Raw genomic sequence first — 72089 nt, forward strand, 5'->3', positions numbered from 1 at the left:
TCTATCAATTAGTTCTTTATTTCAAGAAAAATTTGTGATAAAGTCATTTCCGCGTTACGTATATGTTTTATATGGATAACATTTGTTGATTCTAATGGATTTTTCAATAAATTTGCGTTTGTAACGATTTAGTAATGGAAACTTCAGATCTGTTCCGAATTATTTCAATAGTTAATCTCAAATTAAATTCATAAAGCAAATCTATAAGATTAATAACATGTTTAGTGAAATAGTGACACGTCACTCGTCTCACAATTTTAAATGTTCTGGTCCTTACTGTTTTTTGTATGGAAGGTAAAAAAGGTTTCTTTCTTTATTCATTTGTCACGTCTCATTTAAATCTCAGGTTAAAAATGCATGTTCTCCATTGCCAACAGAAAACAAGCCAGATTTTAAAGACCTTTGTCACAGCTAAATATAAATCAATGTAAAATACTATTATTATATTGAATTTTTTAATATAACCCAAATTTTTACACTCATATAGTGCATAGTGCAACTGCATTATCAATAAAGTTTTGCTTTAGATAACTATATGGAATGATTAATTGCAGCAAATATTCGTAATTATTTTATACCGATTATACGCAGTCTGTGTCAGCTTTACATAAAACGTCTTTGTTGAAACGCATTCAGGAATGGTTAGGATGATGTAACTCAGTTGATATTCATGTGTTGATATTGTTGTGGATAAACTGGTCATGTTTTCTTTAACATTACGTTATTCTTATTTTAAACATATTTCATAATATTAAACTGGTCGTTTGTCTTAATATGATGAGTTACACAAAGTACATTTATTAATGATAACACCTGTGGTGTAATAAAATAACCTATATCGCATGTAGATAGTTGCTTTCTAAAAGAATTTTGCAAATTTACTGTTTGCACTATGGAGACCTTTAGGAGATGTCACAAATTCTCCAAACTTTGCATTACCAGCGCAAACACTTTTTATAAAACGTACTGCATGCAATGATTCTAAATAGATCAATTAGAACAAACGTTTTAACTTTTCCTCTAACATGAATTTGATTCATCTGCAAATTCCTTCAAATTGAGTGATTGATTTAATTGGTAAAGCTCAGATTAGTTTGCAAACACCCCTATAGACCAACTGCTTGCATTACTCTTGGCTTTACTTAAAATTATGTTTTAAGAAGGTTTTCAACAACTTGCTCAACTGCCACAAAAATACCTAAATGCATGAAAATATTTTTCTGCGTTTCTGCTACTACCTTGGTTAACCAAATTCATGGACAATTGGAAATTTACCAACTCAATCTTCAACTATTTCAGTTTTCCATAAATTGTATTTATAAATAATTAGTGCTCATCATATGATCATTTTATGATCCGTAGATGGAGTCAAGAGAAAAAAAGAATAGCTACTTTATGCAAGAAATACTTACAAATGTCGTTGAAAAGAAACTTGCTGATTTATTTATGCAAGAATGGGACATACATTACAAAAAATCTCTTGGACAATGGGAAAATACAAACGTTAGTGGCCAGTTGTTCAATATTGAAAAAAAAAAAGAAACTTCCTAACAAACGTATTCTGCAAACTTTTCAAGATGGTGACACCACTAAGTGGGATTGTACAACATTAATTGCAGCAATACTGTATTCCCACTCAATTGGAACAAAAATCGACCCAAGAGTTAGAGATGCAGTAGATAAAATTCGTAAAGTAATGAACAACTTCATTCATAGATATAAAGGTTATAAAATACCTGAATACGAATTTCACAAAATGGTCTATGATATTGAAAAGTCATTTCACTATCTAGGATTTTCATTCAATGAAATTAATGAAATAAAAAGTCAACGAAACAAATTTAATTCTTTTCAAGTACTTCCTTGTAAACCAAATCATAGCATTGTTAAACGTAGAGAGTTACTTAATCAAATCACAGCAGATCTGAATAACTTGCGCAGTACTAACAAAAATGAACTGACATATTACTATGTTTCTGGTAACCCTGGCAGTGGTAAATCTCAATTGGCTAGACAAATTTGCGAAGAAATGTATAACTCGTTTGACTGGGAAAAGAATACGACATTTTTGATGACACTCGACGGAAAAGACACCGACTCTCTTTTAAAAACTTATGCTGAACTTTGTCAACAATTAAACAATGATAAAACATTCATTGAAAATATTTTAAAAGAAGCAAGAAGCAGCGAAGACAAAATCAAAGATTTTCATTATTGCTGACACAACAACTGAAATCATGGCAAACATGGTGGATTGTTGTGATAACGTGGTTGAACTTCATAAAATTTATCCATTATTACCTCAAGTTGGTGATCATAACTGGAAAAATGGACAAATTGTTGTAACTGTCCAAAACACAGATGCTATAACACCAGATGGAAATCTAAACAAACACATTTCAATCAGTCATGGTATGAATGATAAAGAATGTCGTCAACTTCTGTCTGTTTATACCGATGTTCATAATCAGGATGAAGAGTTTTTAACGAATTTGTCAGAAAAATTAGATCGTCAACCATTGGTCCTGGCAAGTGCTGCTTACTACGTAGGTAGTGTAAAAAGTGAAAATCTGGAATTCACGTGGGAACAATATTTCGATAAGTTGAATGAAGGAGAGCGACAGAGCATGGATGCCAAATTTCAAAAGATCAATACAGCATATTCTGGAGGTAAATCAACTTTATTAAAAACTGTTGAGTTGGCAGTACAAAAAAGTACTCAAGAATCTATATTATTGGAAAAAATTTTTAGTCTTTTCTCGATAATATCTTTCGATCCGTTACCACAAGATATTATCATACAATTTATTAAAAGTATTGATCCACATAAGTCAGCAGAAGATATATGCCTTCAATTAAAGCATTGTTCGTTAATTCTTCAATCGGAAAACAACGACATCCGCCTGCATCGCGTTGTACATGAAGCCATCATAAATTATCAATCTTGGCAGACCTCTTGCAGTAAACAAAAAGAAAATAATTCGACTAAGATGTCTCTACTTGCGTGTCAAGTCGCTTGGGCACTCTATCATTTTGAAGACAGAGAAGATCAAATCAAAATAATTCCACATCTTATTAAATTCACAAACAATTCGTCATTTAAGCACTTTCAAAATAAGTTGATAAACGAGAAATCGTTATTTTTTTTCTATAGAAAACAAGAACTTGATGAAAGCAATTTGAAAATTGAATTACTTTGTAAATGTATTAAAAAAATTTTGCAACTATAAACAGGCCATCAATGTACTTAAGGATATAATAACAATTCAAACTAGAGTGTTAGGTTTCAATCATGTTGATGTTTCATATTCGTACAACGAGCTGGGTGGGTTGCTTTGGAAGAATGGAGAATACGAAAAGCAAAAGATTCTTATGAACGAGCGATGAAAATTCAAATAAAAGCATTTGGACCTGACCATGTTAATAACGCGACAACGTACAACAATCTGGGTTTGGTTTACAAATGATATGGGAGAATACGAAAAGCAAAAGATTCTTATGAACGAGCGATGAAAATTCAAATAGAAGCATTTGGACCTGACCATGTTAATAACGCGACAACGTACAACAATCTGGGTTTGGTTTACAATGATATGGGAGAGTACGAAAAAGCAAAAGATTTTACGAAAAGCCATGGAAATACAAACAAAGCATTTGGACCTGACCATGTTAATATCGCGACAACGTACTGCAATCTGGGTTCGGTTTACAAAGATATGGGAGAATACGAAAAAGCAAAAGATTCTTATGAACGAGCGACGAAAATTCAAATAAAAGCATTTGGACCTCACCATGTTAATAACGCGACAACGTGCAACAATCTGGGTTTGGTTTACAATGATATGGGAGAGTACGAAATAGCAAAAGATTTTTACGAAAAAGCCATGGAAATACAAACAAAAGCATTTGGACCTGACCATGTTAATATCGCGACAACGTACTGCAATCTGGGTTCGGTTTACAAAGATATGGGAGAATACGAAAAGCAAAAGATTTTATGAACGAGCGACGAAAATTCAAATAAAAGCATTTGGACCTCACCATGTTAATAACGCGACAACGTACAACAATCTGGGTTTGGTTTACAATGATATGGGAGAGTACGAAATAGCAAAAGATTTTTACGAAAAAGCAATGGAAATACAAACAAAAGCATTTGGACCTGACCATGTTAATATCGCGACAACGTACTGCAATCTGGGTTGGTTTACAAAGATATGGGAGAGTACGAAAAGCAAAAGATTTTATGAACGAGCGATAGAAATTCAAACGAGAGCATTTGGACCTGACCATGTTAATATTGCGACAACGTACAACAATCTGGGTTTGGTTTACAAAGATATGGGAGAGTACGAAAAGCAAAAGATTTTAATGAACGAGCGATAGAAATTCAAACTAAAGCATTTGGACCTGACCATGCTAATATCGCGACAACGTACTGCAATCTGAGTTTGGTTTACAGTTATATGGGAGAGTATGAAAAAGCAAAAGATTTTTATGAACGAGCGATAGAAATTCAAACGAGAGCATTTGGACCTGACCATGTTAATATCGCGACAACGTACAACAATCTGGGTTTGGTTTACAAAGATATGGGAGAGTACGAAAAGCAAAAGATTTTATGAACGAGCGATGGAAATTCAAACGAAAGCATTTGGACCTGACCATGTTAATATCGCGACAACGTACAACAATCTGGGTTTGGTTTACATAATATGGGAGAGTATGAAAAAGCAAAAGATTTTATGAACGAGCGATAGAAATTCAAACGAGAGCATTTGGACCTGACAATGTTAATATCGCGACAACGTACAACAATCTGGGTTTGGTTTACAAAGATATGGGAGAGTACGAAAAGCAAAAGATTTTTATGAACGAGTGATAGAAATTGAAACGAGAGCATTTGGACCTGACCATGATAATATTGCGAACACGTACAACAATCTGGTTGGTTTTAGCAAGATATGGGGGAGTACGAAAAAGCAAAAGATTTTTATGAACTAGGGATAGAAATTCAATTGAAAGCATTTGGACCTGACCTCGTTAATATTGCGCTAACCTACTATAATCTAGGTTCTATTTACAGCGATATGGGAGAGTACAAAAAAGCAAAAGATTTTTATGAATGAACGATGGAAATTGAAACGAAAGCATTTGGACCTGACTATGTTAATATTTGCGATAACGTACAACAATTAGAGTTTTGTTTACAGTAATATAGGAGAGTACGAAAAAGCAAAACATTTTTGAATACGAGCGATAGAAATTCAAACGAAAGCATTTGGATCGGACAATATTAATGCCGCGACAACTTAGAACAATCTGGGTTTTGTTTACAGTAAAATAGGAGAGCACGAAAAAGCCAAACATTTTTACATACAAGCGATGGAAATTAAAACGAGAGCATTTGGACCTGACCATGTTAATATTGCGACAACGTATAACAATCTGGGTTTGGTTTACAGTGATATGGGAGAGTACGAAAAAACAAAAGATTTTTATGAACGAGCAATACTATAGAAATTAACACTGAAGCTTTTTAATGCTAGTTGCTACAAAAGCTTCCGTGTTTGAGAAAATTTACAACGAGATAGAAGAAAGATGAAATGATTTGTGGTTCCGTGAATTAAGGAAAAATTTACACTAAAGTCCTAACAACAACAGTTGTATATAAATAAGGTTTAAATATATTCTTAACAATATTCAATACAAACATTTGTATTTTCAAGTTTTCAATAGTCATTTATTTACTGGAACAATTATTTGCGAAGGTCATATCTTCATTTAATTTCATTTAATTTAACAGTTATTTCTATTAGCTAAGAAACTAGTATGGAACTTTTACAGTGTATATGATATTAGTACGTTTTCAATCTATCTACTCTGAAGTTGTAAATCTCCTTAAAATGAGGGAAGTGTTTGTTGAGTTAATTACATGAGAGTAAATCCATATCTTAGAGGAACCATAACAATTTTACATCTCTTTTGTTGAATGCTAAAATGACCAGAAGACTACTTGCATATGAGGATGCACTTTGTGCTGTATTCATTTGGCTAACTCATAAAATACATTTTTTGTTTATAAGTATTGTAGATGGGTGAATTGCTTGATAATTGTTAATCGATTCATTATTTCTTCCTGTTTATAGTTGGAATCACTCCCTTAATTTTTGTGACACTGTTCTTTTTTTACAACTGGGAAATATCCGACTAAATGTAAAACCGATTTCAATTCTATTTTCTATTTCGATGCAGGTATTGACTTAACGTGTTGATGGTGAATGTGGTGATCTCATTCTTAATTTAAATTTGACTTTTTTTTAGATCACTTTGCAGTAAAATTATTTTGTAACTGTAAGCTAGAATCTGTTGCGCAAAAACGTATTTCAACGTCATATAAGTGAAAGGCTCGTTTCACTGTCCATGTCTGGCTAGCCGAGAATTAATTATAAAAATACAAAGCATGAAATTCCTTTTTGTAGCGTTTACAATTTTGTGACACTCTTTTTTTTTATAACTGGGAAATCTGCAATTTATGTAATGTAAAAACTTATTTTAATTCTATATTTTCATTCGATGGAGGTATTCACCGATAGTTGTGATGTTGAATTTGATGATCTCACTTTCATTTATATTTAACTTTTCTGAAATCAGTTTGCAGTAAGATTATTTATGTAGCTGGGAGCTAGATTTAGAGACGCAAAAAATGCATTTCAATGTCATAGAAATAAAAGACTCATTTGATTATCCATGTCTGGCTAGCCTAATATTTAGTTATAAAAATACCAAGAAAGTGGTTTTTTTATGACTAATGAATGAAACGAAGGCAAGAGCGCTATAATCGATTTTCTAGTAAAATTCAGTTCTGATGTTCTTGTTTAAAAGCATTTTTAGTGAAAAGTTTGACGTAATAAATATTAGTACAACCACTATATTGCTCCTTACAAAAGCGTGCGATTGATGTCACTATAAAATAGTTAAAAAAGCTCTACTTATAGCCCCTAAAATTACATGAAAATTATGCTTTTCAAATGTTAAATATATAAATTGCGCCAATGTTTAAAGTCTTCTTGACTACTGTAAATGACCGAATAGAAATGACCAATAGAAATGACCATATAGCTCTGTGACCAACGAAATGATAGTAAACTTTTTTAATTGTTTTTACACCCTTTTATTGAATTTTAATTTCTGATGATTTTATATATAACACACGTGAAGTACCAATTTAGTTCCACACTAAGGACACTGTTTTTTGAAGACCTAACCGAAATAAAAAATTCCAGCGGAAAAACTTGAACGGTATAAACCAAGAGCGAAGTCGTAAGGGCTTGGAGAATACTGAACAGGAAAAACCGCTAGGGATTTTAGCCGAAGTTCCGCACGCCAGGGGACCCGTATAAACAATAAACTTTACTTGATTTTTCAATGAGCCAAGAAACCAAAAACAAAAAGCCAAGAGGAAAAAAAAAGCGAAATTTTCATATACCTTTCCAAGCCTAATAATTTGTTAGTATTTTCAAAGGTATTTTAGATATTGTAATCATTCGTCATTTTAAACGTACAAATAACGAACCGAAGCTGCCATATTTCAGTTTAACTACACGTAATTAAATCGATCACCGAACCGGACAATTTTCTACTTTGAACGAGAAAATTGTTTAACTGGAGGGAATTTCTTAAAACGTGTGATTTGCTCATCTAATCCACCTTAAAATGAGTTGCACCTAGCGCAGCCTAAACGTCCCTATTTTGCACCGTTTCATTCAGTGCTTTATAGAAAGAAAAATGTTTTTAGCAGCAAAATTTTTTTGTATTTCAAATAAATACAATTCAAATGAAAAGGCTATTTCGACAGAAACCACTTGAAGAAGCCCACGTTGGATTTGGTTACCAAAATCAAACAAACAAAATACCGCTGGCATTAATATGTTATGTTTTATTTTGACAATAATCACATAAATGACTTTCATAGAATCACGACTGGTGAACATAGAAACCTTTGTGTAACTATTGAGTAAATTACGCGATATCGTCTGCGTTTTATCTTCATAATAACCATTTAAAAAGAACAACAAAACAATGCACTTTCATTCAAACTATAAGTTTCTTAGCTTGTATGTTTTTATGAAGATATTCCGCATACTTAGACTTGTACTAATCGTTCATTTTTATGCTCCCTTGCGCTGTGGCTTGCAACATTGAAATTCCGCAGGAATGAAGTTATCTTTAAAAGAAAGCAACATAACCATTTTTACATTTAAACTGGAAATGTCTTAACAAACTTAATACTTTTCTAAAGCTTCAATTTGTCGACGTATAAACGACTGAAATTTAGATTGAAATTTCCTTCCAAAGTCATTTCTTTATTAGTGGAGTCCTCCTTTAAATCTTTAAAGGTACTAACCCTACACTCGTTATTTGAGAGTAGCATGTAACTACTCGCAGCAACTACAGCGCATGTATGACCTTTCTAAAGTTTCTACTTGCGCATGACACCGGAATTCCGCCTGAAAAGAAATGCCCCATGAAGGAGGTAACCCATCATGCCATTAACTTAACCTAACCTAGTGTATGTAGCAACCACGGGTGACCTCCAACCTTTGTGGGTTGAACTACTCATACATTATTGGGGATCCATGATGGAGTGCCTTAATAGTCGCTGTAGAAAGCTGTTCATGAAATTGGCCAACTACAACGACTGCATGCTTTTACCGTTTTAGGGGAGAGATAGTTTTCTTTCCACAATAACCCCAATCTTTGTTGGTTTTCAAAAGGTCTTGCTCGTTTGATCCAGTCCTCTAATGTCTTCTAACAGATGCAATTTGCATCCTCTACGCTAAGGTACCATCTGTACCCATTAACCCCAAGTAGAAGTTGCCTTCGTTTGGCCAAACTTCACTTACATTTCCGATTCTAAGCTATCATGATCCTGTCTATTTCTCTGTGGGGCAATTACCGCCACGACAATACGCGCTCCTTAAAGCAGTATATTCACACAGATGTTTTTAAAGGTAAACCTGATAGAACAGACGCAGTTGACCAATAACCACGTTTATACAAAGTTTACACTTACTAAAGTACAAAAATGAATCATGCATGTCAAACCAAAAAAACAAATTAGTTGTCCTAGTTGAAAGAAAATTTTTATAACCTCTTCAACAAGACTATTTTTAAAAATGCATGTGCAAAATTTTACAGAAAAGTGTATTTATAAATTTCTATGCATTAAAAAATAGCCTTACAGTGGAATATACTGCACACCAGGATTTGTAGTGGCTTTTTTGCCCAAAATGTATTAAAAATAATGCCTGTTAGCAGGCTATACTACGTAAATACAAATTTACACTCACAGTTTTCGGCGAATCCCTTGTCAATTTTAACGACAGAGGACGAAACCCTTTCGACGAAAACCAATTTATCGAAGAATGACGTATCTTTGCCAATTGCAACATTGATCAGATGCCCAGCATGTAAAATCACATAGATGCCCAAAATGTTTTTTTTTTAAAAAAAATAAAAACGTTGATTCGTTATCGAGCTAAGGGACACATTTGTTCTTGTGAAGTATTTGGTGTTTGCTTTCGAAGTTTGTCATGACAAAAACGTTCGCGAACTTTAAAATTTGTCAGTGAATATATTGTCAATTCTTAATTATTGTTCAGAGGGTTTATAAAAGGAATAGCACAATCACAGTTAATATATGCAGTGTACAATGTATACTTTTCGCAAAAATTCTGACAAAAATGTTAAGGAAGAAAAAAGGTACTTACTATGAACAGTTTATTCAGTGTTAAAGCATATCAAAGGAAGTAAAATTTCCACCAAAATTACAGAATCTTCAGCTGCATAGCACAAATTGTTCGTTATTGTATGTAGCTTAGCCTCACGGGAACTATTAGGAAAAGCTAAATCCATCTTCATTGTGAAGAAATTATCAAGTTATACGTGTCCACCATCGTTTTGAATATAAACCACCATGATTTGTTCAATGTATCTCGAAGACGTTTGGTGATCATTTGTTGTTGTAAAGAAATAAGTTCAAGTCTAAAATCAAGCTTAGAACAACAAGTATTAGTTACCAAAACGGAAACTTTGAGGAAAGACAAATTTGGACTTTATATTTTGCATGAATAAAGATCAAAATACCGTTAACATTTAACACTACGATCAAAGATAAAGTTCTCTGTTAAAAGAAACTTCAAAAGACATACCCGAACTTGATTTTAACGAGATATTCAAATTTTGCCGAATAACCATAGTGTACGAGCTGAGAAACTGAATGAAATAACAACTTGTCAAAGTGTACATGTGTTAATTTTGATCTATGGCAAAAGTTGAGTTGAAGTGTTTAGTTTTGATTGGTCAGTTTCTAGGTGCGTCAACAATTGTAATTAGTACCCAGTTGAATAAGGTCACTAAACTACATCTCTAACTATATTCTATTTTTCAGCCAGCGCTTTCATATTTAATAATTTCCCTCAAGTGCTAGGTTCCCACTCAGTGTCCCTTATACTAAGTAAATAGGTTCCTACAGATTTATAGGCTTTTTCGACCGTCCAATGGATTATAATGAATATTTAATAAAATACAATGTTCTGTCACTTTTTAAAGTGTATATGAGATTAGTAGGTTTGCAATCTATCTAGTCTGAAGTTGTAAAGCTCCTTAAAATGAGAGGAGTGTTTGTTAGGTCATTTTTATGAAAGTAAATCCATATCTTAGAGGAACCATGACAATTTTACATCCCTTTTTTTGAATGCTGAAATGACCAGAAGACTGCTTTGCCATATGAGGATGAAGTTTTTTCTGTATTCATTTTGGTAACTCATGAAATACATTTTTTGTTTATAAGTATTGTAGATGGGTGAATTGCTTGATAATTGTTAATCGATTCATTATTTCTTCCTGTTTATAGTTGCAATCACTCCCTTAATTTTTGTGACACTGTTCTTTTTTTACAACTGGGAAATATCCGGCTTAATGTAAAAACAGATTTCAATTCTATTTTCTATTTCGATGCCGGTATTGACTTAACGTGTTGATGGTGAATGTGGTGATCTCATTCTTAATTTAAATTTGACTTTTTTTAGATCACTTTGTAGTAAAATTATTTATGTGGCTGCAAGCTAGAATCTGTTGCGCAAAAAAACGTATTTCAACGTCATATAAGTGAAAGGCTCGTTTGACTGTCCATGTCTGGCTAGCCCAATAATTAATTATAAAAATACAAAGTATGAAATTCCTTTTTGTAGCGTTTAAGCTTTCTCCAGTATTAACTAATGTTGAATCATGTAAATTTTAAAAGTCGGCTGATTACAAAAGTTGCATTTTATTGTTGCAACATATATTTCAAAGGGGCACATGGAGACTTTACTTGTACCTCTAAGGATACAATTTGGGTTAGGGATCTTTGAGGATGGTTATGTACAGCAATCAACAGTAGATCATTTTCCATTGATCATGTTTTTTTATGTTTTTCCTATGTACTCCACTATTTGCTAACAGATGCATTCGATAAAAAATAGACTTCTCTCCTCGACTTAATATTTCTTCATCACGTCAACGAAAGCCAAAGACATTTAATCTACAACATTAGATATTAAATTTACAACTCTATTCTCTTATATCCATTAGGATACATTATAACCCATTCACTTGCGGTTTTTGTTGAATCTTAGTCTTATATTTCCCAATCCATTATAATCACTTCGCTCCCAGTTCCATTTCAACCTTCCCAGTCTCCGTAGACCCACACTATGATCCCACTTTAATCCTCTCGTCCCAGTCTCAGCAACCGTAGGACAACTTCACAAAAACACATTCGTTTCTTTCAACGTCAATCTTAAATTCCCACGACAAAATTTTGTAATCGACAAATTTGACGTGCATCAATATTGTTATCCCTTCTGACCAAATCTGAAAGTTCACAGATGTCATCAAACCTCAGCCATTGTGTACTTTCGAAGATAATCGTTTTAGTTGTCAGAGTATTAAACAGCAAAACAACCTTCATCGAAATTTCCTCAAAATCGTCTTCTTCTTTTTTCGTATTTGTCCCAGTCTCTCGCGTGTTTCGCCAAAGAATGTGACGTCACGATTTTCAAGCTGTCTTTGAATAAACTGTAGTCCCGCCAAATTGAATCCAACAGTATCCTAAAGATAAAGCACTCATTACATGTGTGCCATAGTTTTATCGTCGTCGATGTAAAAATTCAAGAAACTTTGTTCAGTTCATTTGATTTGTAGAGCCATTTGTTCAGTTCAAACGATTTGAAAACTCATTTGTTCAGTTCAAATGATTAGTAAAGTCATTTTTAGAAGTTCAGATTATTTGTAAAGTCATTTGTTCAGTTCAGATGATTGGTAAAGTCATTTGTTCAGCTGAAATGATTTGTAAAGTCATTTGTTCAGTTAAAATGATTTGTAAAGTCATTTGTTCAATTCAGATGATTTGTAAAGTCATTTGTTCAGTTCAAATGATTTGTAAAGTCGTTTGTTCAGTTCAGATGATTTGAAAAGTCATTTGTTCAGTTGCAATGATTTGTAAAGTCATTTGTTCAGTTCGGATGATTTGTAAAGTCGTTTGTTCAGTTGGAATGATTTGTAAAGTCATTTGTTCAGTTGAAATGATTTGTAATGTCATTTGTTCAGTTCAGATGGTTTGTAAAGTCATGTGTTCAGTTGGAATGATTTGTAAAGTCATTTGTTCAGTTAAAATGATTTGTAATGTCATTTGTTCAGTTGAAATGATTTGTAAAGTCATTTGTTCAGTTGGAATGATTTGTAAAGTCCTTTGTTCAGTTGGAATGATTTGTAAAGTCATTTGTTCAGTTGGAATGATTTGTAAAGTCATTTGTTCAGTTGGAATGATTTGTAAAGTCATTTGTTCAGTTGGAATGATTTGTAAAGTCATTTGTTCAGTTGGAATGATTTGTAAAGTCATTTGTTCAGTTGGAATGATTTGTAAAGTCATTTGTTCAGTTGGAATGATTTGTAAAGTCATTTGTTCAGTTGGAATGATTTGTAATGTCATTTGTTCAGTTGAAATGATTTGTAAAGTCATTTGTTCAGTTGGAATGATTTGTAAAGTCATTTGTTCAGTTGGGATGATTTGTAAAGTCATTTTTCCAGTTGAAATAATTTGTAAAGTCATTTGTTCAGTTCAGATGGTTTGTAAAGTCATTTGTTCAGTTTAAATGATTTGTAAAGTCATTTGTTCAGTTCAGATGATTTAAAAGTCATTTGTTCAGTTCAAATGATTTGAAAAGTCAATTGTTCAGTTCATATAATTTGAAAAGTCATGTGTGGAAGTTTGAAGTACAAAATTCAAAAACTCAAGACGATTAATTTAGCAAAATTTAAAGAATTACAGAAAAGTGAAATCTTCATACTCTTAAATACTTTTGTTTCTAAATACATACTTTTTTCTGTTGTTAATACAGAAAAGAATATTCTATGAACCTTTTTAATACAAAGCCAAACTCAGTATTAAGATTGGCACTGTATTGTGAAAGAAAGTCTTAATTGCTCTTAACCAATCAGAATTGACGACTTTTTCATGTTTAGTTTAGAGTCATTAAAGTGTCGACAAAATTTACAAATAATAAATTAACGGTCGTCTAGCGCATGTTAAAATTACGGGAGAAATTTGGCGATACTTGCGGTTTATTAAACGTACAACTTCCTACCTTCATTTCGCAAACTCGGCTACGACAATGTGATCTGATAGAGTCTATTACAGGCAGGAGTTCAGGAGTGGATATAATTTTGTTGTGATGTATTCTATCGTAACAAAATATGAAAAAAATGAAAAAGATCCAGCACTGTACATAGGTATCTCACAAATTGTATCATATATTCAGCAATACTTAGGGAATGGAATACGATGAAATTTTTAGGAAATGATTTAAAGAAACACGTATTGAAAATAATATTGATTGAAACCAAAAATAAATCAAGTCTTAATCTTACCGCAGCAGAAAGAACAGACATCGACAACTTAACTCTGTTTCCCAGCCATTCTAAACAATCACGTATATCTGGGATTAGCAAAATTTGAAAACGAAACCTGTACCATGTGAACTAAGGACACAGGAGTCAAAATACATTTCACTTTACCTTAATCCACTCAAGAAGAAGTTTCAGTACGTCAATGACATAGTCAAACGGTAACACAAGCAATGATTCTTCAAGTTCGCTGAAATTAAATAATTTAAATGTTTTGTAGAAAAACACTTGCTTCATAAGATACCTCTCTACTAAAGTAAATGGTTTGAACCCGGGAGTATCGCTACATATTTGTAAATGATTATCGTCCAGGTTAATAAAGTCCTGAGAAGGACTGTTTTTGTTGTTGTTGACTGACGTTTCGACAACCTTAGCGGTAGTCATCTTCAGAGTCAAATGAGGAGTAAATGTCAGGTTAGCCGTATTTGTTATCTGGTTCTTACGTCATTGTATTGTGTGTACAGGAAATGTGTATTGTCATTGTGAATTAGTGTGAAGTGAAATATTCTATTTTTAGTTGTGATGATGATGATTTAGATGTGATGTTTTTAGTTGTAATGTGTGGGTGTCAATTGTGTATTGTCATTGTGAATTAGTGTGAAGTGTAATGTTTTTACTTGATCGTTTGTTTGTATTGTGAATAAGTCGTTTGTAAGGTGCCGGTAATTGCTGTGATCTGTTCAGGGGTGGTTTGTTCCAAGTTGGTATACCAACTTACTAATGTAAGCCGTAATGTAATACCTCTCTACTGTATTCTAATAACACTAAATATTTAATTCCTTTAGTAACTCTAATGAGACACTTTGCCATACTTTACCTTTAAAATGCTCTAAATTAACTTTTAGTACAAACAACTTTTTTCACGGGATAATTTGCTGCTCTTTATAATACTTCAACCTTACCTTGACTTTACTTTTTTCACCACTAGAAGTACATACTGTACAGGCTGTGAAAAGAAAAAAATATTTTACAAACGTCGTTAGTATATGGTCCGGGAAAAGGAGGTTGACATAGACAGGCATTCAATCGTAGAACAACAATATTTATGGCCTCCATCTTCGTGCTCAAGATATTTTATTTCATTATTACAAATCTTGTGTATTTTCCATTTAACTCTCATTTTTTCTAGAGTTGTTATAAATGTAAAGCCATCTCATCTATTTTTTCCTTATCTACATACGTACGTATGTAAGTCTTATAATCTTACCATTTCATTAATATTTACATTAATCATGTTTAACATGCACGTGGCTTTCACCTTGTATCACGTGGCCTTCATATTGTTCTTAAATGGAAACATTGAAGATATAGTAAACTTACACTGACATTACCAAAGGCAGCAAGAATCGGATGAATGGCGCGCTTTGGAAGCTGTTCAAAGGAAAGAAAATGTATTTGAGAACAAAAAAACTTGTGTAAAAAACGAAACTGGATTTTCTGTATAAATCAGACAATAGTGAAGGGCGTGGTTCCAATTAGAGAGTGTGGAAATATTGGTGGTAGTTTCATGGGTACGTCAGTGCAGAGCATGGTCCCAATTAGACAGTATGAAAATAATGGTGGTTTCATTGGGAGAGTTTAATAACAGTGTAGGGCGTTGCCCCAATTAGAGAGTTAGAAAATATTATTGGTAGTTTCATGGGTAGGGTTAAATAACGATGCAGGGCGTGGTCCCAATTAGAGAGTAAGAAAATATTGGCGGTGGTTTCACAGGTAGGGTTGAATAACAGTGTAGGGCGTTGTCCCAATTAGGGTGTTTAGTCTAGGAAAGTTTAAGATTTAAGATTGTCTATACGTATAACATAAACATTTTGTAGATGGGCAGAGCAAGAAATAACAAACCTTTCATTTAAGATTTAAGATTGTCTATACGTATAACATAAACATTTTGTAGTTGTGCAGAGCGAGAAATAACAAACCTTTCAATTAAGATTTAAGATTGTCTATACGTATAACATTAACATTTTGTAGATGTGCAGAGCAAGAAATAACAAATCTTTCATTTAAGATTTAAGATTGTCTATACGTATAACATAAACATTTTGTAGATGTGCAGAGCAAGAAATAACAAACCTTTCATTTAAGATTTAGGATTGTCTATACGTATAACATAAACATTTTGTAGATGTGCAGAGCAAGAAATAACAAACCTTTCATTTAAGATTTGAGATTGTCTATACGTATAACATAAACATTTTTAGATGTGCAGAGCAAGAAATAACAAACCTTTCATTTAAGATTTAAGATTGTCTATACGTATAACATAAACATTTTGTAGATGTGCAGAACAAGAAATAACAAACCTACCGTTTTGTCTTTAGTCACTTGACTCGCTTTATGTTCAAGTTCTTTCTGTCTTTCTTCCTTATACAATTCAATGGCCTCCATGATTCTTTCAGCCTAATGAAGAGATAAGAGAACAAACATCAACATAGTAATCTCCACGCGTATATTATATATTATACTGTAATATCCTCCAAGTATCCCAATCATACTGTATTATCTTCCAAGTATCTATATTCTACTATAATATCCTCCAAGTATCCCAATCATACTGTATTATCTTCCAAGTATCTATATTCTACTATAATATCCTCCAAGTATCCTAATCATACTGTATTATCTTCCAAGTATCTATATTCTACTATAATATCCTCCAAGTATCCCAATCATACTGTATTATCTTCCAAGTATCTACATTCTACTATAATATCCTCCAAGTATCCCAATCATACTGTATTATCTTCCAAGTATCTATATTCTACTATAATATCCTTCAAGTATCCCAATCATACTGTATTATCTTCCAAGTATCTATATTCTACTATAATATCCTCCAAGTATCCCAATCATACTGTATTATCTTTCAAGTATATATATTCTACTATAATATCCTCCAAGTATCCTAATCATACTATATTATTTTTCCAAGTATCTATATTCTACTATAATATCCTTCAAGTACCCGGTCTCAATGTAAGCTTAAACACTTGGCCTCAGATATGCACAATCTTCACATGTTTTTGGTGTACTACAGTTTTCGATGTATCTGTGTGATTTTAAGGTATCTTTCAGGTACTACAGGGGAAACTGGGCACAAAACCAATAAAATTAACTTGCAATGCTAATACAACAACAGAACTAACTCCTTTGATCGTCTCGATAGTTTTCTTGCCAGCTTTAACAGCTTCTGTGTCTTGTTCACCTGGAATCTAAACATCATGGTTTAAATAAATGAATTTATTTAGTGCAATAAATGCAACTTCCACAAGATATTTTCCAAAGTGAAAGTATATAACAAATACAGAGTAGTTAGGCTCAAGATGGAACATACGTATCTCATGTTGCATAGTAAAAAGAATCTTACAATTGTTTCAACTCCTGTTAAGGCGCTTTCTTCGTAAGCAGCTTCCCTCTCCTAAATAGAAAAATTTAAATAAACATTGAAAGTACAGGTACTATATGCATATTTTTGTAGCTCCAGCAACAGATCTATGTAGAGTACCATTTCTCTCTCCTCTTCGACAAACAACGGTTCGTCCGTTCGTTCCCAGAGTCTCAACGATTTATAAAACACAACTATAAAACACAACATTCGCAATCAAGAAGACTACACGCATCTCAAAACAGAGCTGGCACACATCGCTCACTCGTACATCTCATCTTATCACCCGACACCAGCTGACTTCAAAAAACATCACATTCTTAAAAACATTCGCAACAATCCAAACATTATCATTCTCAAACCGGACAAAGGCAACGGCGTTGTAATCATGGATCGTCAAATGTACCGTAACTCCTGCCTTAAAATCATTAACAATACAGCAAAGTTTACCCCACTCAAAGAAGACGTCACACTACCACGTGAAGCCAAACTACAACGACTGTTAAGGAAACTTCTAAAGAAAGACTCTATTAACAACAAAGTTTATAATGATATCTTCCCCAGAGGTTCTCAGCCCTCACGCTTCTACGGTTTACCGAAACTTCACAAGAAACGAGAACCAGAACAATCGCCTCCACTACGACCGATAGTTTCATCAATCAACGCATACAATTATAATTTAGCTAAGTATCTTAGTTCTCTACTAACACCACTCATACCAGATGACCACTCCACTAAAGATTCTTTCACTTTCCTCGACGATTTCTCATCTTTCAACTCATCAACTTCTTGTCACAAATTCTTCATCTCCTACGACGTTGAAAGCCTATTTACTAACATACCACTTACTGAAACCATCAACCTAGCAATCGACTTAATATTCACTCACAACCCCACGTTCAGTATAAACAGGACCGACCTCACACAACTGTTTTTAATAGCAACAGCACAGACGCATTTTTTTATTTAATGGAAAATTTTATGACCAGACGGACGGTGTTGCGATGGGCTCTCCCTTAGCACCCATACTTGCTAACATTTTCATGGGCTCACATGAACGAAACTGGCTAAACAACTACAACGACACTAAACCACTATTTTACCGCAGATACGTTGACGATATTTTTTGTGTTTTTACTAACGAAACTGAGGCCATGAAGTTTTATAATTACATTAACACACAGCACGCAAACATTAGATTTTCTTTTGAAACTGAACAACAAGATCAACTGCCATTTCTTGACATTTTACTAACAAAATCTCACGACAGCTGTACAACATCTACATACCACAAACCAACGTACACAGGACTTCTGACGAACTATTTTAGTTTCACACCACTTTCATACAAAACCGGACTTATACGCACACTAATCGACAGAGCATACAAACTTAACAATACGAACAATGGCTTTCAACGAGACATAAAAAACATCACATCCACTCTCTTACGAAACTCTTTCCCACTTCACTTTATTAACAGAACCGTAAAACGATATCTCGACAACAAACATAGCAAAAACCTCAACCTAGACACCGAAACTCCTGACACGACGATCACAACCAACACAAATGAAAATTCCAAAATAACAACTCTATACTTCAAACTACCATACATCGGACATTACTCACGACACACACAACGCAGACTTACAAACATTATGAAACGCTTCTGTACAGATATTGACATTCGACTAATTTTCACATCATTCAAAATCAAAAACCTTTTTTCATTTAAAGACCCGATCCCTGATTCAATTAAATCTATGGTGGTATATGAATTCAATTGCGCGGGATGTAATTCCCGATACATTGGCGAAACTTCGCGCCATTTATCCACCAGAATCAGGGAACATACCACAACAGACAAAAACTCTCACATCTACCGACACCTTCTCAAATCTCACTCATGCAAAACCAACTATTCACCCTCTTGTTTCAAAATCATCGACACTGCCGACACCTCATTCACCCTTAAAATCAAAGAAGCACTGCACATTAACAAAACTAACCCTGACCTCAATGTTCAAGTTTTTAAATTCAATACGATATTTAGTTTATAATACGCTCGGACGCTCCTCATTATATTATCTTATTTCCTTTTTATTGTTGTAATTTATGCATCATATTACTTTTATATAAACCCTGTATCACCTATTATTTCATTCATACTGAAGATGGCATCATGAGATGTCGAAACATGTCTATTTTCAAAAAAGTTGTCGTGTATATTAAATGTGTATTGTCAACGATTTATCATGTGACCCACTGATCTATAAAATAATATACAATGCATGTGGAACTGGAGTGTTAAGAATAAGAGTTGATCTTTGAGTAAATGGTACTCTTATTGATAATAACGTTTTTCGTTCATTCTTTCATTCATATCAAGCAAACTTATGTTTAACATTATCTAAAACCTTCCATATTTGACACTTTCATTCATATAAAGCAAACTTATGTTTAACATTATCTAAAACCTTCCATACTTGACACTTACAAAAAACTCGACATTATCTAAAACCTTCCATACTTGACACTTACAACAAACTCGCCGTCACGGCTGATTGCAAGACTCCATATTTCTGAATGATGCCCTTCTAAGGTCGTAACATGAAGAAATCTGTCAGCGTCCCAATATTTTATCGTTTTATCTTTACTTGCACTGAAGAAATAATGAGTTTTTGGCACGAACTGCACGGCCATGACACTAAAAGAAGATTAAAGCTGTTATAATATAAATATCGAATATACATGTAGGTATTACTAGGTGTAATGTTGATAACATGAGAGTATACGGTATACAATGAAAGTACATGTAGGTATTACTAGGTGTAATGTTGATAACATTAGAATATAAGGTACACAACGAAAGTACATGTAGGTATTACTAGGTGTAATGTTGATAACATGAGAATATAAGGTACAAAATGAAAGTACATGTAGGTATTACTAGGTATACTGTTGATAACATGAGAATATAAGGTATACAATGAAAGTACATGTAGGTATTACTAGGTATAATGTCTATAACATGAAAATATACAGTATACAATGAAAGTACATGTAGGTATTACTAGGTGTAATGTTGATACCATGAGAATATAAGGTATAAAATGAAAGTACATGTAGGTATTGTGGGGTGTAATGTTGATAACATGCGGGTAAAAAATATGCAGGAAATCTACGTATAAAACAATTGAGGACGTGGTTTACTAGTATGTTAGACGTACGAGGTATGGTGATGACGAAACAATGGTGTAACCAAGGTAAGAGGGTTTAATAGGGTATAATGACAATGTACATAGGATACAATGTACATAGGAGTGTATAGTAGGGATATAATCAACTGTTTCAGGCTATCACATATTACTATCATAAAATTGCGTATCTGTTATTTAAAATTACATTGTACGTTTCTGTCATCATGGGCGAATATTGATTTGCGACAATCACCAAAATCCAAACCCCAAATCTTAATGTTCTTGTCAACGCCACCAGAAACGAGGAGAACGTTATCCTGTAAAAAATGAATCAAGGATGACAAAAATCCAAAGACAGAAAAGTTTCAAAATACGACGCCATTGAAAAGCGTTCAATAATGCAAAGTGGTCAAGTGATGGAACGAAACACGCTCTACACTTTCACAACAGAGGATTGGTAAAAATTTACACGGTCATACGTAATTGACATTATGTACGTCTTTTTTAAAGTTTGAAAATAATCTAGATTCTTTTGAACTGTCGCATAAATTATTAATGCATTATTTAAAATTGATTCACTTTGTAATTTTATTTCGAAAATATCTAATTCGAAAAGCTATAGCGAAATGACTTATTTACAGCTTGATAATGTATCTTTTGTGTATACGTATTTTTCTTCTATTTTATGTGGTAAAGTTCTTTCAACCAAAAATAAAAAACGTATTATAAAACATGATATCAAAACAGAATTGGAAGCCGTTCCTGTGAGCTTGAAAAAACAGTATAATTCATAAGACAGCTAAAACGGATGTGACGTATACAAAATGTATGCGTCCATGACGTAGGCTAAGGATTCTTCTTGTAATCACAATACACGTTTGCATACGACAGTCAAACGTGGATACTTTGAAACACACGTCATATGAATAAAACGTACCGTTGATATATCCATGGTAACAACATGTAATTTATGACCATAGAGGGATAGGAAGAACTAAATAACGACGCGGGAAAAGGAACCACATTTAAAGAATGAATACAAAAGTAATTAGGATAAATGGACAGGAAAATGCTTATTCAGTTAAATTTTTGAGACTTCTGTAAGTCAAATTATAACGTTGATGGAAAGCATACATTAATCCAATGTTACGTAACTAGCTTATAGTCAAAAATATCGCCTTCTTTTTACAAAAGTGGATTTTTTTAGTGAATTTTTTTGTAGGAAAAGGAAACAGTTCTAACTCAAAGTGCATTTTTATCGTGATTCATAGAAAAACAAATGGGAGAATTTCGTACAAGGAGTCATCTTTAAAGTGATATACAGCAACAAATGAAAATATTCTAACAACTGCTATCCAACAACAACTGCTATCCAATACCATCAACTGCTATCAAATACTATCAAATGCTATCCAATACCATCAACTGCTATCCAATACCATCAACTACGTACAAAAATATTAAACAACTTACCTTCAATGTATCAGTTAAGAAAATTTTCATTGTAAAATCAAGCAAAGCCACGGCAATAAACTTTTGATTTGGGCTGCAAAGAAGGTTGGCACGTGATTAAATGAAAGATCATAAATACGTATACCCCCAGGTGAATATATCAACAACTAACCTGAACTTTACACACATTACGTCATCATTTATCTTTAATGTTCGTGCATGACAAATACTTAATCTTTGACTAAACAAAATAATACAAAATGAATCACCCAATTGTACAACGAAATTCATAATCCAATTAGACAATATTGAATCATACAACTAGAAAATGTTAAGCTGAGTTTGAACAAACAAAAAGCGGATGGTCACATTTAACCACTTTTCTTTACAAACATCATGAAATGCACAAGAAAAACAAGAGAAAAACTTTAGAACACAAGCTTCAACAGAATTAGTACATGAAGTTGTTTTTTCTCCGACAGACAATGGACATTTTTCGTCTTACAATGCTAAAAAAGTGAGAAAAATCATGTTGAGTGCAAACGTTGCTTTACATGCAAATTATTTAACACCTGGTCGTTGAATAGTTCTTATCCGTAATCAAATCAAATTCCCAAAATTTTACATCTTTGTCACCACTTCCTGAGGCGAATAGCGTCTAGAAATTGATAAAATCATCATTTCTAGATGAACGTAGTCTTAGCTCCCTCTGAACGATTCACTGAAAGAATATATGAGGACGGGGGGGAGGAGAGAAGTGAAGCATACTTCACTTGTCTCTTCGAGGAGTTACAAAATCACAAGCAGCAGAATAACTTAAGTTAGCCAACAAAAAGATCGCTTCTATTTCTGTTAGAGAAATAATCGAAAGAAAGCATATTAAGAAGGGCATGGCCGTCCACAAATTTTGTCAAAAATGTTACTTTCCAACGACTGGACCAAAAATATGTTTTTAAAATAAAGTAAAGGTCCTTACATTATCGGGAGCTAAACACAACGACCAAATAGCACCATCGTGTGCGTCCACAGTTTCAAGCAATGAACCAGACGAAACGTAAATATTTGGAGTTTGCCAGCCTGTAAAGGAAATTTAGAGGGTCAACATCTTACATTGGCTCAATACTTTATAAAGTCATCTTCGCTATTGTTGTATACCTTAGTTCAAACAATGACGTGTCTGTCACATGACCTTACACTGGCTCACTACTTTATAAAGTCACATTCACTAATGCTAAATACCTTAGTTCAAACAACAACGTGTTTGTCACATGACCTTACACTGTCTCACTACTTTATAAAGTCATATTCACTAATCCTGAATACCTTAGTACCAACAACGTGTCTGTCACATGACCTTACATTGTCTCACTACTTTATAAAGTCATATTCACTAATCCTGAATACCTCAGTACCAACAACAACGTGTCTGTCACATGACCTTACATTGTCTCACCACTTTATAAAGTCATATTCACTAATGCTGAATACCTTAACACCAACAACAACGTGTCTGTCACATGACCTTACATTGTCTCACTACTTTATAAAATCATATTCACTAATGCTGAATACCTTAGTACCAACAACAACGTGTCTGTCACCAGGTACAAAAAGCGAACTTAGACAATAACCAGAAGACATTGTTCTGATGCATTTCTGAGTCGATCTATAAATTTGTTGGAAATATCATCACAGGTTGACATAGACAGTCACTCTTTCGACCGACAAACAATGATAGAGTAGAGTACGTAAGTCTGTTACAGTAATTTTACATCTTTCAGGATAATTCCTTGATTAATGGTTTTTTAAGAAAATTTTAATTTTTCACTCCCCATTAGAAAGTACTCGAACCTTATTCCCCTAACAGAAACAATGATTATCCTGTTGGTACAACTTGATAAAACTTTAAAAAATATGCATCATTGTATGTTTTAGTTAAAGAAATTACAAGCAAATACACATACACAACTTTAAAAATCTGTTTATTGTACCTGTTCCACAATTTAACACTTTCAGCTGCGCCAGAGAGGATGCAGGAATCATCAGAATTGAATGACAAAGTCCTAAAGTAACAAAGCTAGCTAAAAATCAACTAAATCAAGGGTGAAGTTCATAAAATAAAATATGCGCCATCCATTTTATTCAAGACTTCATGCTAAAGTGAAAAATACTACAAAATGCGGGTGAAGCCAAAATAACAACAACACAACAAAATTAATCATTTTCTCACATGCAATTATTTCTAACCATTGAATCGCTATGTAAAATAAATATACAAATATTTGCTCTTAGGGGTCAATCAGATGAAGTAAGCTGTTATAGTATGACGCTTCAAAAGGCACATGAGATTTAAGACTTTAACTTATTGTCTTCATATTCCAGATTTATTGAGATCTACGTAGCCACATACCTTACATCACTACGATGACCAGGTGTCTTTATGGAAAGTATATTAGTTGAATCTTTCTTTTCTTCATTGAAGACATGAAACTCTACGCTGTTGTTGTGTAGTAATAATGAAATCTGTAGAAATTTAAAATACTTCTTATTTCAAGTGGATGCAACTAATTCCATAGTATCCAGTATACTACGCATTCTTTACATGTACAATCAAATAAGATGATAAAAAATGACGAAAGGCTCTTTCTCATCGTCCAAAATGACTATTCAACAACACTTGGAAATATACAGAAACATCAATTTAACACATCCATACTTCTCAAATATAAAAAAAAATCGCGGACAAAAATAATGAGATACCTTTAGATCATTATTTGAATTCAATGCAAAGTCAAATGACCTAACAAGAATAAAAAAATTGTTTGTATTTTACAATGGCGGAAAAAGCAAAACAAGTGAATGAAAGACGTACGTACATATGGACGAGGAGGACTAGAAACGACTTTTCAATCATAAATATTGTTTAAAAATAACTGTTTTATTCAGCCATTTTGAACAAGCAATTTTTAAAATTCACATTGTAAAACTGCTTAAAAATATTGCGTGTATGAAAGTATTAGAAACCAACATTGATTAATTATATTTAAGAAAAAACATCCGTTGAGAAAAGCACGTCAAGAAAAATTCTCTCTCACACAAAACGCTTGACTTCCACAAGCGAATTACAATGTTTGTACTCCATACATCATTTTACCGTATCTTTGAGGTCGCTTTAACATCGGGTAATTTTAAAACAAATAAGACAAATAGTGCGCAAATACACAATTAAAATGTTGGAACAACGCATATCAAGCAATTGGACCTGACCATGTCAATAGTGCGACAACGTACTGCAATCTGGGTTCGGTTTACGATTATATGGGAGAGTACAAAAAAGCAAAAGATTTTTACGAACGAGCGATGAAAATTCAAACAAAAGTTATTGGACCTGACCATGTTAATATTGCATCAACGTACAATAATCTGGGTTTGGTTTACAAAAATATGGGAGAATACGAAAAAGCAAAAGATTTTTACGAACGAGCAATGGAAATTAAAACGAAAGCATTTGGACCTGACCATGTTAATATTGGGACAACGTACCAAAATCTAGGTTCTATTTACAGTTATATGGGAGAGTACAAAGAAGCAAAAGATTTTTATAAACGAACGATGGAAATTGAAACGAAAGCATTTGGACCTGACCATGTTAATATTGCGACAACGTATTGCAATGTGGGTTCGGTTTACGATTATATGGGAGAGTACGAAAAGCAAAAGATTTTACGAACGAGCAATGGAAATTCAAACAAAAGCATTTGGACCTGACCATGTTAATATTGCGACAACGTACTGTAATCTGGGTTTGGTTTACAAAAAGATGGGAGAATACGAAAAAGCAAAAGATTTTTATGAACAAACGATGGAAATTGAAACGAAAGCATTTGGACCTGACCATGTCAATATTGCGACAACGTATTGCAATCTGGGTTCGGTTTACGATGATATGGGAGAGTACGAAAAAGCAAAAGATTTTTACGAACGAGCAATGGAAATTCAAACAAAAGCATTTGGACCTGACCATGTTAATACTGCGACAACGTATTGCAATCTGGGTTCGGTTTACAAAGATATGGGAGAGTACGAAAAAGCAAAAGATTTTTACGAACGAGCAATGGAGATTAAAACAAAAGCATTTGGACCTGACCATGTCAATATTGCGACAACGTACTGCAATCTGGGTTCGGTTTACGATGACATGGGAGAATACGAAAAAGCAAAAGATTTTTACGAACGAGCAATGGAAATTAAAACGAAAGCATTTGGACCTGACCATGTTAATATTGGGACAACGTACCAAAATCTAGGTTCTATTTACAGTTATATGGGAGAGTACAAAGAAGCAAAAGATTTTTATAAACGAACGATGGAAATTGAAACGAAAGCATTTGGACCTGACCATGTTAATATTGCGACAACGTATTGCAATGTGGGTTCGGTTTACGATTATATGGGAGAGTACGAAAAAGCAAAAGATTTTTACGAACGAGCAATGGAAATTCAAACAAAAGCATTTGGACCTGACCATGTTAATATTGCGACAACGTACTGTAATCTGGGTTTGGTTTACAAAAAGATGGGAGAATACGAAAAAGCAAAAGATTTTTATGAACAAACGATGGAAATTGAAACGAAAGCATTTGGACCTGACCATGTCAATATTGCGACAACGTATTGCAATCTGGGTTCGGTTTACGATGATATGGGAGAGTACGAAAAAGCAAAAGATTTTTACGAACGAGCAATGGAAATTCAAACAAAAGCATTTGGACCTGACCATGTTAATACTGCGACAACGTATTGCAATCTGGGTTCGGTTTACAAAGATATGGGAGAGTACGAAAAAGCAAAAGATTTTTACGAACGAGCAATGGAAATTAAAACAAAAGCATTTGGACCTGACCATGTTAATATTGCGACAACGTACTGCAATATGGGTTCGGTTTACGATGATATGGGAGAGTACAAAAAAGCAAAAGATTTTTACGAACGAGCAATGGAAATTAAAACAAAAGCATTTGGACCTGACCATGTCAATATTGCGGCAACGTACTGCAATCTGGGTTCGGTTTACAATGATATGGAAGAGTACAAAAAAGCAAAAGATTTTTACAAACGAGCAATGGAAATTCAAACAAAAGCATTTGGACCTGACCATGTTAATATTGCGACAACGTACTGTAATCTGGGTTTGGTTTACAAAAAGATGGGAGAGTACGAAAAAGCAAAAGATTTCTACGAACGAGCAATGGAAATTGAAACAAAAGCATTTGGACCTGACCATGTTATTATTGCGACAACGTACTGCAATCTGGGTTCGGTTTACGATGATATGGGAGAGTACGAAAAAGCAAAAGATTTTTACGAAAGAGCAATGGAAATTGAAACAAAAGCAATTGGACCTGACCATGTCAATAGTGCGACAACGTACTGCAATCTGGGTTCGGTTTACGATTATATGGGAGAGTACAAAAAAGCAAAAGATTTTTACGAACGAGCAATGGAAATTCAAACAAAAGCATTTGGACCTGACCATGTTAATATTGCGAAAACGTACTGTAATCTGGGTTTGGTTTACAAAAAGATGGGAGAGTACGAAAAAGCAAAAGATTTCTACGAACGAGCAAAGGAAATTGAAACAAAAGCATTTCGACCTGACCAAGTTATCATTGCGACAACGTACTGCAATCTGGCTTCGGTTTACAAAGATATGGGAGAGTACGAAAAAGCAAAAGATTTTTACGAACGAGCAATGGAAATTGAAACAAAAGCATTTGGACGTGACCATGTTAATATTGCGACAACGTACTGCAATCTGGGTTCGGTTTACGAAGATATGGGAGAGTACGAGAAAGCCAAACATTTTTGCATAGGAGCGATGGAAATTCAAACGAAAGCATTTGGACCTGACCATGTTAATATTGCGACAACGTACAACAATCTGGGTTTGGTTTACAAAAAGATGGGAGAGTACGAAAAAGCAAAAGATTTCTACGAACGAGCAATGGAAATTGAAACAAAAGCATTTGGACCTGACCATGTTAATATTGCAACAACGTACTGCAATCTGGGTTCGGTTTACAAAGTTATGGGAGAGTACGAAAAAGCAAAAGATTTTTACGAACGAACAATGGAAATTGAAACAAAAGCATTTGGACGTGACCATGTTAATACTGCGACAACGTACTGCAACTTGGGTTTGGTTTACAAAGGTATGGGAGAGTACGAAAAAGCAAAAGATATTTACGAACAAGCGATGGAAATTCAAACGAAAGCATTTGGACCTGACCACGTTAATATCGCGACAACGTACAATAATCTGGGTTTTGTTTACAGTAAAATAGGAGAGCACAAAAAAGCAAAACATTTTTGCATACAAGCCATGGAAATTCAAACGAAAGCATTTGGACCTGACCATGTAAATATTGCGACAACGTACAACAATCTTGGTTTGGTTTACTGTGATATGGGAGAGTACGAAAAAGGAAAAGATTGTTATGAACGAGCGATGGAAATTCAAACGAAAGCATTTGGACCTGACCATGTTAATATTGCGACAACGTACAACAATCTGGGTTTGGTTTACAATAAGATAGGAGAACACAAAAAAGCAAAAATTTTTTGCATACAAGCGATGGAAATCTACACTAAAGCATTTGGACCTGACCATGTTAATAGCGCGACAACGTACAACTATCTGGGTTTTGTTTACAATATGGGAGAGTACGAAAAAGCAAAAGATTGTTATGAACGAGCAATACAATTTTAAGCAAAAGTCCCGATATGTTAATACTGGAATAATGTACGACAATGTTCATTTGGTAATAAACCATCTATAGAAATTGACACTGAGCTACTAGTTGCTAAAAAAGCTTCCGTGTTTGAGAAAATTTACAACGAGATAGAAGAAAGAAGAAATGGATTTGTGGTTCCGTGAATTAAGGAAAAAATTTACACAAAAGTCCAAACAACAACAGTTGTATATAAAAAAGTTTAAATATATTCTTAACAATATTCAATACAAACATTTGTATCTTCAAGTTTTCAATAGTCATTTATTTACTGGAACAGATTTTTCTGTTAGCTAAGAAACTTGTATGGAACTTTTACAGTGTATACGAGATTAGTACGTTTGCAATCTATCTAGTCTGAAGTTGTAAATCTCCTTAAAATGAGGGGAGTGTTTGTTGGGTCATTTTCATGAGAGTAAATCCATATCTTAGAGGAACCATGACAATTTTTCATCCCTTTTGTTGAATGCTGAAATAACCAGAAGACTACTTTGCCATATGAGGATAAAGTTTTTTCTGTATTCATTTTGGTAACTCATAAAATATATTTTTTGTTTATAAGTATTGTAGATGGGTGAATTGGTTGGTAATTGTTAATCGATTCATTATTCCTTCCTGTTTATAGTTGGAATTACTCCCTTAATTTTTGTGACACTCTTCTTTTTAATAACTGAGAAATATGCAATTTACGTAATGTAATAATTTATTTTAATTCTATATTTTCATTTGATGGAGGTATTCACCGATAGTTATGATGTTGAATTTGATGATCTCACTTTCATTTATATTTAACTTTTCTGAAATCAGTTTGCAGTAAGATTATTTATGTAGCTGGGAGCTAAAATTAGAGGCGCGAAAAATGTGTTTCAATGTCATAGAAGTAAAAGACTCATTTGATTGTCCATGTATGGCTAGCCCAATATTTAGTTATAAAAATACCAAGAACGAAATTCCTTTCTATAGCTTTTAAGCCTGATCCAGTATCAATAACTGCTGAATCTTGCAAAATTTAAACGTCTGCTGATCACGAAAATTGTAATTTAAAGGGCACAAGGGGTTTTACGTGTCCTCTAGGGTTACAGTTTGAGTTAGAGATCTTCGAGGATGGCTATAGACAGAAATCAACCGCAGCCATTGTGTATTTTGGAAGACAATCGTTTTAGTTGTCGGAGTATCAAAAACAAAATAACCTTCATCGAAATTTCCTCACAATCGTCTTCTTCTTTTTTCGTATTTGTCCCAGTCTCTCGCGAGTTTCTCCAAAGAATGTGACGTCACGATTCTCAAGCTGTCTTTGAATAAACTGTAGTCCCGCCAAATTGAATCCAACAGTATCCTAAAGATAAAGCAATCATTACATGTGTGCAATAGTTTTATCGAAGTCGATGTAAATATTCAAGAAAATTTGTTCAGTTCATATAATTTGTAAAATCATTTGTTTACTTCAAATGATTTGAAAAGTCATTTCTTCAGTTCGTATGATTTAAAAAGTCATCTGTGAAAGTTTGAAGAACAAAATTCAAAAACTCAAGTCGATTAATTTAGCAAAATTTAATGAACTAGAGAAAAATGAAATCTTCTTACTCTTCATTATTTTTGTTTCTAAATACATACTTTTTTCTGTTGTTAATACATAAAAGTATATTCTATGAACCTTTTTAATACAAAGCCAAATTCCGTATTAAAATTGGCACTGTGTTGTGAAAGAAAGCCTTAATTGCTCTTAACAATTCAGAATTGACGACTTTTTCATGTTTAGTTTACAGTCATTAAAGTGTCGACAATATTTACCACGAATAAATAAACGGTCGTGTAGCGCATTTTAAAATTACAAGAGAAATTTGGCGATACTTGCGGTTTATTGAACGTACAACTTCCTACCTTCATTTCGCGAACTCGGCTACGACAATGTGATCTGATAGAGTCTATTACTGGCAGTAGTTCAGGAGTGGATATGATCTTGTTGTGATGTATTCTATCGTAACAAAATATGAAAAAAATGAAAAATATCCAGCACTGTACATAGGTATTTCACCAATTGTATCAAATATTAAGAAATACTGATGGAACGTGATGAAATTCTTAGGGAATGATTTAAAGACAGACGTATTGAAAAAAATATCGACCGAAACCAAAAACAAAATTACGTCTTAATCTTACCGCAGCAGAAAGAACAGACATCGACAACTTAACTCTGTTTCCAAACCTTTCTAAACAATCACGTACATCTGGGATTAGCAAAATTTGAAAACGAAACCTATACCATGTGAACTAATGACACAGGAGTCAAAATACATTTCACTTTACCTTAATCCACTCAAGAAGAAGTTTCAGTACATCAATAACATAGTCAAACGGTAACACAAGCAATGATTCTTCAAGTTCGCTGAAATTAAATAATTTAGATGATTTGTAGAAAACACTTGCTTCATAAGATACCTCTCTACTGTATTCTAATAACATTTAAAATTTAATTCCTTTAGTAACACCAACGAGACACTTTGCCATACTTTACCTTTAAAATACTCTGAATTAACTTTTAGTACAAACAACGATTCTTCACGGGATAATTTGCTGCTATTTATAATACTTCAACCTTACCTTGACTTTACTTTTTTCACCACTAGAAGTACATACTGTACAGGCTGTGAGAAGAAAAAATATTTTACAAACGTCGTATGTATATGGGCCGGGAAAAGGAGGTTGACAGAGACAGGCATTCAATCGTAGAACAACAATATTTATGGCCTCCATCTTCGTCCTCAAGATATTTTATTTCATTATTACAAATCCTGTGTATTTTACATTTAACTTTCATTTTTTCTAGAGTTGTTATAAATGTAAAGCCATCTCATCTATTTTTTCCTTATCTACGTACGTACGTAGGTAAGTCTTGTAATCTTACCATTACATTAATATTTACATTAATCATGTTCAACATGCACGTGGCTTTCACCTTGTACCACGTGGCCTTCATGTTGTTCTTAAATGCAAACATTGAAGATATAGTAAACTTACACTGACATTACCAAAGGCAGGAAGAATCGGATGAATGACGCGCTTTGGAAGCTGTTCAAAGGAAAGAAAATGTATGTGTGAACAAAAAGAACTTGTGTAATAAACGAAATTGGGATTTTCTGAATAAATCAGACAATAGTGAAGGGTGAAGGGCGTGGTTCCAATTAGAGAGTGTGGAATTATTGGTGGTAGTTTCATGGGTAGGTCAGTGCAGAGCGTGGTCCCAATTAGACAGTATGAAAATGATGTTGGTTTTATTGGTAGAGTTTAATAACAGTGTAGGGCGTTGTCCCAATTAGAGAGTAAGAAAATATTATTGGTGGTTTCATGTATAGGGTTAAATGACGATGCAGGGCGTGGTCCCAATTAAACAGTATGAAAATATTGGCTGTGGTTTCACAGGTAGGGTTTAGTAACAGTGTAGGGCATTGCCCCAATTAGAGAGTAAGAAAATGTTATTGGTGGTTTCACGGGTAGGGTTAAATAACGATGCAGGGCGTGGTCCAAATTAGAGAGTAAGAAAATATTGGCGGTGGTTTCTCAGGTAGGGTTTAATAACAGTATAGGGCATTGCCCCAATTAGAGAGTAAGAAAATATTATTGGTGGTTTCATGGGTAGGGTTAAATAACGATGCAGGGCGTGGTCCAAATTAGAGAATAAGAAAATGTTGGTGGTGGTTTCACAGGTAGGGTTTAATAACAGTGTAGGGCGTTGTCCCAATTAAAGTGTTTAGTCTAGGAAAGTTTTGTAATGTTGCCGGTCATCGTTATTTAAGATTGCTCATTTAAGATTTAAGATTGTCTATACGTATAACATAAACATTTTGTAGATGCGCAGAGCAAGAAATAACAAACCTTTCATTTAAGATTTAAGATTGTCTATACGTATAACATAAACATTTTGTAGATGTGCAGAGCAAGAAACAACAAACCTTTCATTTAAGATTTAAGATTGTCCATACGTACAACATAAACATTTTGTAGATGTTCAGGGCAAGAAATAACAAACCTTTCATTTAAGATTGTCTATACGTATAACATAAACATTTTGTAGATGTGCAGAGCAAGAAATAACAAACCTTTCATTTAAGATTTAATATTGTCTATACGTATAACATAAACATTTTGTAGATGTGCAGAGCAAGAAATAACAAACCTTTCATTTAAGATTTAAGATTGTCTATACGTATAACATAAACATTTTGTAGATGTGCAGAGCAAGAAACAACAAACCTTTCATTTAAGATTTAAGATTGTCCATACGTACAACATAAACATTTTGTAGACGTTCAGGGCAAGAAATAACAAACCTTTCATTTAAGATTGTCTATACGTATAACATAAACATTTTGTAGATGTGCAGAGCAAGAAATAACAAACCTTTCATTTAAGATTTAATATTGTCTATACGTATAACATAAACATTTTGTAGATGTGCAGAGCAAGAAACAACAAACCTTTCATTTAAGATTTAAGATTGTCTATACGTATAACATAAACATTTTGTAAATGTTCAGGGCAAGAAATAACAAACCTTTCATTTAAGATTGTCTATACGTATAACATAAACATTTTGTAGATGTGCAGAGCAAGAAATAACAAACCTTTCATTTAATATTTAATATTGTCTATACGTACAACAAAAACATTTTGTAGATGTGCAGAGCAAGAAATAACGAACCTTTCATTTAAGATTTAAGATTGTCTGTGCGTACAACATAAACATTTTGTAGATGTGCAGAGCAAGAAATAACAAACCTTTCATTTAAGATTGTCTATTCGTATAACATAAACATTTTGTAGATGTGCAGAGCAAGAAATAACAAACCTTTCATTTAAGATTTAATATTGTCTATACGTATAACATAAACATTTTGTAGATTTGCAGAGCAAGAAATAACAAACCTTTCATTTAAGATTTAAGATTCTCCATACGTATAACATAAACATTTTGTTGATGTGCAGAGCAAGAAATAACAAACCTTTCATTTAAGATTTAAGATTGTCTATACGTACAACATAAACATTTTGTTGATGTGCAGAGCAAGAAATAACAAACCTTTCATTTAAGATTGAAGATTGTCTATACGTATAACATAAACATTTTGTAGATGTGCAGAGCAAGAAATAAAAACCTACCGTTTTGTCTTTTGTCACATGACTCGCTTTATGTTCAAGTTCTTTCTGTCTTTCTTCCTTATACAATTCAATAGCCTCCATGATTTTTTCAGCCTAATGAAAAGATAAGAGAACAAACATCAACATAGTAATCTCCAGGCGTATATTGTATATTATACTGTAATATCCTCCAAGTATCCCAATCATACTGTATAATCTTCCAAATATCTATATTCTACTATAATATCCTCCAAGTACCCCGTCTCAATGTAAGCTTAAACACTTGGTCTCAGATATGCACAGTCTTCACATGTCTTTGGTGTACTACAGTTTTCAATATATCTGTATAATTTTGAGGTATCTTTCAGGTACTACAGGGGGGACTGGGCACAAAACCAATAAAATTAACTTGCAATGCTAATACAACAACAAAACTAACTCCTTTGATCGTCTCGATAGTTTTCTTGCCAGCTTTAACAGCTTCTGTGTCTTGTTCACCTGGAATCTAAACAACATCATGGTTTAAATAAATGAATTTATTTAGTGCAATAAATGCAACTTCCACAAGATACTTCCATAGTGAAAGTATATAAAAAATACAGAGTAGTATGGCTGAAGATGGAGCATACGTATCTCATGTTACATAGTAAAAAGAATCTTACAATTGTTTCAACTCCTGTTACGGCGCTTTCTTCGTAAGCTGCTTCCCTCTCCTAAATAGAAAATTAAAATAAACATTGAAAGTACAGGTACTATATGCATATTTTTGCAGCTCCAGCAAAAGATCAATGTTTAGTACCATTTCTCTCTCCTCCTCGACAAACAACGGTTCGTCCGTTCGTTCCCAGAGTCTTAACGATTTATCATGTGACCCACTAATCTATAAGATAAAATAAAATGCATGTGGAACTGGGGTGTTAAGAATAAGTGTTGAAGTTTGAGTAAATGGTACTCTTGTTGATAATAACGTTCTTCGTTCATTCTATCATTCATATCAAGCAAACTTATGTTTAACATTATCTAAAACCTTCCATACTTGACACTTACAACAAACTCCACATTATCTAAAACCTTCCATACTTGACACTTACAACAAACTCGACATCATCTAAAACTTTCCATACTTGACACTTACAACAAACTCGACATTATCTAAAACCTTCCATACTTGACACTTACAACAAACTCGCCGTCATGGCTGATTGCAAGAATCCATATTTCTGAATGATGACCTTCTAAGGTCGTAACATGAAGAAATCTGTCAGCGTCCCAATATTTTATCGTTTTATCTTTACTTGCACTGAAGAAATAATGAGTTTTTGGCACGAACTGCACGGCCATGACACTAAAAGAAGAATAAAGCTGTTATAATATAAAGAGCGAATATACATGTAGGTATTACTAGGTGTAATGTTGTTAACATGAGAATATAAGGTACACAATGAAAGTACATGTAGGTATTACTAGGTGTAAGGTTGATAACATGAGAATATAAGGTACACAACGAAAGTACATGTAGGTATTACTAGGTGTAATGTTGATAATATGCGAATATAAGGTACACAACGAAAGTACATGTAGGTATTACTAGGTGTAATGTTGATACCATGAGAATATAAGGTATGAAATGAAAGTACATATAGGTATTGTGGAGTGTAATTTTGATAACATGCGGGTAAAAAATATGCAGGAAATCTGCGTATAAAACAATTGAGGACGTGGTTTACTAGTATGTTATAGACGTACGAGGTATGGTGATGACGAAACAATGATGTAACCAGGGTAAGAGGGTTTAATAGAGTATAATGAAGATGTACATAGTCGACGAGTGTATAGTAGGATATTATCGACTGTTTTAGGCTATCATATATTACTATCAAAAAATTGCGTATCTGTCATTTAAAATTACATTGTGCGTACCTGTCATCATGGGCGAATATTGATTTGCGACAATCACCAAAATCCAAACCCCAAATCTTAATGTTCTTGTCAACGCCACCAGAAACGAGGAGAACGTTATCCTGTAAAAAATGAATCAAGGATGACAAAAATACGAATCCAAACACAGAGAAAAGTTTGAAAAATAAATAACGACGCCATTGAAAAGCGTTCACTCACGCAAAGTGGTCAAGAGATGGACCGCTACACGCTCTACACTTTCACAACAGAGGATTGGTAAAAATTTACACGGTCATACGTAGTTGACATTAATAATTTTCATTACATTCTCATAATCATCGCTCATTTTAAAATTCTTTAGTTTACGTCACAAACCTAAACTTCCTCGTTTGGGTTTAAAGCAACATTGAAGAAAAGCTTACCCAGCAAAATTTACATTCTTTTGAACTGTCGCATAAATTATTAATGCATTATTTAAAATTGATTCACTTTATAATTTTATTTAGAAAATATCTAACTCGAAAAGCTATTGCCAAATGACTTATTTACAGCTTGGTAATGTATCTTTTGTGCATACGTATTTTTCTTCTATTTTGTGGTAAAGTTCTTTCAACCAAAAATAAAAAACATATTATAAAACATGATATCAAAACAGAGTTGGAAGCCGTTCTTGTGAGCTTGACAAAAACAGCATAATTTTAGCTGCGACAGCTAAAACGGATGTGACGTATACGAAATGTATGACGTAGGCTAAGGATTCTTCTCACAAACACAATCCACTGCTATCAAATACGACAGTCAAACGTTGATACTTTGAAACACACGTCATATGAATAAAACGTACCGTTGATATATCCATGGTAACAACAGGTAATTTATGACCGTAGAGGGATAGGAAGAACTAAATAACGACGCGGGAAAAGTAACCACATTTAAAGAATGAATACAAAAGTAATTAGGATAAATGGACAGGAAAATGCTTATTCAGTTAAATTTTTGAGACTTCTTTAAATCAAATTAAAACGTTGATGGAAAGCATACATTAATCCAATGTTACGTAACTATATTAAAGTCAAAAATATCGCCTTCTTTTTACAAGAGTGGATTTTTTTAGTGAATTTTTTTATAGGTAAAGGAAACAGTTCTAACTCAAAGTGCATTTTGTCGTGATTCATAGAAAAACAAATGGGTGAATTTCGTACAAGGAGTCATTTTTAAAGTGATCTACAGTAACAAATGAAAATATTCTAACAACTGCTATCCAATATGCTACCCAGGATCATCAACTGCTATCAAATACTATCAACTGCTATCCAATATCATCAACTGCTATCCAATATCATCAACTACGTACAAAAATATTTAACAACTTACCTTCAATGTATCAGTGAAGAAAATTTTCATTGTAAAATCAAGCAAAGCCACGGCAATAAACTTTTGATTTGGACTGCAACGAATGTTTGCACGTGATTGAATAAAAGATCATAAATACACATACCCTTCCCCCCACCCCAAAGGCCAATACATCAACAACTAACCTGAACTTTACACACATTACGTCATCATTCATTTTTAATGTTCGCGCATGACAAATACTTAATCTTTGACTAAACAAAATAATACAAAATGAATCACCCAATTGTACAACGAAATACATAAACAAATTAAACAATATTGAATCATACAATTAGAAAATGTTAAGCTGAGATTGAACAAACAAAAAGTGGATGGTCACATTTAACCACTTTTCTTTACAAACATCATGAAATGCACAAGAAAAACAAGAGAAAAACTTTAGAACACAAGCTTCAACACAATTAGTACATGAAGTTGTTTTTTCTCCGACAGACAATGGACATTTTTCGTCTTACAATGAGAAAAATCACGTTGAGTGCAAACGTTGCTTTACATGCAAATTATTTAATACCTGGTCGTTGAATAGTTCTCATCCGTAATCAAATCAAATTCCCAAAATTTTACATCCTTGTCACCACTTCCTGAGGCGAATAGCGTCTAGAAATTGATAAAATCATCATTTCTAGATGAACGTACGTAGTCTGGAGCCCCCTCCGCCACCGGGGGGGGGGAGGTGAAGCATACGTCACTTGTCTCGTCAAGGAGTTACAAAATGACAAGCAGCAGAATAACTTAAGTTTGCCAACAAAAAGATCGCTGCTATTTTTGTTAGAGAAATAATCGAAAGGAAGCATATTAAGAAGGGCGTGGCAGTCAACAAATTTTGTCAAAAATGTTACTTTCCAACGACTGGACCTAAAATATGTTTTTTAAATAAAGTAAAGTCCCTTACATTATCGGGAGCTAAACACAACGACCAAATAGCACCATCGTGTGCGTCCACAGTTTCAAGCAATGAACCAGACGAAACGTCAAATATTTGGAGTTTGCCTGCCTGTAAAGGAAATTTAGAGGGTCAACATCTTACATTGTCTCAATACTTTATAAAGTCATCTTCACTATTGTTGTATACCTTAGTACCAACAACAACGTGTCTGTCACATGACCTTACATTGTCTTACTACTTTATAAAATCACATTCACTAATGCTGAATACCTTAGTACCAACAACAATGTGTCTGTCACCAGGTACAAAAAACGAACTTAGACAATAACCAGAAGACATTGTTCTGATGCATTTCTGAGTCGATCTATAAATTTGTTAGAAATATCATCACAGGTTGACATAGACACAGTCACTGTTTCGACCCACAAACAATGATAGCGTAGAGTATGTAAGTCTGTTACTGTAATTTTACATCCTTCAGGATGCTATTTTAATCCTTGCATAATGGTTTTTTTAGTAAACTTTGATTTTTTCAGACATCTCCATTTGAAATTACTCGAACCTTATTCCCCTAACAAAAAGAATGACTATCCTGTTGGTACAACTTGATAAAAATTAAAAAATATGCATCATTGTACGTTTTAGTTAAAGAAATTACAAGCAAATACACAAACACAACTTCAAAAATCTGTTTATTGTACCTGTTCCACAATTTAACACTTTCAGCTGCGCCAGAGAGGATGCAGGAATCGTCAGAATTGAATGACAAAGTCCTAAAGTAACAAAGCTAGCTAAAAATCAACTAAATCAAGGGTGAAGTTCACAAAATAAAATATGCGCCATCATAAATAAGTGAAAAATACTACAAAATGCGGATGAAGCGAAAATAACAACAACACAACAAAATTAATCATTTTCTCACATGCAATTATTTCTAACCATTGAACCGCTATGTAAAATTAAAATACATTTGCTCTTAGGGGTCAATCAGATGAAGTGAGCTGTTACAGTATGACGCTTCAAAAGGCACATGATATTTAAGACTTTAACTTATTGTCATCACATTCCAGATTATTGAGATCTACGTAGCCACATACCTTACATCACTACGATGACCAGGTGTCTTTATGGAAAGTATATTAGTTGAATCTTTCTTTTCTTCACCGAAGACATGAAACTCTACGCTGTTGTTGTGTAGTAATAATGAAATCTGTAGAAATTTAAAAAACTTTTTATTTCAAGTGGATGAAACTAATTCCATAGTATCCAGTATACTACGCATTCTTTACATGTACAAACAAGATGATAAAAAATGACGAAAGACTATTTCTCATCGTTCAAAATGACTATTTGACAACAGTTGGAATTATACAGAAACATCAATTTAACACATCCATAGTTCTCAAATATAAAATAAAATCGCGGTCAAACATAATGAGATACCTTTAGATCATTATTTGAATTCAATGCAAAGTCAAATGACCTAATAAGAAAAAAAACATTGTTTGTATTTTAAAATGGCGGAAAGCAAAACAAGTGAATGAACGACGTACGTATGTACGAGGAGGACTAGAAACGAATATTCAATCGTAAAAATCGTTTAAAAATAATTTTTTTATTCCGCCATTTTGAACAAGCAATTTTTAAAACTGACATTGTAAAGCGGCTTAAAAATATTGCATTTATGAAAGTGTTAGAAAACAACATTGATTAATTTCAAATAACGATAAACTTTTTCTCTGTTATATTTAAAAAAAAACATCCGTTGAGAAAATCACGTCTAGAAAAATTCTCTCTCTCACACAAAACGCTTGACTTCCACAAACGAATTACAATGTTTGTACTCCATACATCATTTTACCTTATCTTTGAGGTCGCTTTAACATCGGGTAATTTTATAATCTCGTCTTCGACGGTGGCTAAGACGTTTTCAGAAACCTGATAAAATAAAAGTAATGTTAAAACATGTTTCAAAAATAAGACAAATAGTGCGCAAATACACAATTAAAATGTTGGAACAACGCACATCTGATTCTTCTTATGTATTTCTGTTTCTACGTTTTCAAAATCTATTTCATTTCAAGAAACAAAACCAAATATGCTCCAGGATTTTGACATAATATATAAGAACTACTCACAAATAAAGAGAAATATCACAATGTTACAGAAACGAGGCAAGATTGTGATGTCTTAGCGTAAACTACGTATATTTTGATTTGTCAAAATTCTTTGCACACAAATTTCATATACAAAAATTATCTAACCGTCAGCTCGTCGGCTTCCAATCCTTGTGATCTAGGAATAAAAAATGGTAAAAAATATCACATGTATGAAAATAAAAAAAGCTTGAGTACAGTTTTAAAATTTTAAAGTCAACAACCTTTGCTTCTTTAAAATCTTTTTTCGTTTTTTTGCCAAGCGTTTTTTTATTTCGTCTTCTGATGCAAGACGAAACATTTCTAACGTAGAATTAGCACCCTAAACAAATAAAATTTTTCTTCACATAACCACATCTTTTCTTTAGTCCTCTCGTGAAATAAGAAATATTCATTATATTTTGTAAAATTCATTCATAACCGTGAATGTTTTTGACATACGTAAAATACTACATTCTCAACTTCGTTATCATGAAATGAATAATGACAACCTATGGTGGACATTAGAATGGAGTTTTTCCATTGAAAACTGAGCAATATTTGTTACTGCAAGAATTTCTGCTGGGTTTGTAAAAATTGCACGAAAATTACTCAGACAGTTGCTTTTATAATGAACATTCCCTCACGATGTCAACACGACTCTCGGTGACCGCAGCAAAATTGACATGTAAATTAAAGATTTTGTTCTCCATAATTGAATACCAAACCCACTTCTTAGAAAGCTGTGCGTTGCTATTGTCTAGGATTTTAAATAGTACAATAAAATACAATAAGCTATAGAATTATAAAGAACGAAAAGTTAATGTTTATCATTAGTGTCTGATTAATCCATTAAGAAAAGCCATGTATATTTGATACAAGGTTGAAACATAAAGCTGAGCAGTAGCCACATAATGTTCATCATCTCCATAGCAATTCTTTACAATCCAAAATCCCCCAAAAAAAATTCTTACATAACGTACGTACATGACAACCAATATAAGTTCGTGAAAGATCGCAATACAGCGACACTACGCGATCAGTTGAGCTTCTCATGACAGAGCCAATCAATGTACACGAAAGCAATTCCTATTGAAATTCGAAATAAAAAAGTTGAAATCCGAGTTGAAACTAGAACTAAATGCTTATATATGAATTTAAAAACTAGACTAAATGCTTGATGCTGTGGCGACAGGTCTAATGCAGATGGCCAAATTATAAACACAAAGTTTATTAGAAATTTTATTAGTTTAACTTAACATAGTAATATTCACTAAAATCGACAACAATCCTATGCACAAATATCAACCAACATTCCTAATACTGTATACCTCACAAATATTCACCCATAGTCCTAATGGACCTCACAAATATCCATCAACGTTCCTAATACACCAACAAATATCCACCAACAATCCTAGTACTACCTCATTGTAACTACGCATTGTAACTAAACATGTTAAAAACGCTTATTTTCCCTTTGGTTTTCTGAATTTAAGTAGCATCCACTATTATCCCTCGTGCATCATGCAAGACAACGCAGAGAAATTACCACCAAACACCTCTTATGTACCTCTATTTCTCCTACACTATCCTCGCTAGATTGCGTTGCTGTCTTTCGTTTTCTCGTTTCTTCGCGTCTTTCTGTTCTATCATCTTTGTACTCAATTTTCCAAACTCTCAATTCACTATCAGCACAACCAGTAATTAATCTTGTTTCATTCTTGACGACGACAAAGCCCCAAACCTTAAAAAAATGTACATTACAGTGACTTTATTACTGTTCCTAAATCCCTGTTTCTAGCCAAGTATTCATCCTTATTCTTTTACGGAGAGTGAAGGGTAGACAACTCCTACATCCTATCATAACAACAAATTCATAGGTTCCATTCACCTCTGTTTTATGACCAACCAAGGTAAGAAAACAATGCTGTGAATCAAGATCCCAAAATTTCACGTAAGTGTCTTTGGAACTAGGAAAGACAAAACCATCAAATATAAACTAGCAAAGCCATTGAAGATGAAAATAGATCTTCTACATTTACCTAGTTATAAGAACATTTTGAAAATGAAGAAACCGACAACAAGTCACCATTCCTTTATGACCTTTAAGTCTGAAGAAATATCAAATTTTAGAACATTGTGGTCATACATACATACACATCATTTATCTCTTTCTCAACAAACATTGCTATATAATAAAGAACTCGCAAACTTTGACATTTCTGTCATAGGATACGTAGCTTCTAAGCTTTACAACATATGTACAGTATGTATGCAGGTGGCAAGACCTCAGTTTAAATATTCCACTGTAACTCAGTAAGTCATACCCCTACACTCAGTTCATAAGTATTTAGAAAGCCATACCTGACTTTTATTTAGTAAGTCATACTCCCCACTCTCAGTTTGTAAGTCATACTTCCACTTTTATTTAGTAAGTCATACTCCCACTTTTATTTAGTAAGTCATACTCTCACTCTCAGTTAGTAAGTCATACTCTTCACTCTCAGTTAGTAACTTATACCCCCAACACTTTTAAAAAGTCAGTAACATAAAAAACATACAGTGTGCGAATTAACGGTGTGCAATGTGCAATTTGCACATCGTTTTAACTAAAATGAAAACAATTGCACATCACTTTTTCAAACGATGTGCAAAAATCAGCGGTTTTAATGAAAAACACAGTCGTAAATCATATGAATTTGTTCAAGTTTAAGAATATTAATTTAGCAATTAGCGCTATATAATAATTAACGTAATATCGATTTGATTATACCTCTAAAGAAATACTTTTGTCAAAAAAATTGCACATCGTTTTTTCTGAACTAATTCGCACATTGAAAACATGTAAAGAGAAATACCTTACTTTGGAATATCAACATAATCATAGCTGCGTAAAAGCAGTATTGATAATGCACATTTAATGAACACCACAAGTTTTTTTACAGCAAAAATGTTTCAACATCTCATGATGCCACCTTCATATAAATACACTTATCATTTATTCTAATCAATATTTCATTGTAATATTTATATATAATCTACTCATAATTGTATAAATTGTATCACTGTATCATATTTCTCTTATTTATATTCATCACATACATAATACTCTTTATTATACTGAAGATGGCATCATAAGATGTTGAAACATGTTTATTTTAAAAAACTTGTCATATAACATTAAATGATCATAATCATACCTGAACATTCCTGAGTCATTAATTATATCCCAAACAATGACATCTGTATCCTATAGTAGTGGCAGAAAACAACACAAATGAATTGTTTACATTTTATAAACTACCATTCACAATTTATAGCAATTGATTTAAGTGTCATAAAAATCACAATTAAAGAATACCTTTGATCCAGACACCAATTTGACACCAGTATAATCATAGTTAAGAGCTGTAACTGCTGTCTTGTGACCACTAGAAGAAATTCAATGAAACAAAAGATGAAATAATTTTTTAATCTTTTATTCAAGATATGGCAAGAATAGAAAATGCCTAATGAAGATGGTTGCTTTGGCATCTTTGAAAACATTAGAGCTGATACACATCCATTCACCAGAATTAATAATTTTTACACTAAAACACAAGTCTGCACTTCACTCCACAGTAATGCAATAGTGCGACATTGACTATGTCACTGCTTGATACTATATTTTTAGGGACGATACTGGTTGTATTGACCATTCTTACAGTTTCAGAAGTTTACGTGCAAATTTACAAGGCATTCAAGGTTGATTTATCTTTCATTGATTTTGTATACTTAAATTTGAAACTTTCCATGTTCCTTTTGGTTGAGAGTGTGTAAAAATGTCTTCAAGTAGCAACTTGTTCACTGGCAAATTTTCTCAATTGAGTTTTGAACTGCTTTGTGATTGGAACACAGAAGTTGCAATGGCAAACTAAAGGCTAAATAGGGCAAATGCACCATCAGCAACATCTGTACAAGTTGTAACCCTCTTCAGGATACCTCTTATACCTTGTTGCTTGCATTGTGGGTCTTAAAGTTGGAAAATTTTTGGTTGATGTGCCTAGCACGTATATTATAATAGTGAGCTGAGTTATATTAACTGTTTGTTTACTGAAAAATTTTTTGAAATGAGTTTTCGATCGTTTTGTAATTGGAAATCAGAAGTACCGATGGTAAACAAATGGTTGAGCATAGACCAAAATGAAAAATATATTCCATGACAGGAAATGTACCTAAATGTCACTGAGGATGTACCATTATTTATATTCCAAATTCTGATGACACCATCGCCATACCTAAAATTAAAAATAAACTGCAGGTGGAGGTGCATGTATGCAGGTTAAGCTTTACATTCTTCTCCCTGTAAGAAGATGCAAATTTATTATATACATTAAGATCAAAAGCTGTTCAGTTTTCAAAAGCAAGGAAAGTTATTTTATATGGGCAAATTTTATTACCTGTTGTCAAAGGGATATAATTTATCTAGTCTAAGAAATATGTAGAAATTAAAATAGTTTGGGACTTGTGGGGAATGTACACCAATGATTTTCATTTTTGTTAACATTACATACTGTACAGATTGACTGACATTTTTTTCCTAGATATCAAGATCTTTCAGAATACAAGGGGAAGGGTAGGATCTGGCTTTTATAAGTTAGGAGGTCGAGGATCTGGCTTTTATAAGCAGGGGGGTTGAGCCCCTTCCATTGCCTGACCTTGTGTTTCTTACAACCATACCTTTTACTGTTGAAAGTGTTGATTAGCAACAATGAAGAAAATATCCGGCATCATTTACAAGACATAATGAAATGCTATATTATTTAATTAGATAAGCTGTTTTACTCACCCAACAGCAAGATGTTCAGAGTCAGGACTGAGGCAGAGACATGTCACTTCGCTCTTGTTACCTTGTAAGACATTCACCTAGACATTTAGATAAGCATATCATAAAAACAATTTTTAAATAGTGGAAATCTAACATTGATTAAAGGTTTCAACAATTCTCTTTAAATACTTTTTCGCCAAGTCTAGCGTCCCAAATATATACATTTTCTAGTGCGGGAACAATCGCGCGGCAAATTTCACGTCTTTTCTCGCCACTTTGAACAAGACACACATTAGCTCTAGCACTTCCCACTACGCCAAAGATTCCAGCTTCGACGTAACGCAGATACGATTTTGTTAAGACCATTTTAAAGAAAAACGAAGAGTCCTAAATTTTGGAAATTCATCTTGAACTACTACGAATTGTCTTCCACCCGATTTCCACGTGGGGATTTATGGCGTAAGATTTCCGGCAATATAGATCAGGAGGAGAAAGGGGGGTGTCGTCTAATGGTGTGTTCCACAGTGGGGGAATTTACCAGACCAGATCACGACCAGCTTCATTTGGTCAATATTGGGCGCTGATTGAAAAAACGCTAAATGTGTAGCTTCAATACCAAACTTTCATCATACACAACCAGATATTTTTCCATTGCTAATATGTGTATGCAACTGGGATTTGGTATATCTGACAAGTACAAAAATGTTGTTTGGCCTGTTTTAATCATTTCATTTCAGTTAAGCCTGTTCTCCACGAGCCACGTATCGTAACGTATTGTAGCAAAACGTAAAATGGCGCATGCGTGCTTGTGCATATTGACCATCAAATTCATAAGCACGCATGCGCCATGTTACGTTTTGCTAAGATACGTTACGATACGTGGCTGGTGGAAAGCAGGCTTAATATCTATTCTACATACCTTTCTGAGGATCTAAAAGTATATTGTTAGGTAAGGCTTCAACAAATTTCTTTCTACTTGCATCAAATGAGCAGCATAATATCCAACCATAGCCTTCAACAAATAGGTGGCTGATATCGATGAACAAATACAAATAAATTATGCTGAAGAAAAAATACATGCAGATTATAGTGCCAAAATTCATGTATGGATTTCAATTTAACAATTTTCAAATTTCGTATGGTCTAACATCTAGTTTTATTTGAAATTCATATGATGAATTTAAAAATACGTCGAAGTTGACACGTTCAATGATGATATGAAGATGAATTTACTTCGTTCAATATTGTTCTTTACATCAATAACAAAAGAATGTTGAACAAACAAGATCATGAAATTTGGCGAAAATCTGTGACGTCACGGAAATTTACTACAGCGCAGGCGAAACTCTTCAAGGTAGTTTTAAACCTGCCAAACTTTGATGCCCAAATCTGGAGTTTCTGATCATGAGCTTAAAAGGTTAATAAGGGATTGTTTGTGTTGCAACTTATGCGTTTGGCAAGCGGCGCATATTTCAAAGAATTTGGGGCATGGAAGCCGGACTGTCGACATTTTGGAATCAATATTTGATGGAAAAAGCCCGCCACTTAACCTTCTATCTTTTAATGACCGACTTAAGACATTTCACCCCACCCCCCCTTCTTTTATCTACCCTTGGTAAAACTATCGGAGAGACTTTGTCGCAAACAAAAAGTCTCTAACGTCAAAAAGTCTAGTGTTTTTTCACTAATTGAATACCAACATAGATATTTCAATAGTAGAAGAAAAACAGGCTGATTTCGCAACTGCGTGTGAATTGTCAAAATTCTTGTATTTAAAACTCTTCATTATCTAATCTCAATAAACAAATCTTAATTTTCTTTCACGTTTAAGGTGATATACAAATACAAACTTCTTTCTCTCTACTAAACACCTGAGTCGAATAAACGCCTTTCCTTGAACCGTTACAATTTTTAACAGGCCACAGGATCTTATACGGTAATCACTGATCTGTCCCTTGCTTTAAAAAAATGAACACAACGATGTTTGGTCAAAAGAAATACTCTTGTTATTACAATATACACGTATATAAACTATATACAATTCTCATTGTTCGTGTATGATATATTATCGATATAATGCATGTCAGCCAAGTTTCAAAAAAACAACGTCAGTTTTCTTTACACATCCTCCTTACTTCGATGTAACATTTTGTCTTACATAAATGGGGCAAACAAGTAAATAATTGTTTCCAAACTTTTCCTGACGCAAGAAGTCCATCGAAACGATTGGCTGACTTGTATTTTTATGTCCCTAACGTTTATACTTAAGAAAAAGTTCAAAAAATCGATTTGTGCTAACTACTGGTTACAATAAAAGCCTAAATATTTCCCTACGATGGAACTTCATATAAAAAGGCTTGCAAGATACAATGTTTATTTCGTACGAACCTCATGTATGAAGACCTTTTCAACTATACGTGTTATGTATAACATTAATAGAAATAATCAAAGTTGGATTTCTTATAGCTAAATCTATTCCTTTAAACCTTTCTGTCAAATGAAGTAAAAATATCAATTCTCTGCATTTTTCGAGATGTTTTAAAAAGTTAATAATTACTAGAAGATGACGTTGTTTTTCAGTGAAAAAAACGACGATGTTTTGGTGAACATTTTCGAGTTGTTCATAGACTTCATTGAAAAAGTTTATGGAAATTTGTGAGCCTTCAGTTGTTTCTAAAGAGATAGCAATAAAATTGTTACTAATTGAACGTTTGATCAAATACAGAATCAATAAGAATAAAATGAATGATTTGTTATCAGAAAGCGGATAGTGCTTTGGATTTCTGGTGTAATGTCATGGGAAGACCGAATCAGTCTTCACTAAAACATCACTGTTCCACCAGATATTTTTCAATGTTGCGCAATATCAGACACCAAGCCACTGTAATGATAATTCTAAAGAGAAATGTCAACAAATACGACTCTTGATAAAAACTTAACTATAATGTCATTTTCATAAGGAGTCCCTGTTGATCCAGTTTTGTGCCATTTGTGATCCATCGGGTCGCTTGATAGCCAGATTTTCATTTAGCATTTTCACTTTGTCTTTGAAAGAGGTTTCTGGATTTGGGGATTTCCCCACGTCGTTGGACAAACTTCTAGGTTTAGGTACTGGCTGAATGTTGTTATTCTGCAGGCGAGCAGGACCTGGGTAAGTCGCATACCCATTATCACTCATTCTATCCCGGGCGCGGACTACATGACCATTGTCTCTGTAGACTGTCGAGTTAGGAGCGCCTTTATATTCCGCTGGAGGGCCACTGCCATTGTTGACCAAAAATTGAGGCTTGGGTGGAGGTGGGGGTCTCTGGTAGTAGTCAACCTGATTTTGAGGTAGGGGCGAGAAATTGTTGTCTTTATCCGCGGGAGGTGGAGGCAAAGGAAATTCTTCACTACCGTCATCATCACTATCTTCAACCTTGCCATCGTGAACAAATTTCACTCCAGATGTTGCGAGCTCAGCGTCAGGCGATGGTTGGACGATTTCGGTGCGAACACTGGCGAACTTCACACGACGGGTTCGTCCGTTGGTGTACGACGAATCAAGACCATCATCGTCAGGACCTTCAATAATACGATTTCGCAGCTGATTGGCTCTTGCTTCTCGGAGACGGTCGTCTTCTTCTCGTTGTCTCCGAAGTTCTTCCTCTTTCTCCCAGTCTGCTTGATTCACATGTACAGGCTCGGCAACAGTGCTCACACTTTGTCTAAAAGATTCGTTTTGCTGAAAATCACGAACAAGTTGCTCATCTGCTTCACGACGCCATTGTTGTTCCCTGCGGTTTTTCTCCTCTTCTGATCGTTGCCAGTCTACGCGGGCGCGCGGTTTATCGTCAACCGGCTTTTCCCAGTTTTCTTGTTGAACAGGTACCCGAATGACTCGTACCATTCCTCCATCGACGCTGTCCGTTCCATTCTTACTGTTTGCTTCTTTTGCCAAACGTTCTTGAAATTGCCTTTCAATTTCCGCAGGATCAATATCCAATGAATCATCCTGGCTATTTTGGGGTGAGAAACGCTTCTGATTGGATGGAAACGATCGCTTTGACGACGACGACGTGCTCTTGCTATCTTTCATTCTTCCACATTGAGATCATTCACACACAAATATCCAAGTCTCATGGAGCCCGTGAATGAAAAATTCGAATCTACACTTACGCAATTAAAAATTTTGCCACACAATTTTAAACATAATCCCAAGGTTTGTAAGCGTTATTCACACGATATAAAACTTAATCCTGTCATTAAGGATTATAAATTCAAGATAAAGACATACGTATACTGTAAACAAACCTCTAAAGGAGGACCCTCGGTTACTAAAAATTCAAGGAGAAAGAAAATGGTCATGACCAAACATAAAATCATCTTTTGAAAAACAAATCAACATCATGGAGCAAATTTACCTTCAACAGCCTCAAAATGAACTATCCAGTATCCGGATGCCTTTGGTTGGAATGTAAGTTTGCATAAACCTTTAGAAGGGACAATGAGGAGCAATGAAGAACATTACGAGATTTAGAAAAAACTACGTATAACATGGGCAAAGACTAGGGTTAACATCAGTATTATGATGAATATGTGGGCGGAAGGGCTCCTCCACGACGAGCTCAACGGCCATCATGTCCTCGTGCCTCCGAGGTAGGTTTTTGAGCCAGAGGCTAGGACAAGGACATTCTGATGTAAAACCTACGACCCGTGGATCTCGCTGTCACCGTCCCAGCTCGCTGGGCCATGACAGATGAACCCGGGTGTAAAGGGTGGGGCCAGTACTGCGCACACTGCACTTCACCTTAAAACTCATCTGCGCAGGCTCGAAGGATACGTTCACGTATGCGACGCTTTCAACTCTACTAAGTCCTGTAGCGATGGGAAAGGGGCGAACCGGCAGGTGAAAAATGTCACTGGAAGTCGCAGTCTCAATCCTGCATGCAGGCGGTTCGGGATATTGGTCGCTTGACGTTGACCCGAGATGACAACATCACTCGGAGGCACCCCGAACGACCAAGCAGCCCTTTTTAGGGACAGCACTGCTTGCTCCACAAGGAGAGGGGCCTAGAAAAGGTGGCCTAACCAAAGCTCGTCTCTCTTCCCCCCAGTTGGCTTGCCGTGGTCAACGGGCATCTTTTCTAGCGGTCAAACAACAACAAAGAAAGGAACGTACGCACTCACCGGTATGGGTGCAAAAGCACTGAAGCTGGCATGTTGGAACATCAGAACCATGCTTGACAAAGCTGACAGCAACAGACCTGAACGTCGCTCTGCTTTGATTGCACATGAACTTTCCAGGCTAGATGTCGACATTGCTGGCCTCAGCGAAATTCGCTTCCCCGAAGAAGGCAGCCTTCAGGAGCATGGCGCAGAATATACTCTCTTCTTGTTAGGAAAACCTGCAACAGAAAGGCGTCTCACAGGCGTCGGCTTCATGGTTAGAACCTCCATTGCTTCCAAGTTTGAAAACCTGCCAACTGGCTATTCTGACCGCATCATGTCCATGCGCCTCCCTCTGAAGAACAAAATGTATGCCACGCTCTTCAGTGTGTATGTCCCAACTCTTCAAGCTGTGCCTGCAGAAAAAGACAAGTTCTACTCAGAGCTCCGCAGAGTTCTTTGAAATACCTCCGTAGACGATAAGGTGATAATCCTTGGCGACTTCAACGCCAGAGTGTGACAAGACGCTGTTGCCTGGAAAGGAGTGCTTGGCAGACATGGCGTTGGTATCTGCAACGAAAACGGAGGCTTGCTGCTGGAGACTTGCATGGAGCAGCAACGTGCCGTCACCAACACCATCTTCCAACAAAAGGGCAGTCTGAAAACAACCTGGATGCATCCTCGGTCCAAACACTGGCACCTTATTGACTACGTTCTAGTGCGCCAACGAGACCTCCAAGACGTCTTACACACCAGAGTGATGCCCAGCGCAGAATGTCACACTGACCATCGCCTCGTGCGCTGCAAACTCAAACTTCACTTCAAACCTAAAACAAGAAAGGGAGGGTACCCAAAGAAAATGTTCAAGCTCAGTAGGCTACAATCAGTTGTAGTGAGAGTTGAATTCCATTCGTGCTTGCAGTTCAAGCTTGAAAACAACGGCTGCCCAGAAGATCCCTCACCTGATTCGCTTTGGCTTCATTTGACAGAGCCATATTGTAGACATCAGAAGAAGTCTTGGGGCTCACCACTAAAAAGAACAAAGACTGGTTTGACGAACACAACAAGGAGATCCTGGAATTGCTTGCTAAGAAGAGATCAGCCCACCAGGCTCACCTGGCTCAGCCGTCCTGTCCCGTGAGGAAAGCTGCAAAGCGTTGCACTTGCAGCAACCTCCAGCGCAAGCTTCGAGAGATTAAGAACGAGTGGTGGATCAACCTCGCAGAACGAACTCAGCAATGCGCAGACGCTGGTGACTACAGAGTCTTCTACGAAGCCCTTAAGGCAGTGTACGGCCCTACGCACCACGCCCAGAGTCCTTTGCGCAGTGCGGATGGCGAGGCGCTCCTGTTACATGATAATACATAATCATGTAAATTATACTTATTATTGTTATATATTTAAATATATTATTAGTTAACTAATTAGTAAAATGCCTTACTCATACATGCATGTGTATGTTAACCACAATAACAGGAAAGCTTACGTATAGGACGTGGTCAACCTACTGACCACAAACAACTTACAGGATACATGGTTAATCAACTGACCACAGTTTACGCACAAGCGGTTACTCGTACGTCATTGTGCAATCATATATAAGCCGAAAACCGAACGTTGTAGTTATGTTGGTGCTTAGTATAAGTCCACATGAGAAGAAAGCTCATGTAAAAGAAGACGAACTATTTAAGAAAAGAATCGAAGAATACAGATATATATCCTATCCATCAACGAAAGAGTCACTGAAAGTCTGAAAGCAGTTGTCTAGATAAGTTTGAACATTTACACATTTATGTTATAACGATTATATCAAAATTATTAGTATATTAAATAAATATTTTAAGAATTGACAACAACTTCTCCACAAGGTTTTACTCCTTTTGTTACGAGCAATTGAACCAAAAGCGGCCATTTTATTATTAGTCGGGACGTTCGTAACATTCCTCACAGACAGGGCGTCTATTCTGAGTCGCTGGTCCGAGCACTTCCACGCCCTCTTCAGTGCTGATCGAGTCGTTCAGGACTCAGCAATCCTCCGCATCTCTCAGCTCCCAGTTATAGTGGAATTGGACGAACCACCCTCTATGAAGGAACTCACAGAAGCCATAGAGAAGATTATGAGTGGCAAGGCAGCAGCAGTTGATGGCATCCCACCAGAGATCTGGAAATATGGAGGCCCAGCGTTACACAGAAAGCTCCTCGAACTCCTTGTCTGTTGTTGGGAACAACGAAAGCTTCCAAGAGACCTCCGTAATGCAGTCATCGTTACCTTGTACAAAAACAAGGAGGAAAAGTCAGTCTGCTCCAACTACCGGGGGATCACTCTGCTTTCGGGAACAGAACAAAGGACTCTACACCTGTCGAAGGCCTTCGACACAGTGAGCAGGAAGGGACTTTGGCTCATGATGGAACGCTTCGGATGCCCCCCAAAGTTCCTCAGTATTATCACCGAGCTGCATGAAGACCAAAGCGGCCAAGTCAGGTTGAACAGCACCCTTTCAGAACCCTTCCCTATCGTCAACGGCGTGAAACAGGGTTGTGTCTTGGCTCCGACTCTGTTCAGCATCTTCTTCAGTATGACGCTTAGGCAAGCCACAGAAGACCTTGACGATGACGAAGCTGTCTACATTCGCTATCGCCTTGACGGCAGCCTGTTCAACCTCAGGAGGCTGCAAGCCCTTACAAAGACCCATGAGCAGATGATCCGAGACCTTCTCTTTGCCGACGACGCTGCCCTTGTTGCCCATACCGAAAGAGCCTTGCAGCGCCTCACGTCCTGTTTTGCAGAGGCTGTCCAGCTATTCGGACTTGAGATCAGCTTGAAAAGACGGAAGTCCTCCATCAGCCCGCACCTTGGGTAGAGTACCGCCCTCCTCACATTACCATCGGCGAGACTGAGCTGAAAAGCGTTCACCAGTTCACCTACCTGGGGTGTGTTATCACATCAGATAGGAAGTTCGACAGGGAGGTCGACAACAGACTGGCCAAGGCAAGCAGCGCTTTTTGGCAGACTGTATAACAGATTGTGGAACAACAATTCTTTGAAGAAGGGCACCAAGATCAGCGTGTACAGAGCCGTCGTACTCACCACCTTCTTGTACGGCTCCGAGTCGTGGGTAATCTACCGTCACCACCTACGCCTCCTTGAGCGTTTCCATCACCGCTGTCTCTGCACCATCCTCAACATTCACTGGAGTGACTACGTCACCAATGTTGAGGTCTTCAAACAGGCGGAGATCACCAGCATCGAGGCCATGCTAATGAAGTCGCAGCTACGTTGGGCAGGGCACGTTTCCAGAATGGATGATCAATTCCTGCCCAAAATTGCCTTGTATGGCGAACTTTCCACTGGCCACCGTGACAGAGGGCCCCGAAGAAACGCTACAAAGACTCTCTGAAGAAGTCCCTGCTGCTGACCGTGATGCCTGGCGTCGTACTGTCCACCAGGCTGTCTCCTCCTTTGAGGACTCTCGTACAGAGAACCTGAGGAAGAACCGGGAAGCTTCAGCAGCCGTACCTGACGTGACCTTTGACTGTAGCCGCTGCGACCGAACCTGTTTGTCTCGCATCGGACTTGTCAGCCACGAGCGTGCCTGTAGTCGACGTGGACAGCCCCCTTCATAAAATCTTCGTTTGCGAAGCCAAGCCAAGAGAAGAGAGACAAACGACTTATTCACAATATAAACAAACGATCAACTAAAAACATTACACTTCACACTAAATCACTAGGTTAGCACTATTTTCCACCCAGCAAACCGCCCTTTACTTTGAAATATAATATTTTACACAATATAATATTTTGCACAATCTAATATTTTACACAATATAATATTTTATATAATATTTTACACAATCGTCGAAAAACGACATATTTTACAGCCTGGATTATAAGTTTATAACTTAAGGTGGTTGCATGACAATTTATACTGCAATATTTATCTGTAAATATTTTCATACGTTGATATTAAAAACTGTATTATAAAAATATAAAATTACTCGCCATCTCAAAGCGACCTAGCACCAGTGCATGCATGGTTTCCTTTTAGCTTTTGGTTCTTTCCCATTAGCCGCCATCTTTAATTTATTTCCGATTGTGTAAAATATTATATTTCAAAGTAAAGGGCGGTTAGCTGGGTGGAAAATAGTGCTAACCAAATCACTAATACAATACACAATTCACACCCACATATTACCTGTACACACAATACAATGACGTAAGAAGCAGATAACAAATACGGCTTACCTGACGTTTACTCTGAAGATGACTACCCACTAAGGTTATCGAAACGTCAATCAGCAAATACAAAAACAGTCCTTCTCAGGACTATACCAACCTGGACGATCTACATTTACAAACATGTAACGACGCTCCCGGGTTCAAACCATTTACTTCATATCAATATGTGCAATAATTTAAATTTTATCTAGACATGGCTGTTATCAAGAATTTTTTCCCCATTCATATCTTATTCATAACACAGATGATGACATAAAAACGTTTTACTAAGTATGTCTTTAGAAATTGCGCCTACTTTGAGAGAAAAGCTCACTTCTTCACGTGATAGTACACGTGATTTTTTTCTCGTCCATAATTGTTAAATTTGTTGTAATATAGAGTATTTAAAATATTTGTTTGCGTCAGAAGTTCACAAAATGACAAAACTTTGCATGATAAACTGTCAAGTCCAAACGCTATCACTTTTGAAGTATCTCTGATTACAGAGATGTGAGAAAATTATTCGAAAGTAAAAACTTCGAGGTTAATTATTCTGAAATTCCCTTTTTAAATAAAGACCCCCCCCTAAAAAGTTCATCTCTCCAACTTTTACATGCTTCTCATGCCCCTGATCAAATTATTTGTTTATCTGGATCAAAAGTTTACAAAATGACAAAACTTCATTGACCACGTTTCAAAGTTGGAACACTAACAGTTTTAAAGAAGCTATATTTATCGATTTTCTTAACTTCCTAAGGTATAAATCTTTAATTTTTGAGCTATCCTATTTGTAAACAGCTGGCTGTCCTGTCTTCCTTTATGATTATTTCAGTTAGTTTGCATGTAAGTCAGGATGTTCAATAATTGAAATAAATAATAGTAAACTGTGAAAGGTTTATTGGCATAAAGCTTACAAGTAAAAACTTCTTTGTTTTACTTCAGTCATAGCTAAAATAAAAATTTGCAATTCATATTCTGTTGGGTATGAACAGAATTCAATATTTTACAATTGAAACAGCAGGTGATTAAAATCAAGCATCTAATAAACATTCCAATTTCTTTATTATGAAGCAAAAGCAAAGACATCATGTAGTTGGTTGTGTCGTCTTTAAGGTTTCTTAATTTGCCAAGGTATGTTGATCTTAAATTCTATCTGTATTGGTCTGTTTTGATGTAATCTGTCACAAATGACTTATATCAATAATTTTAGTACTACGCATGTGTTATACGGACAACTTTTGTTAATTTTGATGAAATTTTTAAACAAAAGGTAATTTATTTGGACATTTTACCATTGCAAAGTACCGACCTTTCTCACATTAAAATAAACTACACATTGAAAAAGTTTATTTAAATATTATTTGTATGTAGAAGCTACAAATTGACAAGATGAGTCAAAATAAGGACACGTCAAAAAATGATAGATATGCATATCATTATGTGAAATAATTTTACTTTTGTAACATGGCTTTTATCAAGACGTGTACAAATTTTACTTTTTTCTTTAATTTGTTTCGTCTTATACAAATTACAAATCTTCTGTAAACATATTCTGAATTGTCAACCAAAAACAGTCAACATAATCTTAAAGATCTTTTGTGAATCTTGCTTGTCGCCCAGGCAATATTCCATTGATTATGTCGAATGGATGCATTAACTCAAGCCTGGTGAATAAAGAACTTTATTCTCTTGCAATGTTTATCTCACATATATATTGCTCACTCACTCTGACTATATCTTCAACCCATTCACAACAAAACATCACTCAAAATTTTGCAAAGTCTATTGGTTGACAAAAATTATAATAATTAAGGGGAATTTGTCTCTCTGTCACTAGGACAATCAAATAAAATAACTTATTTCCAACACACTCCCCCTGAACATGTGAAGATAAGATGTATATCTATATGGATTGCTGATCTAGGGAGCGTTTCAAATCTCTTCGTTTTCTTCGTCAGCAATCGATTTGATGATCCCCCGCTGCATTTTCAGCTGCCTTACGCTTTGGCTTGAATGGTTGAGCGTCTGGATTAAGATAAGGTCTCTATTCATGGCTCTGTTGATCACAAGCTAATTCCATTGGGTAAAGCAATTGAGCTGGTCCTTCTAGGTATCTATTTGGCGTTTTCAACATTACCCCACGTATCACTCGATTTCTTCCAGAATATGTCTCTATAATGATCCCAAGAGGCCATTTCTCTCTATTCTTTTCGTTGGATTTGATCAGCACTACGTCTCCAACGTTTACAATGAACTTTTTAGTCCCATGACTCATATTATGCCGTTCTCGCAGTGCAGTAAGGTATTCTTTCGACCATCTTTTCTACAAGGCTTATTTGCAAGATTTCAAATATCTTGCCCTCTTACGTCTGAATCACTTTCAACCCATATATTCTGTTCTGGCAGATGATTGGCTCTCTGGATAAAAAGAGCTCGGGTGTCAACACCGGCAATTGAACATTGTCTTCAACATAACTGAGCGGTCTTCTATTGATTTGCAGTTCAACGTCAAGTATCACTTCACACAGTTCTTCCCACTTCAGATTTGCGCCTCCAATTGCCGTATACATTGCTTGTTTAACAATTCCTACCAGCCGCTCGAACTGTTTTCCCCAACATGGTGCTCGGAACAAGTTAAACTGTCATTTAATATCAAATTTCTCCAAATAACCTTGAAGACGTTCCTCCTTTCGTAAAGTATCAATCCACTTCGCAGTTTTTATGAAGGTGCCCCATTGTCTGAATAGATCTTCAAAGGTCTTCCTTCCGAGCAATGAACCGTTTCAAACTTGGTATGAACGTTGAAGCAGATAGGCCGGCATCATGTCCAAGTACACTGCTCGAGTTAGACTACATGAAAACAACGCCATGTACGCTTTGCAATCCTAGCTTGACTTCTTTTTGTAACGTATTAGTCCCGCAATATCTACGCCAATTACCTCGAACGCTGTTTTGCCACAAGTCCGGTCTTCGGGTAACTTTCCAGGAGGGGGTGTGGGAACTGATGTTGCTCGATATCTTTTGCAACCAAAGCACTCCTTTCTAACTTTCTTTACAAGGCTTCTTAACTTAGGTACCCAATACGTCTCTCTTACAACAGCCATTGTCAACCCAACACTTCCATGTAACATTTCACGATGCAATTTTTCCACCACCCTTTGAGCGAGCAAGGAATATGTGGGAAGGTAGATAGGATAATGACCCACAATTCGGCCACGACATTCTAGAATCCCTTCTGTATTGCGCGTAAGACTAAATTCTTTGTATTGTTGCTCGTACTTGGGTTGTAATTGACCTTGCTTTTGGGCTTGTTTGACAAATTTCATCTTAGTCTCTTCAATCTCGGTAAGGATAAGAGTCCTGTTTTCTTTTCCCCTTGCGTACAATTGTTTACGAACCTGAAGAGCCATGACGACACTCTTACTGCTCGTTTAATTGAGCATTTTCTTAATAACTGTTTCAAAACATCACCACTGTACTGTTTTGTTGTCATTGCGATACTTTTTTGGGAAACTGTCTCGTCTGCCTCTGTTGCAGTAGATGGAGTTGTGGTTATATTACTTGGCCATATGCTCATATCAGATAACTATTCTGGACCGTAGAGCCACGTCTGATTTAATTTTCCACCTCTGCTGGCCAAATTTGCAGGATTTTCGGATGTGGGCACATATTGCCATTTTATTTCAGGATGTTGGTGTATCTTACGGACACGGTTTGAGACAAACTGCTTATACTGGCCACGTCCAAGGATTCAATGCAAGGCGACAGTGCTGTCTTGCCATGCAAAACTTTGCGGCCGTGATAAATGATCCAAAGCGTTCTGCACATTCTCAAGAAGGTTTGCTGCCATGTGGGCTGACACAAGTTCTAGCCGTGGAGCAGTTAGGCCCTCTTTGACAGACGACTTTACCAGAAATTAGAATTTGAGTAGTTCCCAATTCTTGACGAATAACTGAGTACACTGCAGCTCCTACACCTTGTGTGCTAGCATCCCCGAATGCATGCAGTTTTAACGACTTGATTGGTTCTCGGAACCCAGCTATGATCGCGGAACAGTAACTCTTCCAGCAATCCCATCGATACTTCAAAAATGGCTTAGCTGTACATCCCATAAGAGCTTCTCCTTTCAGATATCGCGAAAATTATCTTTCCCTCTAGAATAAGGGTGATGTAATTACCAAAGGGTCACAAATCTTAACCAATCTACTCAGTACTTCTCGTTTCGTTTTTCCTGAATTCTCTGATGGGATCACTATGGAAATCTCGTCACTTTTCTTTTTCTATAACAGTCCCAAAACGTTAGATTCTCTAGTTTTTGTTCCAAGTTGTTGTTTTGCTAAAGTTTCTTTTCATCATCCTTTTCTTTTTCATCCGCTTTAAGCTCATGGGCATTTGAGTTCCACTTATGCAAATTGAACTTGGAGTCGTTGAATACATTGATTGATTTCCTTTTTCTTTCTTTGGCTTCGTCTACTGTTTGTTCCCCACTAAGCAGATCGTCTACATATATAGACTTCTTCAGTTCCTCAACGATATCTGGCATCTTTCTTTTCCAAGTTTCTAGGTGTTGCTCTAACACTCCCCCAAGTAGAAATGGAAGGCAGGTTAGGCCAAAGACGACTCTTGTGAATCTATATGTCAAGGGTTCAGGTTGACTGTCAATCTTCCAGTGGAACCGTAAGGCATCTCTTTCTTGTTCTTTTATCCGGATCTGGAGGAATGCCTTTTCTATATCTCCACAACTCGGGCCTCGGTTACAAATTCAACTACCCCTTTGCTGACTTGTTCCTCGATAGTCTTGGTATACTCACTGGCCATGCCTTCACGGTGTAATCTCTTTACAAGAAAGTTGAGGCGTCGCAAGCTTCCTTCCTTATGGGATGGTAAGAGAGGATGGTTACCTTGCCACAATAGACCAGACTCATATCAACCTTTCGAACTCCTGACCAATTGTTCCTTAAACTCTCCATACACTGAGATCTGATCGTGTTCTGAGTTGTCAGCAAGTCCTAAAACATCCCACCGGCACAACTTCTCATAATCCTTTTGAGTGGTTTGTGTTAGTAGCATATGATTGTGATCACATTCCTTCCCAGGGTACATCTAAAACCATCCCAGCTTGGTCAACTCCGCGATATGTTCGCCATCTTTCACTATTCGGAGATGATTCTTTGTTTTTATTCTGGCATACTCCCCTCCCCCAAGAGCGACATGTACTGGAAACTGAGCCTTCGTGTCACAGTCTTGGATATCAATCCCTTTTAAGTGTGAGTATTTGGAAATCATATGGCTGTATTGTGGTTTTTTTACTGATAAAAGTTCACTTTTTTCCACTTTTATTAAATATACTTCCATACAAAACTCTCTATCGAGTGACTCCACTTTAGTTGCATAGGCTCTAGACATTCTACACTACTACTAAGGAGCACGTCCACTTCTTTAGTTGTTATGTCAACAGGTTTTTAGGCCAAGGACACTTACCAACCTTGCAGAATCAATTAATGCTCTACACATGATCCCATTAACTTTCACTGTCAAGACTGGAAAGACTCCTTCGTTGGTTTTTGTTGCGGTCATCAGTGTCTTCTTCCCCACTGCTCGGTCACAAAAAGAAGTATGATGTCTTCTCTCGCAATGTTGACATGTTATTTTAATGGTACAATCTGCAGCTCTCTGCCCTTCTCCGGTACACTTGAAACAGCGGCGCTTTTTTGCCAATAGTTGTTTTCTTTCTTTGATATCTGTTACCTTTGAGCAGTCAGCTGATTTGTGATCCTTTGCATCGCAATAGACTTATTTACGCTGACCCAATTTGATGTTGAATAGTTTTTTGCGGAACCGGTTTCGATTTTCTTTCTTTTCTCCTTCACATATAGAATTTCTAGGATTTCGCCTACTCCACAAGGTTAAGGCTTCTATTAGCTTAATATAATCCCATTCATCCCAGTTGGGATCTGTGTGAACCAAGTAGCTTCTTATACCAGACAATTTGTCCAATGTCATTGCAACACTTCCATTGATCTGCTCCAGTTCTCCCATAGTTTCTAAAGACTGTACGCAATAGGTGAGTCTTTCACAGAATTAATGCACCTTCTGTACTTTGGCCTCTGGTATATTGGGTAAGTCAAGAATTTCTTTGGTGTAGTATTTGATCAGTTCTGACTCGTTCCCATACTTAGACTGAAGTATACTTTTGCTCGGTTATACCCTTCACTAGTGAAAGGTAGTGCTTCTATGGAATACTTGACATGTTTTCAAGCAACTTTCTCAAATATGAAAATTATATAATTTCGTGCAATGATGCGAAACAGGCAAATTAGAAAAACGTTTTAACTTTTCCTCTAACATGAATTTGATTGATCTGCAAATTCCCTTAAATTGATTGATTGATTTAATTGGTAGAGCTCAGATCAATTTGCAAACACACTTATAGATAAACTACTTGCATTGCTCTTAGCTACACTTATGAAGGTTTTCAATAAGTTTTCAAAACTGCCACAAAAATACCCAAATGCACGAAAATATTTTTCTGCCTTTCTGCTGCCACCTTGGTTGACAAATTTCATTTACAATTGGAAATTTATCAACTCAATCTTCAACTATTTCAGTTGTCCATAAATTGTATTTATAAATAATTATTGCTCATCTTATGATCATTTTATGATCCGTAGATGGAGTCAAAAGAAGAAAGGAATAACTGCTACATGCAGAAAATACTTACAGATGTCGTTAAAAAGAAACTTGTTGATTTATTTATCGAAGAGTGGAACACTCATTACGAAGGATCCCTTGGAGTATGGGAAAATACAAACGTTAGTGGTCAGAAGTTGTTCAATATTGAAAAAACAAAAAAGCCACCTCATGACAAACATATTCTGCCAAATTTTCAAGATGGTGACACCAGTAAGTGGGATTGTACAACACTGTTTGCAGCAATATTGTTTTCCAACTCAATAGGAACAAAAGTTAACACAAAAGTTAGTTCTGCAGTTGATGCACTTCGTATTGTTAGAAACAAATTTATTCATAATAATTTTGGAAGAGTATCTGATACCGAATTTGACAAAATGGTTTGTGATATTGAAAACTCGTTTCAAGATCTAGGATTTTCATTCAATGAAATTAATGAAATAAAAAGTGAAAGAAACACATTTAATTCTTTTCAAGTACTTCCTTGCAAACCAAATCATGGCATTGTTAAACGTACAAAATTACTTAATCAAATCATAGCAGATCTCAATAACTTGCGCAGTACTAACAATAACGAACTGACATATTACTATATTTCTGGTAATCCTGGCAGTGGTAAATCTCAATTAGCCAGACAAATTTGCGACAAAATGTTTAACTCTGTTGACTGGGTAAATAAAACTACATTTGTGATGACACTCGAAGGAAAAGATGCTGACTCTCTCTTAAAAACTTACAATGAACTTTGTCAACGTTTGAACATCCATGAACATTTTATTGAAAATATTTTAAAAAAGGGAGAAAGCAGCGAAGACAGAATCAAACAATTTCATGTCTTGCTGACACAAAAACTGAAATCTTGGAAAATATGGTGGATTGTTGTAGATAACGTGGTTGAACTTCATAAAATTTATCCATTATTACCTCAAGTTGGTGATCATAAATGGAAAATGGACAAATTATAGTAACTGTCCAAAACACAGATGCTATACCACCAGATGGAAATCTAAACAAACACATTTCAATTAGTCATGGTATGAATGATAAAGAATGTCGTCAACTTCTATCTGTCTATACTGATGTTCATAGTCATGATGAAGAGTTTTTAAAGAATTTGTCAGAAAAATTAGATCGTCAACCATTGGTCCTGGCAAGTGCTGCTTACTACGTAGGTAGCGTAAGAAGTGCAAATCTGGAATTCACGTGGGAGCAATATTTCGATAAGTTGAATGAAGGAGAGCGACAGAGCATGGATGCCACATTTCAAAAGATCAATACAGCATATTCTGAAGGTAAATCAACTTTATTGAAAACTGTTGAGTTGGCAGTACAAAAAAGTACTCAAGAATCCATAGTAATGGAAAAAATTTTTGGTCTTTTCTCGATAATATCTTTCGATCCGTTACCACAAGATATTATCATACAATTTATTAAAAGCCTTGATCCACATAAGTCTGCAGAAGATATATGTCTTCAATTAAAGCATTGTTCGTTAATTCTTCAATCGGAAAACAACGACATCCGCCTGCATCGCGTTGTACATGAAGCCATCATAAATTATCAATCTTGGCAGACCTCTTGCAGTAAACAAAAAGAAAATAATTCGACTAAGATGTCTCTACTTGCGTGTCAAGTCGCTTGGGCACTCTATCATTTTAAACACAGAGAAGATCAAATCAAAATAATTCCACATCTAATTAAATTCATAACAAATTCATCATTTCAACATTTCCTAAATAAGTTGATCGATGTAAAGTCATCAAAACAAAAACTTGATGAAACAATCTTTAAAATAGCCATTTACTTTGTAAATGTATTAGAAAAAGTTTGCAAGTATAAACAAGCCATCAATTTACGTAAGGATATAATAACAATTCAAACTAGAGCTTTAGGTGTCAATCATGTTGATGTTTCATATTCGTACGACAAGCTAGGTGGGTTGCTTCAGAAGAATGGAGAGTACGAAAAAGCAAAAGAAATTCATGAGCGAGCGATGGAAATTAAAACAAAAGCATTTGGACCTGACCATGTTAATATCGCAACAACGTACAACAATCTGGGTTTTGTTTACAAAGATATGGGAGAGTACGAAAAAGCAAAAGATTTTTATGAACGAGCGATAGAAATTCAAACGAGAGCATTTGGACCTGACCATGTTAATATCGCGAAAACTTACAACAATCTGGGTTTTGTTTACAGTAAAATAGGAGAGTACGAAAAAGCCAAACATTTTTGCATACGAGCGATGGAAATTCAAACAAGAGCATTTGGACCTGACCATGTTAATATTGCGACAACATACACTGATCTGGCTTCAATTCACAACAATATGGGAGAGTACAAAAAAGCAAAAGATTTTTACGAACGAACAATAGAAATTTACACAAAGAATTTGGACCTGACCATGTTTACATTGCAATAACGTACAACAATCTGGGTTTGGTTTACAACAATATTGGAGAGTACGAAAAAGCAAAAGATTTTTACAAACGAGCAATAGAAATTTACACAAAAGCATTTGGATCTGACCATGTTCATTTTGCGACAACGTACTGCAATCTGGGTTCGGTTTACCATAATATGGGGAGTATGAAAAAGCAAAAGATTTTTACGAACGAACAATAGAAGTTTACACAAAAGAATTTGGACCTGACCATGTTTACAATGCGATAACGTACAACGATCTGGGTTCGGTTTACTATAATATGGGAGAGTTTGAAAAAGCAAAAGATTTTACGAACGAGCAATAGAAATTTACACAAAGCATTTGGACCTGACCATGTAAATATCGCAAATATGTACTGCAATCTGGGTTCGGTTTACAGTTATATGGGAGTGTATGAAAAAGCAAAAGATTTTTATGAACGAGCGATGGAAATTAAAACAAGAGCATTTGGACCTGACCATGTTAATATCGCGACAACGTACAACAATCTGGGTTTGGTTTACTATAATATGGGAGAGTATGAAAAAGCAGAACATTTTTACGAACACACAATAGAAATTTACACAAAAGCATTTGGACCTGACCATGTAAATATCGCGAATACGTACTGCAACCTGGGTTCGGTTTACAGTTATATGAGAGTGTATGAAAAAGCAAAAGATTTTTATGAACGAGCGATGGAAATTAAAACAAGAGCATTTGGACCTGACCATGTTAATATCGCGACAATGTACAACAATCTGGGTTTCGTTCACAAAAATATGAGAGAGTACGAAAAAGCGAAAGATTTTAATGAACGAGCGATAGAAATTCAAACTAGAGCATTTGGACCTGACCATGTTAACATCGCGACAATGTACAACAATCTGGGTTCTGTTTACAGTGATACGGGAGAATACAAAAAAGCAAAAGGTTTTTATGAACGAGCGATGGAAATTCAAACGAGAGCATTTGGACCTGACCATGTTAACATCGCGACAACGTACAACAATCTGGGTTTGGTTTACAAAGAGATGGGAGAGTATGAAAAAGCAAAAGATTTTTATGAACGAGCGATAGAAATTCAAACGAGAGCATTTGGACCTGACCATGTTAACATCGCGACACCGTACAACAATCTGGGTTTGGTTTACAAAGAAATGGGAGAGTATGAAAAAGCAAAAGATTTTATGAACGAGCGATGGAAATTCAAACGAGAGCATTTGGACCTGACCATGTTAATATTGCGACAACGTACAACAATCTGGGTTTGTTTGCAGTAAAATAGGAGAGTACGAAAAAGCAAAAGATTTTTGCAACAAGCGATGGAAATTCAAACGAAAGCATTTGGACCTGACCATGTTAATATTGCGACAACGTACAACAATCTGGGTTTGGTTTACAAAGATATGGGAGAGTACGAAAAGCAAAAGATTTTTATGAACGAGCGATAGAAATTCAAACGAGAGCATTTGGACCTGACCATGTTAATATTGCGACAACGTACAACAATCTGGGTTTGGTTTACAAAGATATGGGAGAGTACGAAAAAGCAAAAGATTTTAATGAACGAGCGATAGAAATTCAAACGAGCATTTGGACCTGACCATGTTAATATCGCGATAACGTACAACAATCTGGGTTTGTTTACAGTAAAATAGGAGACAACGAAAAGCCAAACATTTTTGCATACAAGCGATGGAAATTCAAACGAAAGCATTTGGACTTGACAATGTTAATAATGCGACAACGTACAAAAATCTGGCTTTGATTTACAGTAAAATAGGAGAGTACGAAAAAGCTAAACATTTTGCAACAAGCGATGGAAATTCAAACGAAAGCATTTGGACCTGACCATGTTAATATTGCGACAACGTACAACAATCTGGGTTTTGTTTACAGTAAAATAGGAGAGTACGAAAAAGCCAAACATTTTTGAATACAAGCGATGGAAATTCAAACGAAGCATTTGGACCTGACCATGTTAATATCGACAACGTACAACAATCTGGGTTTGGTTTACAAAGATATGGGAGAGTACAAAAAGCAAAAGATTTTATGAACGAGCGATAGAAATTCAAACGAAAGCATTTGGACCTGACCATGTTAATATTGCGACAACGTACAACAATCTGGGTTTGGTTCACAAAGATATGGGAGAGTACGAAAAAGCAAAAGATTTTAATGAACGAGCGATAGAAATTCAAACTAAAGCATTTGGACCTGACCATGCTAATATCGCGACAACGTACTGCAATCTGGGTTTGGTTTACAGTTATATGGGAGAGTATGAAAAAGCAAAAGATTTTTATAAACGAGCGATAGAAATTCAAACGAGCATTTGGACCTGACCATGTTAATATTGCGACAACGTACAACAATCTGGGTTTGGTTCACAAAGATATGGGAGAGTACGAAAAAGCCAAAGATTTTAATGAACGAGCGATAGAAATTCAAACTAGAGCATTTGGACCTGACCATGCTAATATCGCGACAACGTACTGCAATCTGGGTTTGGTTTACAGTTATATGGGAGAGTATGAAAAAGCAAAAGATTTTTATGAACGAGCGATAGAAATTCAAACGAGAGCATTTGGACCTGACCATGTTAATATCGCGACAACGTACAACAATCTGGGTTTGGTTTACAAAGATACGGGAGATTACGAAAAAGGAAAAGATTTTTATGAACGAGTGATAGAAATTGAAACGAGAGCATTTGGACCTGACCACGATAATATTGCGAACACGTACAAAAATCTGGGTTTGGTTTACAAAGATACGGGAGATTACGAAAAAGCAAAAGATTTGTATGAACGAGTGATAGAAATTGAAACGAGAGCACTTGGACCTGACCATGATAATATTGCGAACACGTACAACAATCTGGGTGGGTTTAGCAAGATATGGGGAGTACGAAAAAGCTAAAGATTTTATGAACTAGGGATAAAATTCAATTGAAAGCATTTGGACCTGACCTCGTTAATATTGCGCTAACCTACTAAATCTAGGTTCTATTTACAGCGATATGGGAGAGTACAAAAAAGCAAAAGATTTTTATGAATGAACGATGGAAATTGAAACGAAAGCATTTGGACCTGACCATGTTAATATTTGCGATAACGTACAACAATTAGAGTTTTGCTTACATTAATATAGGAGAGTACGAAAAAGCAAAACATTTTTGAATACGAGCGATAGAAATTCAAACGAAAGCATTTGGATCGGACAATGTTAATGCCGCGACAACTTAGAACAATCTGGGTTTTGTTTACAGTAAAATAGGAGAGCACGAAAAAGCCAAACATTTTTACATACAAGCGATGGAAATTAAAACGAGAGCATTTGGACCTGACCATGTTAATATCGCGACTACGTATAACAATCTGGGTTTGGTTTACAGTGATATGGGAGTGTACGAAAAAAACAAAAGATTGTTGTGAACGAGCAATACTATAGAAATTAACACTGAAGCTTTTTAATGCTAGTTGCTACAAAAGCTTCCATGTTTGAGAAAATTTACAATGAGATAGAAGAAAGATGAAATGGATTTGTGGTTTCGTGAATTAAGGAAAAAATTTACATTAAATTCCTAACAACAACAGTTGTATATAAATAAGGTTTAAATATATTCTTAACAATATTCAATACAAACATTTGTATTTTCAAGTTTTCAATAGTCATTTATTTACTGGAACAGTTATTTGCGAAGATCATATCTTCATTTAATTTCATTTAATTTAACAGTTATTTCTATTAGCTAAGAAACTAGTATGGAACTTTTACAGTGTATATGATATAAGTACGTTTTCAATCTATCTACTCTGAAGTTGTAAATCTCCTTAAAATGAGGGAAGTGTTTGTTGAGTTAATTACATGAGAGTAAATCCATATCTTAGAGGAACCATAACAATTTTACATCTCTTTTGTTGAATGCTGAAATGACCAGAAGACTACTTAGCCATATAAGGATGCACTTTGTGCTGTATTCATTTGGCTAACTCATAAAATACATTTTTTGTTTATAAGTATTGTAGATGGGTGAATTGCTTGATAATTGTTAATCGATTCATTATTTCTTCCTGTTTATAGTTGGAATCACTCCCTTAATTTTTGTGACACTGTTCTTTTTTTACAACTGGGAAATATCCGACTAAATGTAAAACCGATTTCAATTCTATTTTCTATTTCGATGCAGGTATTGACTTAACGTGTTGATGGTGAATGTGGTGATCTCATTCTTAATTTAAATTTGACTTTTTAGATCACTTTGCAGTAAAATTATTTTGTAACTGTAAGCTAGAATCTGTTGCGCAAAAAAACGTATTTCAACGTCATATAAGTGAAAGGCTCGTTTCACTGTCCATGTCTGGCTAGCCGAGAATTAATTATAAAATACAAAGCATGAAATTCCTTTTATTTATATTTAACTTTTCTGAAATCAGTTTTAAGTAAGATTATTTATGCAGCTGGGAGCTAGATTTAGAGACGCAAAAAATGTATTTCAATGTCATAGAAATAAAAGACTCATTTGATTGTCCATATCTGGCTAGCCCAATATTTAGTCATAAAAAAACCAAGAAAGTGGTTTTTTATGACTAATGAATGAAACGAAGGCAAGAGCGCTATAATCGATTTTCTAGTAAAATTCAGTTCTGATGTGCTTGTTTAAAAGCATTTTTAGTGAAAAGTTTGACGTAATAAATATTAGTACAACCAGTATATTACTCCTTACAAAAGCGTGCGATTTGATGTCACTATAAAATAGTTAAAAAAGCTCTACATATAGCCCCTAAAATTACACGAAAATTGTGCTTTTCAAATGTTAAATATATAAATTTCGCCAATGTTTAAAGTCTTCTTAACTACTGTAAATGACCGAATAGAAATGACCAATACAAATAACCATATACCTCTAAACTTTATTAAGTGTTTTTTTACTCCCTCTTATTGAATTTTAAGTTCTGATGATTTTATATATAACACACGTGAAGTACAAATTTAGTTCCACATCAAGGTCATTTTTTTTTTGAAGACCTAACCAAAATAAAAAATTCCAGCGGAAAAACCTGAACGGTATAAACCAAGACCGAAGTCGTAAGGACTTGGAGAATACTGAACAGGAAAAAACCGCTAGGGATTTTAGCCGAAGTTCCGCACGCCAGGGGACCCGTATAAACAATAAACTTTACTTACTTTTCAATGAGCCAAGAAACCAAAACAAAAGCAAAAGCAAAAAAACGAAATTTTCATATACCCTTCCAAGCCTAACACTTTGTTAGTATTTTCAAAGGTATTATAGATATTGTAATCATTCGTCATTTTAAACGTACAAATAACGAACCGAAGCTGCCATATTTCAGTTTAACTACACGTAATTAAATCGATCACCGAACCGGACAATTTTCTACTTTGAACGAGAAAATTGTTTAACTGGAGGGAATTTCTTAAAATGTGTGATTTGCTCATCTAATCCACATTAAAAGGAGTTGCACCTAGCGCAACCTAAACGTCCCTATTTTGCACCGTTTCATTCAGTGCGTTTCATTCAGTGCTTTATAGAAACAAAAATGTTTTAGCAGCAAAATTTTTATGTATTTCAAATAAATACAATTCAAATGAAAATGTTATTTCGACAGAAACCAATTGAAGAAGCCCACGTTGGATTTGGTTACCAAAATCAAACAACCAAAATACCGCTGGCATTAATATGTTATGTTTTACTTTGACAATAATCACATAAATGACTTTCATAGAATCACAAATGGTGAACATAGAAAGCTTTGTGTAACTATTGAGTAAATTACGCGATATCGTCTGCGCTATATCTTCATAATAGCCATGTAAAAAGAACAACAAAACACAACAACAATGCACTTTCATTCAAACTATACGTTTCCTAGCTTGTATGTTTTTATGAAGATATTCTGCATAATTATACTTGTTGTACTAATCGTTCATTTTTATGCTCGCTCGCGCTGTGGCTTGCAGCATTGAAATTCCGCAGGAATGAAGTTATCTTTAAAGGAAAGAAACATAACCATTTTTACATCTACAGTAATTGCCACGCTGTCTCTAAACTGTAAATGTCTTAACAAACTTAATACTTTTCTAAAGCTTCAATTTGTCGACGTATAAACGACTGAAATTTAGATTGAAATTTCCTTCCAAAGTCATTTCTTCAATAGTGGAGTCCTTTAAATTTTAAAGGTACTAACCCCACTCGTTATCTGAGCGTAGCATGTAACTACAGCGCATGTCTGACCTTTCTAAACTTTCTACCTGCGCATGACACCGGAATTTCGCCCTGAAAGGAATGCCCTTGAAGGAGGTAACCCATCACGCTCTTAACTTAACCTAACCTTGCTTGTTGGACCTACGGGTGACCTCAACTGGGGTGGGTTGAACTACTCATGCATTTTAAGTGATCCAGGAGTGCCTTAATAGTCACTGTAAAAAGCCGTTCATGAAATTGGCCAACTACAACGACTGCATGTATTTACCGTTTTAGGGGAGAGTTTTTTTTTTCTTTCCACAAGAACCACCATCTTTGCTTTGTTTTCAAAAGGTCTTGCTCGTTTGATCCAGTCCACTAATGTCTTCTAACAGATGCAATTTGCATCCTCTACGCTAAGATACCATTTGTACCCTCTAACCCCGAGTAGAAGTTGCCTTCGTTTGGCCAAACTTCACTTGCATTTCCGATTCTAAGCTATCATGATCCTGCCTATTTCTCTGTGAGGCAATTATCACTACGAAAATACGCGCTCCTTAAAGCAGTATTTTCACACAGATGTTTTTAAAGGTAAACCTAATAGAACAGACGCAATTGACCAATAACCACGTTTATACAAAGTTTACACTTACTAAAGTACAAAAATGAATCATGCATATCAAACCAAAAAAACAAATTAATTGACCGAGTTGAAAGAAAATTTTTATAGCCTCTTAAACAAGATTATTTTTGATAATGCATGTGCAAAATTTTACAGAAAAGTGTATTTATAAATTTCTATGCATTAAAAAATAGCCTAACAGTGGAATATACTGCACACCAGGATTTGTAGTTGCTTTTTTGCCCAAATTGTATTAAAAATAAGGCCTGTTAGCAGGCTATACTACGTAAATACAAATTTGCACTCACAGTTTTCGGCGAATCCCTTGCCAATTTTAACGACAGACGACGAAACCCTTTCGACGAAAACCAATTTATCGATGAATGACGTATCTTTGCCAATTACAACATTGATCTGATGCCCAGCACGTAAAGCCACATAGATGCCCAAAAGTTTTTCGAAAAAATAAAACGTTGATTCGTTATCGAGCTAAGGGACACATTTGTGCTTGTGAAGTATTTCGTGTTTGCTTTCGTAGTTTGTCATGACAAAAACGTTGGCGAACTTTAAAATTCTCAGTGAATGTATTGTCCATTCTTAATTATTGTTCAGAGGATTTGTAAAGGAAAAGCACAATCACAGTTAATACATGCAGTGTAAAATGTATACTTTTGCAAAATTCTGACAAAATGTTAAGGAAGAAAAAGGTACTTACTATGAACAGTTTATTCAGTGTTAAAGCAGCTCAAAGGAAGTGAAATTTCAACCAAAATCACAGAATTTTCAGCTCCATAGCACAAATTCTTCATTATTACATGTAGCCCAGCCTCACGGGAATTATTAGAAAAAGCTAAATCCATCTTCATTGTGAAGAATGATCAAGTTATACGTGTCCACCATCGTTTTAAATATAAACCACCATGATTTGTTCAATGTATCTCGAAGGCGTTTGGTGATCATTTGTTGTTGTAAAGAAATAAGTTCAAGTCTAAAATCAAGCTTAGAACAACAAGTATTAGTTACCAAAACGGAAACTTTAAGGAAAACGAATTTGGACTTTATATTTTGCATGAATGAAGATCAAAATGCTGTTAACATTTAACACTACGATCAAAGATAAAGTTTTCTGTTAAAAGAAACTCCAAAAGACATACCCGAACTTGATTTCAACGAGACATTCGAGAGATATTTCTCAAATGGTCTCAAATTTTGCCGAATAACCATAGTGTACGAGCTGAGAAACTGATTTAAATCACATCTTGTCAAAGTGTACATGTGTTAATTTTGATCTATGGCAAAAGTTGAGATAACGTGTTTTGTTTTGATTGGTCAGTTTCTAGGTGCGTCATCAATTGTAATTAGTACCCAGTTGAATAAGGTCACTAAACTGCATCTCTAATTATATTCTATTGTTCAGCCAGCGCTTTTATATTTAATAATTTCTTAATTTCCCTTAAGTGCTAGGTTCCTATTCAGTGTCCCAATTAAACAAATAAGTTTCTGCAGATTTATAGGCTTTTTCGACCGTCTAAGGGATTATAATAAAAATTTAATAAAATACAATGTTCTGTCACTATTTACAGTGTATATGAGATTAGTAGGTTTGCAATCTATCTAGTCTGAAGTTGTAAAGCTCCTTAATATTAAACAT

General features: G+C 35.1%; 3 protein-coding genes and 1 long non-coding RNA gene across 4 annotated transcripts; 2 read left to right on the plus strand and 2 right to left on the minus strand.

Annotated features, from left to right (window-relative positions):
• Nucleotides 1-11925: 11925 nt before the first annotated feature.
• On the minus strand, nt 11926-28465 carry LOC124443231 (WD repeat-containing protein 3-like). The gene is made up of 11 exons (XM_046993765.1): nt 28461-28465; nt 19940-20105; nt 17378-17428; nt 17157-17222; nt 16318-16410; nt 15331-15381; nt 14913-14956; nt 14122-14200; nt 13975-14024; nt 13692-13785; nt 11926-12156 (listed from the first exon to the last, which is right to left on the minus strand). Exons 2-11 carry the CDS (start codon nt 20099-20101, stop codon nt 12013-12015), a joined length of 834 nt encoding a protein of 277 aa, XP_046849721.1. The 5' UTR covers nt 20102-20105; nt 28461-28465; the 3' UTR covers nt 11926-12012.
• Nucleotides 28466-29526: 1061 nt separating this feature from the next.
• On the minus strand, nt 29527-45548 carry LOC124443229 (WD repeat-containing protein 3-like). The gene is made up of 33 exons (XM_046993763.1): nt 45313-45548; nt 45145-45221; nt 44531-44593; nt 43678-43747; nt 43517-43566; nt 42359-42427; nt 42208-42286; nt 41887-42060; nt 41301-41402; nt 40559-40656; nt 40443-40473; nt 40040-40116; nt 39622-39661; nt 39276-39388; nt 38880-38951; nt 38449-38542; nt 38185-38286; nt 37804-37889; nt 37415-37483; nt 37251-37323; nt 36721-36777; nt 35898-35998; nt 35157-35322; nt 34777-34857; nt 34640-34690; nt 34417-34482; nt 33999-34091; nt 31860-31910; nt 31443-31486; nt 31149-31227; nt 31002-31051; nt 30723-30816; nt 29527-30177 (listed from the first exon to the last, which is right to left on the minus strand). The coding sequence occupies exons 1-33, from the start codon at nt 45487-45489 to the stop codon at nt 30034-30036; spliced, it is 2793 nt and encodes a 930-aa protein (XP_046849719.1). The 5' UTR covers nt 45490-45548; the 3' UTR covers nt 29527-30033.
• Nucleotides 45549-50774: 5226 nt separating this feature from the next.
• On the plus strand, nt 50775-52127 carry LOC124443239. Its single transcript, XR_006947551.1, has 3 exons — nt 50775-50787; nt 50827-50837; nt 51895-52127. It is a non-coding gene; the product is annotated as an uncharacterized LOC124443239 (long non-coding RNA).
• A 3432-nt stretch (nt 52128-55559) lies between these two features.
• On the plus strand, nt 55560-62874 carry LOC124443230. The gene is made up of 2 exons (XM_046993764.1): nt 55560-55618; nt 61159-62874. The coding sequence occupies exon 2, from the start codon at nt 61159-61161 to the stop codon at nt 62140-62142; it is 984 nt and encodes a 327-aa protein (XP_046849720.1). The 5' UTR covers nt 55560-55618; the 3' UTR covers nt 62143-62874.
• The last annotated feature ends 9215 nt before the right edge of the window (nt 62875-72089 follow it).

This window comes from Xenia sp. Carnegie-2017, unplaced genomic scaffold (assembly GCF_021976095.1).
Source record: "Xenia sp. Carnegie-2017 unplaced genomic scaffold, XeniaSp_v1 HiC_scaffold_20, whole genome shotgun sequence".
NCBI classification, from domain to species: Eukaryota; Metazoa; Cnidaria; class Anthozoa; order Malacalcyonacea; family Xeniidae; genus Xenia; species Xenia sp. Carnegie-2017.

Bases quoted from the DNA above. Each gene is read 5' to 3' on its own strand.
- LOC124443231 (XM_046993765.1), bottom strand. From the start codon at position 20,101: ATGGCCGTGCAGTTCGTGCCAAAAACTCATTATTTCTTCAGTGCAAGT. The intron at 16,411-17,156 runs GTTAGTTCTGTT...TCTCTTCATTAG, and splicing joins CTATCGAGACGATCAAAGGA to GCTGAAAGAATCATGGAGGC. The intron at 14,201-14,912 runs GTAAGGTTGAAG...ATTTAATTTCAG, and splicing joins GTGAAAAAAGTAAAGTCAAG to CGAACTTGAAGAATCATTGC.
- LOC124443229 (XM_046993763.1), bottom strand. From the start codon at position 45,489: ATGGTCTTAACAAAATCGTATCTGCGTTACGTCGAAGCTGGAATCTTT. The intron at 34,691-34,776 runs GTACTAAACATT...TTTTCTATTTAG, and splicing joins TCGAGGAGGAGAGAGAAATG to GAGAGGGAAGCAGCTTACGA. The intron at 31,487-31,859 runs GTAAGTTTACTA...TTCTTCTCACAG, and splicing joins CTGCCTTTGGTAATGTCAGT to CCTGTACAGTATGTACTTCT.
- LOC124443230 (XM_046993764.1), top strand. From the start codon at position 61,159: ATGGAGTCAAAAGAAGAAAGGAATAACTGCTACATGCAGAAAATACTT.